The 68,300-nt window shown below is 53.4% G+C and overlaps 3 protein-coding genes and 1 long non-coding RNA gene across 12 annotated transcripts; 1 reads left to right on the forward strand and 3 right to left on the reverse strand.

Annotated features, from left to right (window-relative positions):
• Window positions 1–7,131: 7,131 nt before the first annotated feature.
• POLM (DNA polymerase mu) lies at window positions 7,132–17,940 on the reverse strand. 5 transcript variants are annotated; one of them, XM_047849465.1, is made up of 11 exons: window positions 17,485–17,940; window positions 15,908–16,094; window positions 15,200–15,298; window positions 14,880–15,050; window positions 13,767–13,838; window positions 11,996–12,116; window positions 8,942–9,057; window positions 8,692–8,745; window positions 8,368–8,595; window positions 8,213–8,296; window positions 7,132–8,125 (listed from the first exon to the last, which is right to left on the reverse strand). In XM_047849465.1, exons 1-11 carry the CDS (start codon window positions 17,859–17,861, stop codon window positions 8,039–8,041), a joined length of 1,596 nt encoding a protein of 531 aa, XP_047705421.1. In that variant the 5' UTR covers window positions 17,862–17,940; the 3' UTR covers window positions 7,132–8,038. The 5 variants fall into 5 exon arrangements, with proteins under 5 accessions (XP_047705421.1, XP_047705424.1, XP_047705420.1 ...); XM_047849468.1 differs by having other exon boundaries at window positions 8,368–8,468; window positions 8,692–8,794; XM_047849464.1 differs by having other exon boundaries at window positions 8,692–8,794; window positions 8,942–9,074.
• Window positions 17,941–25,280: 7,340 nt separating this feature from the next.
• LOC125160234 (uncharacterized) lies at window positions 25,281–32,870 on the reverse strand. Of its 2 annotated transcripts, none has more exons than XR_007150179.1 (3): window positions 32,761–32,870; window positions 31,715–31,808; window positions 25,281–26,118 (listed from the first exon to the last, which is right to left on the reverse strand). It is a non-coding gene; the product is annotated as an uncharacterized LOC125160234 (long non-coding RNA). The 2 variants fall into 2 exon arrangements; XR_007150180.1 differs by having other exon boundaries at window positions 31,715–31,805; window positions 32,761–32,854.
• A 2,292-nt stretch (window positions 32,871–35,162) lies between these two features.
• AEBP1 (AE binding protein 1) lies at window positions 35,163–45,146 on the forward strand. Its single transcript, XM_047848992.1, has 21 exons — window positions 35,163–35,611; window positions 37,212–37,556; window positions 38,076–38,135; window positions 38,262–38,333; window positions 38,500–38,634; window positions 38,723–38,800; window positions 39,424–39,501; window positions 39,976–40,059; window positions 40,169–40,222; window positions 40,868–40,977; window positions 41,057–41,196; window positions 41,428–41,512; window positions 41,610–41,754; window positions 41,858–41,943; window positions 42,226–42,349; window positions 42,592–42,788; window positions 42,911–43,090; window positions 43,260–43,611; window positions 43,695–43,834; window positions 43,969–44,068; window positions 44,285–45,146. The coding sequence occupies exons 1-21, from the start codon at window positions 35,359–35,361 to the stop codon at window positions 44,917–44,919; spliced, it is 3,453 nt and encodes a 1,150-aa protein (XP_047704948.1). The 5' UTR covers window positions 35,163–35,358; the 3' UTR covers window positions 44,920–45,146.
• A 53-nt stretch (window positions 45,147–45,199) lies between these two features.
• On the reverse strand, window positions 45,200–52,997 carry POLD2 (DNA polymerase delta 2, accessory subunit). 4 transcript variants are annotated; one of them, XM_047848997.1, is made up of 11 exons: window positions 52,854–52,997; window positions 51,063–51,335; window positions 48,363–48,484; window positions 48,063–48,186; window positions 47,668–47,782; window positions 47,312–47,510; window positions 47,018–47,098; window positions 46,698–46,855; window positions 46,351–46,478; window positions 45,823–45,924; window positions 45,200–45,461 (listed from the first exon to the last, which is right to left on the reverse strand). In XM_047848997.1, the coding sequence occupies exons 2-11, from the start codon at window positions 51,280–51,282 to the stop codon at window positions 45,301–45,303; spliced, it is 1,410 nt and encodes a 469-aa protein (XP_047704953.1). In that variant the 5' UTR covers window positions 51,283–51,335; window positions 52,854–52,997; the 3' UTR covers window positions 45,200–45,300. The 4 variants fall into 4 exon arrangements, with proteins under 4 accessions (XP_047704953.1, XP_047704950.1, XP_047704951.1 ...); XM_047848994.1 differs by lacking the exon at window positions 52,854–52,997 and adding an exon at window positions 52,438–52,520; XM_047848995.1 differs by lacking the exon at window positions 52,854–52,997 and adding an exon at window positions 52,201–52,430.
• Window positions 52,998–68,300: the final 15,303 nt, after the last annotated feature.

Below are 68,300 nucleotides of genomic sequence, written 5' to 3' on the forward strand. Positions count from 1 at the left end.
GCTCAGTTAGTTACGCATCCAGCTTTGGCTCAGGTCATGAACTCGCAGTTTATGGGTTTGAGCCCTGTGTTGGATTCTGTGCTGACAGCTCAGAGCCTGGAGCCTCCTCCAGATTCTGTGTCTCCCTCTCTCTCTGCCCCTCCTCTGCTTATGCTCTCTCTTTCTCTCTCTCTCTCTCTCTGTCTCTCTCTCTGTCTCTCACAAATAAGAGCACCTTCGAGCAAATGGGGGAGAGGCAGGGAGAGAGAATCCCAAGCAGGCTCAACACAGGGCTTGATCTCATGACCGAGAGATCATGACTTGACTGTTATCAAGAGTCAGATGCTTAACCAACTGAACCACCCAGGAGCTCCTGTAGATTGCTTTAGATGATGTGGATATTTTAACAATATTAATTCTTCCAGCCCATGAGCATGGAATATCCTTCCATTTGTGTGTCTTCAATTTCTTTCATCAGTATCTTTTAGTGTACAGATCTCTCACTTCATTGGTTAGATTTACTCCTATGTCGTTTATTATTTTTTGATGCAATTACACATGGGATTGTTAATTTCTCTGATAGTTGATTGTTAGTGCATAGAAATACAACTGATCTCTATGTATTGATTTTGCTTCCTGCGACTTTACTGAATCCATTTATTAGTTCTAACAGTTTGGAGGGTTTTTTTGTCATCCCTTTAATGTTTTCCATATATAAGATCATATCATCTCCAAATAGAGGAAGTTTTACTTCTTCTTTTACCAATTGGATGCCTTTCATTTCTTTTTCTTGCCTGATTGCTGTGGCTATGACCTCTAGTACTACTTTGAACAAAAGTGGTGAGAGTGGGTATTCTTGTCTTATTCCTGATCTTAACAGGAAAAGCTTTTCTCTGTTAGGAGTAATTAGCTGTGAGCTTATCATATATAGCCTTCACTGTATTGAGATATGTTCCCTCTATATGCATTTTGTTGAGGGTTTTTTAAATCCTAAATCAATGTTAAGTTTTGTCAAATCCTTTTCCTTCATTTATTGAGATGATCATAATTTTTGTCCTTCATTGTATTCATGTGGTGGATCACACTGGCTGATTTGTGGGTGCTGAGTTATCCTTGCATCCCTGGGTTAACTCCCACTTGACTCTGGTGTATGACCCTTTTAATGCATTGTTAAATTCAGTTTGCTAATATTTTGTTGAGGATTTTCGCATCCATGTCATCAAGGATAGTTAAGTGTAATTTTTCTTTCCTTAGAGTGTCTTTGTCTGGTTTTAGCATCAGGGTAAAGCTGACCTTATAAAATAAGTTTGAAATTGTTCCTTCCTGTTGTAGTTTTTGGGATAGTTGGAGAAGAATTGGTGTTAATTTTTCTTTAACTGTTTGGTAGAAGCACCAGGACGGTCTGGTCCTGAAATCCTTGTTAGGAGGTTTTTGATTACCAATCTGTTTATTAGTAATTGGTCTGTCCAGGTTTTCTGTTTCTTCATGACTCAGTCTTGGTAGGTTGTATGTTTCTAAGAATTTACTCATTTCTTCTAGCTGACCCAGTTTGCTGGTGTTAGTCATCCTTTGTGATCCTTTGTATTTGCATGGTATTAGTTGTAACATCATTTCTTTCATTTATAATTTTGAGTCCTTTTTTTTTATTAGTATAAGTAGCTGATTTGTCTATTTTATCTTTTTTTTAAAAAATCTCTTAGTTTTGTTGATCTTTTCTATTATCTCTTTAGACTCTATTTCTACTCTGATCTTTTTATTCCTGTCCTTCTACTAATTTGGGGCTTTTTTTCTAGTTCCTTGAGGTGTAAAGATAGGTCGTTTATTTGAGCTTTTTCTTAATGTAGGCGTTTACTGCTATAAGCTTCCCTCTTAAAACTGCTTTTACAGGGGCGCCTGGGTGGCTCAGTTGGTTAAGCATCCGACTTCGGCTCAGGTCATGACCTCATGGTCCAGGAGTTCGAGCTCCATGTCGGGCTCTGTGCTGACAGCTCAGAGCCTGGAGCCTGTTTCAAATTCTGTGTCTCCCTCTCTCTCTGACCCTTCTCCATTCATGCTCTGTCTCTCCCTGTCTCAAAAATAAATAAATGTTTAAAAAAAATTTTTTTAACTGCTTTTACTGCATCTGATAGGTTTTGGTATGTTGTATTTCCATTTTATTTGTTTCAAGATATATTTTGTCTTTTTCTTTTTTGACCACTGGTTGTTTAGAAGTGTGTTGTTTAATCTCTACATGTTGTGAACTTTCCAAGTTTCTTCCTGTAATTGATTTCTAGTTTCATATCATTATGATCAGAAAAGATGTTTGATAGGACTTCAATCTTCTTGAATTTATTAAGGCCTGTTTTGTGGATATTCTCTATCCTGGAGAATGCCCCATGTGTATTCTGCTGCTGGATGAACTATTGTGTAGATGTCTGTCAGGTCCATCTGGTCTAATGCATAGTTAAGTCTTCTTATTTTCTGTCCATTACTAAAAACGGGGTCTTGAAGTTTGCTGTTACTGTATTCCTGTCTATTTCTCTCATCAGGTCTGTTACTGTTTGCTTTATATATTTAGGTGCTCCTATGTTGCGTACAACAGTAATTTTAAATTTTTATTTTATCCTCTTGTTGGATTGACCCCTTTATCATTATATTATGACCTTCTTTGTCTCTTCTTACTGTCTTTGGTCTAAAGTCTATTTTGTCTAATATACCCCTGTTTTCGTTTGGTTTTCGTTTGCATGAAATATTTTTCCATCTCTTCACTTTCAGTCTGCTTCCTTAAAACTTAAAGGCAGCTTATAGTTGGTCTTTTTTATAATCCATTCAGCTGCTCTATATCTTTTCATTGGAGAATTTAGTCCATTTACATTTAATTACTTATATTGGGGTGCCTGGGTGGCTCAGTCAGTTGGGCGTCCAGCTTCGGCACAGGTCATGATCTCACAGTCTGTGAGTTCAAACTCTGCATCGGGCTCTGTGCTGACAGCTGGGAGCCTGGAGCCTGCTTCAGATTCTGTCTCCCTCTCTCTCTGCCCCTCCTCCGTTCACACTCTGTCTCTCTCAAAAATAAACGTTAAAAATTTTTGTTAAATAATTACTTATAGATACAGTCTTACTATTGCTATTTTGTTCATTGTTTCTTGTTGGTTTGTAATTCCTTCATTCCTTTCTTCCTCTTTCACTCTGTGATTTGATAATTTGCTGCAGTGATATGCTTAATCTTTTGTGTATCTACTACAGAGTTTGACTTTGTGGTTACCATGAGGGTTACATAGTTTTAACAGTGTATTTTAGGTTGATAATACCTTAGCTTTGAACACATACTAAAGTTCTATATTTTTACTCCCCCCCCCCATTTTGGTTTTGATATTACAATTTACATCTCCTTACATGTTATATCCATTAACAAATTACTATAAATACCTTTGTCTTTTAACCTTTATTATAAGTGAATTATAGATTGGTAAGTGATTTACTCATCACCATTACAATATCAGAGTATTCTGAACTTAACTAGGTGTTAACCTTTACCAGTGATAATTATACTTGCATATGTTTTCCTGTTACTAATTAACATGTTCTGTTTCAGCTTGAAGTCCCTTTAATATTTCTTGTAAGGTTGATCTAATGGTGATGAACTCCTTCAAGCTTTTCTGGAAAATTCTTGATCTCTCCTTCAATTCTGAAGGATGACTTTGCCAGGTATGGTATTCTTGACCAGAAGGGCTTTTTTTGGGTTTTTTGTTTTGTTTTGTTTCTTTCAGCACTTTGAAAATACCATGACATTCCCTTATGGCCTGAAAAGTTTCTGCTGAGAAATCTGATGGTCTTATGGGAGGTGGGGGTTCCCTTCTATGTAACCAGTTATTTTTCTCTTACTGCTTTTAATATTCTCTCATTGTCTTTAAATTGTGACAGCTTAATTAAAATGTGTCTTGGTGTGGGTTTCGTTGAATTCATCTTATTGGGAACTCTATGGGCTTCCTGGATCGGGATAGTTCTTTCCCAGGTTAGTGAAGTTTTCAGCCATTTCTCCAATAAGCCTTCTTTCTCTCTCCTCCTTCTGGGACCCCATAATGTACGTTTTGGCCTACTTGAGTAATGTCCCATAAGCCCCTTAAGCTATCTTCTTTTTCGTTTCTTTTAGCTCCTCTAATTGGATGAATCCCATTGTACTGTCTTCAAGTAAGTTTTTGGTTTTTTCTTGAGTGAGAGAGAGAGTGCACAAGCTGGGGAGGGGACAGAGGGAGAGAGAGAATCCTAAGCAGTCTCCACACTCAGTGCAGAACCCGACATGGGATTCAATCACACAACCCTGAGCTGAAATCAAGAGTCAGATGCTCAACTGACTGAACCACCTAGGCACGCCCAAGTCAGCTTTAATTTTTTTTTTAATTTAAATTCTAGATAGTTAACATAAAATGCAATATTGGTTTCCGGAGTAGAATCCAGTGATTCATCTGAGTCAGCTTTATATAGTCTGTTGCCGAACCCCTCTGTTGAATCTCAGTTCCGTTACTGTATTCTTCAGCTCTGTGGTTTGTTGGGTATTTTCTTATAATTTTCATGTCTTTGTTGAAATTCTCATTTGTTCATGCATTATTCTCCTGAGCTCAGTGGGCATCTTTATGACCATTATTTTGAACTTTTTATCAGCTAAGTCACTAATCTCCATATCATGAAGGTCTATTTCTGGAGTTTTATCTTGTTCTTTGGTTTGGAACATATTCCTCTGTTCCTTTTCTTTGACTCTGTGTTGATTTCTGTGTATTAGACAAAACAGCCACCTCTCCAAGGTTTGATGGGGGGTCTATGAAGGGGATGGACCTTATCCTTCAGCCCAGCCCAAGCTCTCGATTCTCTCAAACTTTCATGATTGCCCGAGCACCTTCTTTGTTCATAGTTGTTCCAGTGGTTGAAAGTGTGCCAAGGCCTGTCAGTGTCCCAGAGGGGAGGCTCAGCCATAGATGTGTGCTAAATTAGAAGCCTGACCCCCAGGCTGCAGCTTTCATAGACAAACAGGCCTCTTTTGTGGAAGGCCTGGGAGATAGGATTTCGGTCTGCGTACTCTGTGCTGAACCCTGGAAGGATAGCTGGTTAAGAATGGTTTCTTTGAACAGGTCTGTGGGGCCCTGCAAATGCAAACCCCACCGGCCACCAGAACCAGGTGATCAAGGGGTATGTCCTCTGGATGCACCAGATATGTGCATGAGCTCCTTCCAGGGAGACACTGGTGACCCATCTTGATGTGGATATTCTCAGTTTGTCCAGTAGGTAGGAATTGTTCAGCTAGTTTCTGGATTTCTTTTTAGAGGAAATTGCTTCTGTGTTGCAGATTTGGTGTATCCAGAGAAGAAAGTGAGTTCAGGAGCCTTCTATATCACTATTTTAGACCTGAACTTGGGGTCTGATCAGCGTGTGCCTGGGAAATGCCAAGGATATATCATAGTCAAGGGCCTAGAAGTTGTAAGGTGCTACCATCACGTGTATCTGGAAGCAAACCTCGGTTCTGACTTCAGGGAAGGATATCTTAGCAATGATTTTTTGGATGTCAAATCAAAATGTAACAAAAGCAAAAATAAGTAAGTGGGACATCACACTGAAATTCTTCTGCACAGCAAAGGAAGCAGCCAACAAAATGGAAAGGCAACCAACCTATGAAATGGGAGGAAATATTTGCAAATCCTGTATCTGACCAGGGGTTAATATAGAAGTTATATAAATAACTCATATATTCAATGGCAAAAGCCAAACAATTTGATTAAAAAATGGACAGAAGCACCTGGGTGGCTCAGTTGGTTAAGTGTCCGACTTCGGCTCAGGTCATGATCTCACGGTCCAGGAGTTCGAGCCCCGCGTTGGGCTCTGTGCTGACAGCTCAGAGCCTGAAGCCTGCTTCGGATTCTGTGTCTCCCTCTCTCTCTCTGCCCCTCCCCCCCCACACACTCTGTCTCTCTCAAAAAATGAATAAAGGTTAAAAAAAATTTTAATAAAAAATGGACAGAAGAACCAAATAGACATTTTCCCAGAGAAGACACACAAATGGCCAACAGACACATGGAAAGATGCTCTAATTCACCAATCATCAGGGAAATTCAAATCAAAACAACGAGGTATCATCTCACACTTGTTAAAATGGCTATTATCAAAAAGACAAAGGTAAGTGTTCCCTGCTGGCTCAGTCAGTAGAGCATGCAACTCTTTTTTTTTTTTTTAACGTTTTATTTATTATTTAAGAGACAGAGCATGAGCATGGGAGGGGCCGAGAGGGGAGACACAGAACCCAAAGCAGGCTCCAGGCTCTGAACTGTTAGCACAGAGCCCAACGCAGGGCTCAAAACCACAAACCACAAGATCATGACCTGAACCAAAGTTGTACACTTAACCGACTGAGCCACCCAGGCGCCCCAAGTGTGCAACTCTTGATCTCAGGGTTGTGAGTTCAAGCCCCACACTGGACACGGAGCTTACTTAAAATGAAAATTAGGGGCGCCTAGGTGGTTCAGTTAAGTGTCCGACCTTTTTTTTTTTTTTTTTGAGAGAGAGACAGAGTGGGAGAGGAGCAGAGAGAGGGAGAATTTTTGAGACAGACAGAGTGGGAGAGGAGCAGAGAGAGGGAGGGAGAGAATCCCAAGCAGGCTCAGCACCTTCAGCACAGAGCCCGATGCAGGGCTCGAACTCACAAACCACGAGATCATGACCTGAGCCAAAACTGAGTTGGATGCTTAACCAACTGAGCCACCCAGGCGCCCCTGTCTGACTCTTGATTTTGGCTCAGGTCATGATCCCTGGGTTGTGAGTTTGAGCCCTGGGTCAGGCTCTGTGCTGACAGCACAGAGGAAGAGAAGGCAGGGAAGCCTGTCCTGCTGCCCACAGGAGGAGGGTCCTTGTCCTGGCACCAGCCCAGCCCGTGAGAAACCACCACCCTGAACTCCGAATCTCCATCGGACTTTCATACATGACAGCCCTTCCCAAAGGGAAGGCTGTTCCTCCTGTTCCTCCTCCTGTTCCCATCTTTTGGTTTTATCAGGTTACTTGTCCTAGATTACTGTCCCTCAGTCATTCCCAAGTAAACAAACCTGTTTTGCTGGCACAATAACTGGCTGTTTTATTTCCAGGGCTCGCATGGTGGAGGGGAATGGGTGTACACAGGGACACCAAAAAGAATCAATTTGTCTGCATGTTATTTAAAAAAATATTTCTTAACGCAGCGAGTGGTCAGGAAAGTCCTCAACAGACAGAGACCTGAGTCAGGAGAGGCCTTCTAGTGGACGGTCCTGTGGCAAAGGTACTGAGGCCGGAGCAGGCTTGGGGATTTGAGGAGCAGAGAACACTGCATGGCCAAGGCCCCTCCAGGAAAGGCTGAGACCTGCCCTGGCCTCGTGGGTGTCTGGGGCAGTTCACATGGGCACCGGGGCAGGAAGGCACCTGGCTCAAAGCAGTGGGAGAACAGACGAGGCCAGTGGTCAGGGGTGGCCAGGGCTCTGGGGGCCACTGTGAGCCTTTGGAATCGCTGAGCACGAGTGTGTGCCTGGAGCAACGAGGGGTGCAACAGGACCTGCTGACAAAGGCCTTCTGAGAACAGACCTTAGAAGAGCAGAGGCAGAGACAGGAAGCCTGGCTGGAAGGTGGTGGACGGGCCCTGGAAATTCTCCCCCTGCCCCCAGCTCCTACCTCTGGGCCCTGTCCTCCCCAGTGGCTGGCTACACAGCAGGTGGACAACCCCCCCACCCCCACCGCACAAAGCACTTGCCATCCGCCACCTCGAGTTCCACAACCAGCCCACAGAGAAGGTGCCTTCAGGTCCTCACTGACCCAGGGTCACACAGCCCTGCCCCCGACCAACACCCAGCAGGATGGGCCTCTGCACAGAATCAGCACCACACCCCCTGGGCAGCCAGCAGCACAAAAAAACAGAGCTTGGTTTGTTACATGTGCTCATTTCATTATATCCGGGCCTGGGTGTGGGGTGAGGACCTGGGGCCACAGTGCATCTTTGCCCTGGAGACTTCCAGCGGCCGAGGGCATCCACAGGGCCTGCCTCTCCAGAGAGCAGACTGGGCCAGCGGCTGGGTCAGGCATTTCTCTGCTCTGGGGGAAGGTACTCCAGGCCCAGGTGTCTGAAGATGTCTTCCTCTGAAGCTGCATGGAAATGTTTCTTCTGCAACAGGAACCGGAGCCTTAGTGCCTGGGGGGGGGGGGGGGGGGGGCAGGGGCGGGGCCAGGCCGTTCCCTCCCAGCAACACACCTGCTGGGGGTCAAACAGCCCATGGCTGTTCAGCCACAGCCCTCTCTCCTTCCGGCTGAAGCGGCGCAGCTCCCGCTGGAAATGCTGCAGAAAGCGAGGCTGTATGGGGGCCCCTGACGGGAGACCCCGCCCAGCCCCAGTAGCAAGCCCCCTACCTTCGAGCCGGTCCAGCCCAGCAGGGCATAGGGGAACTGGCTGACAGGGACCACCACCAGGTCTACCCGCACGGCCCTCCGGGCGCCCCCCACAGCAGCCCCTGGGGGTGAAGGCAGGCAGAAGATACAGAAGGTTCTCTCAAAGCCGTCCATGGCATGGTTCTGCCGGGGCGGGCAGGCGGCATCTGCACAGTGGCCGTGGTGGTGCTGGTGGTACAGGACAAGGCCCTGGGGGAGGAGCAGGTGTGGCGGGGTCCGCGGTGCCGGGCGGGGGGGCCCGGGTCACGGCAGAGCCCCCAGGGTAGGCAGCAGGCAGCTCCTCACCTGACTCTGCAGGCTGTGCATCACTCTGGACAGCAGCCCTGCCTCCTGGCCCTCCTGGGGGTGGGTGAGGAGGAAATCCACGTCGTGGCCCTGCAACTTGCCCCTGAGGGGGCCCGCTCTGAGTTCGGGCCAACACAGGATACGTGGGCCTCCCGTTGTCCCTGGTCCCACTAGTGCAGGAAGGCCCACCTCTGTGGCCCCCCCTCAGGTGCCTTCACTGGGGTGGGAGGGGCAGGCCAGACCCCCTTACCTCCGAAAGCCCCCGGCCAGCGTGACGGTGGCCCCGGGAAGGATGTGCCCCACGGCTGCCTCCACCACCCGCTGCAGGGCCTCCACTTGGGGTCGCTGGAGCGGCACACTCAGGTCCTGGTAGTGCAGGAGTCCTGTGGGCAGTGCGGCTCTCCTGACCTTCTCAGCCCCACTGTCTTGCTCTCCACTGTCCCCTCCTCCCTTTTAAATAGTAAACTTTTATTCAGAGGAAACTGCAGATTCACATGTAGTTGGAAGAAATGGCAGAAGCCCCTGAGCCCCCTGCTCAGTTCTCCCCAATGGGAGCATCTTGCAGAACTTTCTCCATCCCATCAGGAGGTTGATGTAAGTGCACTCACGACGCAGTCTACCTCTTTGAATGCCTTGGTTTTCCCATCCATAAAATGGCCCGGAAAGCGATAAACACGTGAAGAAGGTGGCTCTGCCACTCAGGAACCCCTCACTGTAGCCCTATCTCCCCGCCCCCACCATGGGAGTGTCACTGGCCTTTCCACACAATGAGAAGTCTAAGTGGGGAGTAACAGCATGTGGCCGCACAGGCTAAGTGCTGCTGGCGGCTCCATCTCTCCGGCACCATGGGGAGAGGAGACTGGGTGCAGTCAATGATGATATCACTTAATGTTCCACTGGACACGTGACTCCATGGGTCTCACCTCCTGTGGACCGTCCAGGCAACCCTCCCATGACCCCCAGCCCGAGGGAAGATGTTCAAAGAAGTGGTGGGTGCTGGGCTGCGGAACAACTCGAATGGGGCCCCCACCCCGGGCCACATGGAGAGGACAGAGACACTGATTAACACCTACTCCCCAATGGCCTCACAAAGAGGAGCTCACAGAGCCCCATGATTTGTGGAGAATGTCACCAAGGCTCAGAGAAGTTAAGTCTCAGGGCCATGGTCACCTACCTAGTAAGCTCCAGAGACAGGACTCAAACCCAAGCCTGACAAACTCTCAAGTTCATGTTCATTCCACCACATGGTGCCACCTCCCATGCAAGCCCTGTACTGAGCCTCTCCTGCCACACAAGTCCCCATACCATCACCTAGTGGGCCAGGGCACCAGCCCCATGCTAGCAAGGTGTGCACAGGGCACAGACACAGCCTCCCTTTCCTGGAATCAGAAGTAAGGGGTCTGCAATCCCCATCAAAATAACACCAGCATTCTTCACACAGCTAGAACAAACATTCCTAAAATTTGTATGTAACCAGAAAGACCCTGAATAGCCAAAGTAATTTTGAAAAACAAAACCAAAGCTGGAGGCATCACAATCTCGGACTCGGAGCTGTATTACAAAGCTGTAGTCATTAAGACAGTATGGTACTGCCACAAAAACAGACACTCAGATCAATGGAACAGAATAGAGAACCCAGAAATGGACACACTCTATGGTCAACTCATCTTCAATGAAGCAGGAAAGAATACCGAATGGAAAAACAGTCTCTTCAGCAAAAGGTGTTGGGAAGACTGGACAGCAACATGCAGAAGAATGAAGCTGGACCACTTTCTTACACCATACACAAAAATAAACTCAAAATGGGTGAATAAATGTGAGAAAGGAAAGCATTAAATTCCTACAGGAGAAAACAGGCAGCAACCTCTTTAACCTTGGCTGCAGCAACTTCTTATTCAACACGTCTCCGGAGGCAAGGGAAACAAAAGCAAAAATGAACTATTGGGACCTCATCAAGATAAAAACCTTCTGCACAGCGAAGGAAACAGTCAGCAAAACTAAAAGGCAATCAATTGAATATGAGAAGATATTTGCAAATGACATACCAGATAAAGGGTTAGGATCCAAAAATCTATAAAGAACTTATCAAATTCAACACCCAAAAAACAAATAATCCAGTGAAGAAATGGGCAAAAGACATGAATAGACACTTTTCCAAAGAAGACATCCAGATGGCCAACAGACACATGAAAAGATGCTCAACATCACTCATCATCAAGGAAATACAAATCAAAACCACAATGAGATACCACCTCACACCTGTCAGAATGGCTAACATTAACAACTCAGGCAACAAAAGATGCAGAGAAAGAGGATTTCTTTTGCATTGTTGGTGGGAATGCAAACTGGTGCAGCCACTCTGGAAAACAGTTTGGAGTTTCCCCAAATAATTAAAAATAGAACTACTCTACAACCCAGCAAGTGCACTACTAGGAATTTATTCAAAAGATACAAAAATGCTGTTTCGAAGGGACACACGCACCCCAATGTTTATAGCAGCACTTTTAACAATAGCCAAAGTATGGAAAGAGCCCAAATGTCCAATGATGGATGAATGGATAAAGAAGATGTGATTTATATATATGATGGAGTATTACTCAGCTATCAAAAAGAATGAGATCTTACCATTTACAACAACATGGATGGAACTAGAGTGTATTTTGCTAAGTGAAATAAGTCAGAAAAAGACAAATATCACAATTTCACTCATAGGTTGAATTTGAGAAACACAACAGATGAACATAGGAGAAGGGAAGGGAAAGTAAGATAAAAACAGAGAAGGAGACAAATAGTAAGAGACTTTTAAACAGAGAACAAACTGAGAGTTGCTGGAGGGGAGGTGGTAGATGGGCTAGAAGGGGATCGTCATTAAGGAGAGGATGCCTATAGGAAAGAGCACTGGGTGTTATAAGTAAGTGATTAATCACTAAATTATATTCCTGAAATCATTATTACACTATATATTAACTAACTTGGATTTAAATTTAAAAAAAAAAAAAAAAAAAAAAAGGAGAAGCAGTAAGAAGTGGTAAGGGGCCTGGTCCAGATCTGAGTTCCACTAGGAGGCCTCAATGTCACAGCAGCTACTGTGACCATCACTGTTCACTGCAAAAGGGCTGCAGTGGATCCAGACTCCACTGGGTGGAGACCAGGGAGGCCACCAGAGAGGCCTGCCTGCCACCAGAGCCCTTTGCACTGATCCCATTAGCTGCCATCCAGGCAGCCATCCGCACATGCCCTGTGTCCATGCTGAGGGTGCCATGGTGTGGGAGCCCAGGGTCCTGTCCTTTCTCACAGGGCTCACCTGCTTTCTGCTGCTGGGTCAGCCTCTGGGGCTGCTCTTGGAGGCTGTCGAGGGTCCGCAGCCCTTCTCGGTACCACCGGTCAGCAGTCTTTACCCCAACCCCGAAGATCCCGGTGAAAAGCTGTTTGGGGCATGAGCGCAGCATGGTCAGGAGCAGAGCCCTTTCAGAAGATGCAGACAGCAGCAGCGGTCTGTGAAGGGGGTGCTGTCCCAGGCCAGCACCACCACAGCATCTCACTAGGGCCTCACTGAGCCCCACCCCGTGGCCTGGCAGGTGCCGTCCCTACTCACAGTTCTCAAGTGTGAGCAAGCTGCCCGAGGCCACACAGTGACAGTACAGACAGGATCCAATCCCCGAGCCCGGCTATGCAGCCCAGCCTCACGGTGCACAGCACAAAGAGACCCCGTGTGTACCTCCCCCAGAGGGCCTCGGTCTCCCTAGAACCCGCAGCTCCAGCCTGTGATTCCAGCATCCCACACAGCTCACAGCTCTCATCCACTGGCCGCTCCCACCTAAGAGAAATCGGAGCCTCGTGCCCCTCGTTCTGCTCCTCAGCAAACACCAAAACAACAGGCAGTTAACAACCAGAGGGTCGTTGTAGCAGGAGCTGGAGGAAATGCAAGCCTGGGGCTGGAAGATAGACACGGGAGCCCACCTCCTGCAGGGGACTGCCTGCCACACGGGGCTCCCACACAGGGCGGCCCGGACCCCAGCCCCAGCCCATCACCTCTTTCCTCCCCAACCACAGCTTGTCGGTCAGAGGTGGGCACCTGCCCTGTGCCAGCCAATCCCCTCCCTGGGGATTTCTGGAACTGAAACAGAAGGTCCGGCCTGGGCAGTGGTGGAGGCTGTAACCCATGGAAAGGGAACCTTCTGAGGCCAGGTCTCAACCAGCAGAGCAGCCAGCGTGCAGAATAGGGGAAGTACCCAGCAGCAAGTGGATCCTTGGGCCCTGCTTCCTGCAGGACGGCTGCAGCCCTGCCCTTCTTGGGCTATGCTGCCCACTCTTCCCTTGATCCCCTGAACCAAGAGCACCAGCTGGGTCCTGCCAGAAAAAATGCTCAGAACAACCTAACCTATTGCTTTATGACTACAAACTTCTAATCGTTAACCCACCTCTCTGCTGACCTGGGTGACCTCTGGGTGCCCAGGGAGAGGTGAGGGCCCTGCCTTCCATCAGTGCTCATCCACTAACTCCCATGTGGCCCATACACTCCCGTCCTCTGCCTACCTGGGGCCTTCCGTGTGTCACATGTGGCTCTGGTCCCTCTCTGAAGCCCCCACTGCCCCTCACAACATTCTGGGCCACCTCCCGGAGCATCGTGACCCACTCCCCCAACAGGTTGCTGATGCGACAGGTGTCAGCAGGTCAGATGGGAACAGTGGAAGATGCACTGTGGACACGAGGAGACCGTGCAAGGGTGAGTGGCCCTGCGACACCCAGGAGGTGGTTACATTTTGTCCAGTTTGCTCTGTTTAAGATGCCAGAGCATACAACATGCTTGAGAACACCCCACAGATGGTCCAATCAGAGCAGAGGGTGCTGAGTGATCTAGAAAATTCCCTGTGCTAAAAACAAGCTTCTCCAGGCCCCACTTTGTTTGGCTGCCTCGTGCATATCAGGTGTCAACTTAGCTGCCACTTCCTCAGTGAGACCTTCTCTGACCCCTGGGTGCCCCTGCTGACCTCCCGTCCATGGCTGGAGCTGTGCTGTCACCTGAGGGAGGGCCACGGGCTCCATGTGCCCACCAGGGTCTGCCCTACACGTACCTTCATGGTCTGGTACCTCTCTGAGCATCGGATTCTCTCCACCTCCTCACATACTCCCTGTGCCAGCACTTCCTGGGGAACAAAGCAGAACAGTCAGCCTGACTGGAGATAAGAGCTGGGGCCCAGGCAGCAGGCGGAACCCCAACACTCCACAGGGCAGTTTCATCCAGTCAGGATGCAGGGGGACTTGGAGGAGAGACTGTGCCCAGGGAACCACCAAATCTCCTGGCCTCAAAGCCCCTCGGCCCAGGGACAGGCCAGCTCTCAAATGAGTTACAAGTCCCAGGACAGGGAAACCATCGCTTTTCTCTCTTTTTTAAAGTTTATTTACTTATTTTGAGAGACAGTGTGAGCAGAGGAGGGTCAGAGAGAGAGGGTCCCAAACAGGCTCTGCACTGTCCATAGGGCTCAAACCCACAAACCATGAGGTCATGACCTGAGCTAAAACCAAGAGTCAGACGCTCAACCGACTTAGCCACCCAGGTGCCCCAAACACTGCTTTTCAAAACACAGGCGGTGCATTCAATGAGGCTTCCTTTAAAAGTTTAACTGAAATCAAAAGTCTTTTTGTCACAATATATTCTCTCAGTGATAAGTGTACAAAAAGACATTTTAACATTTTGGGTCCTTACTTTGTTGTTGTTTTAAATTTTTTTTAATGTTTATTTTTGAGAGAGAGAGGGAGAAAACGTGTTAGCAGGGGAGGGGCAGAGAGAGAGGGAGACACAGAATCTGAAGCAGGCTCCAGGCTCTGGGCTGTCAGCACAGAGTTCGTTGAGTCCACGAACCGTGAGATCATGACCTGAGCCAAAGTCGGACACTTAACCAACTGAGCCCCCCAGGCGCCCCAAATACTTTGTGTTTTAAGAAGTGGTGCTTATAGTCATGGGTTCTCTTCTACCGTCCTGGACAGCTGGGCCGATGCCAACAGTGCCAGCTACCAGTCCTGTCCGGTCCCTCTCAGCCACATTGTGTGGCCCCAATTTACAGATGAGGAATCTGAGCAGAGGGTGATCTGCCTCAGCCTGGAAATCTCCACAGCTGGACTCGACCACTAACCACCTCCACTCCCTCCTCTCCTCAACCACCCTGCTAAGGGTGGTGAACACCTACCTGGATGACCCTGCAGGAATGTTCTCCAAAGTGGGGCAGCCCCTGCAGCTGGCTCATGGCTGTGACCCGGCTCGGAAGGGCCTTGAGCACCGAGGCCGCTCTGTAGAAGGAGAGGAAGCGGCCTTCACTGCCCTCAAAGCCAGCCGCCTCCGCCAGCATCTCCAGAGGCTCCTGCGAGGAGGGGGCCTGGGTGAGGGGAAGGGTACCCCACCCCACCCTCCCTTCCACCACCCGTCCCCAGGCTGGGGCAGGGCAGAGTGGCAGTGCTCACAGGAACAGGCCTGGGCCCATCCCAGGGAGGCTGGGAGCCCGGGGCTCACCGTGAGGCTGCTGTTGTGGTGTGTGAGGGGAGTGGGGCGCTGGCAGGCATACTGTGGCATCCATACTGAGCCTGGCAGCCCTTTCCCGGGCATGGCCACCTACAGATGGGCAATACAGAGGCCACTTGGAGGCTGCGGGGCTTGCGGGGCCGGCTCCCAGGACAGAAGGCGTAGAGCAGCCCTGCCCTGCAGAGCAGGCTGAGAAGGGCTCCTCAGGCCAGAGTAGCAGCTCCGGCGGAGGACGGAGGACATTTTCTGTCGTTGCACATGCAGCCTGTGCTCCACTTCCCCAGCCCTCTCTGTCACGTGGCTCAGAGTGCTGGTCACTCCACCTCATAGACAGGGACGTGGGGCTCGAACATGGAGAGCCTGGCTCTGAGTCCATCCCCTCACCCCAGCTCTGCTTACCAGGAAGCACCAAGGCAGACAGAGGCCACAGAACCCACAGCACCTGAGGACAGCGTCCCACTGTCTCGCGAGGAGATACCATCTCACTACTTGAGCAAGAAAGGCCTGAATGTGCTAAAAACAGGTGGATCCCAAGAGCTTATGCCAGGTGACAGCAGAAGCCAGGATGGCCTGGCCTCCCAGGGTCCCCGGTGGCCTGCGCTGAGCCCTCCTGCCCATTTCGTCTAATGGCAGCCGGTGATGACACTTTACCTGACCCGCCGGGCGAGGCCTGCCCCTGCGGCCCTCCACCCAGCTCACCTCCAGGCAGTGCCGGGGCTCCACAGGCACGGGCTCCCCAGCTGCCATGCTTTCTGTGAACCAGCTTATGTCCAGCAGCACTGGGCTGGTGCGGCCCTGCGGAGAGCCTGCCACCGCCCTGTGCTCCTTCCAGGTGCTGGCCTCCTCCGCTGAGGTCTGTTCCATCACCACATGTGTCACCTCAGAGCTGGGCAGAGAGAGGGGAGGGGGTGATGCCCAGAGGTCCTTCCTGCTTCGCTCCACACCTCCTGGCCTTTGCCCCTCTCCCCTCTGCCTGGTGCGCACCCACTCATTCCTCAAATGTCACGTCCTCAGAGAACCTCTTCTGGCACTTGAACCCCTCTGGCGCTCCAGGACCCCACAGAGCCGTGCCTGTCTGCTCCACCTGTGACTGTAAGCCCAGTCCAGGGTCATGTCCACTTGTCTGTCTGTCTGTCTCCTCTGACCCCTGAGAAAGTTCTTCTCTAGTGGGCAGGACCAGTGGTCTCCATCTAAGTGCTTGGGACCCAGACTGCTGGGGTTTGAACCCCAGCTCTGCCACATACATGCTGCATGTCCCTGAGCACATCCCTTTTCCGTGCCCTGATTTCCTCCTCTTTAAAGAAGATAACAACATATCCACTGGGTAGGGTTGTTACAAAGATTAGACAAGCTAATAAGCAAAAGGTCTTAGCATCCAGTACATTAAACACAACTCCGGAGTGGGTCTAACCACTGAAAATGGTTAATTCACTTAAAAAAAAAAAAAAAAGCTGCAGGAGGACTGGATCTTTCCACTTCAAACCTATGGGAACCGCAGTTCTTTAACCTCAGCCTGTCATTATCGCTGCTCTTGGACCTCCCTCAAGTCACTTTCTCAGCCCCGAGGAGCGACGTCACTTTGGCTAAGGGGGCAAGATGAACTCACCTAGGGCAGAAGGCTGTTAGCCACTGATACCCTTAACCCCACGCACCCCTATGGCTCTTCACAAGGCCTCTCTCTGGCAGACGTTCTCTTCTTGTCCTACAGAACACTCCTGGCCCCAACTACAGCACCCTTTCATAGAAGAGGATATTGAGAGAAAAGCCACGTGAGCATGAAGTTCCAGGGTTAACTTGGAATCCAAAAACCTCAGGTGCCCCTCCGCCCTGGGGGGTCAGCTGCCAGGTGAGTCGTTTTAGATCTCAATATCCTCAGCTGTAAAGAAACACCTTTTGTGAAAGTGACTGGTCACGTGCAAAGTTCTGAGCACTAGCAATTTGTGCTTAGGCCCTCACACCACGCAGCAGTGTCCTCTGGGCACGACAGTATGGCAATACCCACATAGGCGACACTCTGTCCGCTGTAAGCGCCACACCCTCCCCGCGCTCCTCCTGCGACGCCCCCCACTAAGGCGCCCCGGGCAGGTGCCATCCCCCAGGCATCCCAAAGCAGGAGCCTCCAGAAGCTGGGCCCCCGAGGAATACCCGGGCCAGCGCCCCCGAAGGCGCCCCGGGCAGGAGCCCTCGGGCAGGTGCCCCCTGCCCCGCAAGGCGTCCCGGGCAGGAGCCCTCGGCAGGTGCTGCTCTGGGCCACAAGCTCGTCCACGACCGCGCACCTGTAGGCATCCAGGACCCGGAAGCCCTTGGAGAGGGCCAGGCGCGTGAGGAAGGCCCGGCGGCTGCGACCCATGCGCGGCTCGGCCAGGTAGATGGCAATACCGGGGAAGCGCGCCGCGGAGGGGGCAGGACCGCCAGGGGACCCGACCCACGCTCGCCGCCGCTTCGGAAGCATCCTGGCTCTGGCCGCGGGCGGGCGCCGGAAAGAAGGCACGCGAAAGTTGGAAGGAAAGCGGCGGAGGCTGGCTGGAAGGGGAAGCGGCACCTGGCGGTCTCGTGCGAGCCGGTCCAGCCGCAGGCAACTTAGGCCCCTAGAAGCGCTGTGTAGGCCCCCAGGCTCCCAACGAGCTCCGCGCGCGCGACGCCCCTCCTCCATGCCATTAGCACCAGAGGACACGCCTTTTACTTAAATGACTCGAGGAGCGCCTAGAGCCGCCCGGGGACGACCCGGAAGAGCGCCGGCGTTGGGGCGGGGCCGAGAAGCGCGGAGGGGGCGGGGCTAGGGGCGGGGCCGGGGAGAGGGAAGGCCAGGGCTGGGTGGGGCGGGGCTGGAGAGCTCGGAGGCGGGGAGTGGGGCGGGTCCAGTGATGTGGGGGCGGGGCTATAGAGGGCAGAAACTGGCTTGGGGCGGAGCCATGGAATGTGGAAGCGTAGCTTGGGGCGGGACCCGCGGGGTCGACGGGGGTGGGTGGAGCCGGCGACCGCAGTGGGCAGGGCCAGGCGGGGGTCCTCCTGCACCTGGCGACGCGGAGCCGGGTGGAAGGTGAGGGTGGAGGGCTTCAAACCCGAGAAAGTTTTCCAGTCCAGCGGCGTTGGTACCACTGACCGGCCATTCGGAAAAATAGAAGTTGGCTCCCTCCGTCCTTAACACCGAAATGCAATCCAGATGGATCAAACATCCAAACCTAAAAAAGAAACCAGAAAAACGTCTTGAAAAGTCCACGAATGTTTTCATAGTCTGTCACGATAAACCTGGAGACACGGAAGAAAAAGAGTGATAAGCTTGACCACATTCACATTTTAAATGTGTTAAAAATTATAATCAAAAGGCAACCCCCGGGGAAAATATTTGTGATGTATTTTGAAAGTGTCTAATTCCTGTAATTGTGAAATTATCCACAGATAAATAAGAAAAAGACAGTGATCTAATGGAAAAATCGGCAGGAACACCGGGAGGAATGCCACAGAAGAAACACTACTCAGTAAACTCCCACCAGATTGCCTGACCTGGGCACTTGTCAGATGTGAGGGGACTGGCACTTTGTAGAAAGGACTTCTTGGAAGCCAATTTGGCAACCATATCCAACAAAATGAAAACAAAAATCACACCCAGCAATGCCTTTTCCAACATAGGGATTCTTTTGATTGTCTAGATCAGGCTGGGACAGCTGACATCCTGACAGTAGGGAGCTGCTCCTCTCTTATTTTCAGGTGCCACATGTTGGAATCTTTTTGTTGAAGCAGGTTTAGCCTATGCTCAGACTAACAGGTGGGACAGACCAGGTGTAACCTGTTCCTGCCCCTCTCCTTGATCTCCTCTCCCTGGGGCCTCCTGTCAAGGGCACTAGGCACAGGGCTGAGAGAGGCCTTTTCTGCCTCCACCTGCCCTCCTGGGCCACGGGACGCTCACTCCTCAGCCAGGAGGCCTGGGCTTTGGCCCCTCTCTCATTTCCCTGTGCCCGTTTCTCTGGCCAGCAGGGAAGGAGGAGCTCCCAGGGCCTGTGTAAGGGGTCAGAGCCTCGTTCCCCACATGTGGGTCCTGCCTCTCCTCAGGGAGCAGCCATCTCTCCCCTAGAACGATTTCCTTTCCTCTTGTGTCCTGTGTCTCTAACTTCTAATGACCCATCACACCTGAATGCTTAAAACACGGGGCAACTTGCAAAACGGAGGAACATGGGCCTTCCCACACCCAGGGAGGATCAGGGAGGGGAACCCTCTGTGCCCACTGAGTGGAGGTTGGGCGAGGCCACAACACTGCTGTGGGGTACTCCTCTCCGCAACACTGTGGACCCTCAGGTCGCCATCTGGCCCGCTGGGAAATGGAAGCTTCAGCCCTCTACTTCCAATAAACGTGCCTTGGGGTTGCCAGACCCCTAAGTCCCTAGCCTCAGGGACTTTCCCCATGCCGAGACCACCCCTCAAAAAGTCAGGCTGCACAGATGACCTCTTGCCTGGGCCCTTGCAGCTGCCCTGGGGACCGATGCTCCCACCCGCTCTATACCGCGGCTGTCTCATGCTGTGATGTGGATTAGTTTTGCCCAGATATGTGAGCTTGCATTTTTCTAAGATGAATCTCATCTAGCTATTTCCGGTTTCCACCTCCAGCTCAGAGAGGTCCCTGGGAGGATCTTCCAAACCTCCCTGTGGACCTTTTCAAAAGTTCACTTTGGTGCTATTTGCACCGTCCTTGGCCTCTGGGGCCAGGACTCTGCCCTGGCTCAGGGGGGCCACCACTCCTTCGGGTTCCTGTGTTTTGGGGGCTGCCTGCCAGCAGCATTCCAGAGAGCATGTGGTCCGGCTGCTGACACTCCAGCCGCTAGTGCTAGCCAGGGGCCTTCCTTTGCTCCCTCCACATCACCTAGGGCTTGGGGTACCTGGTGTGGCAGTCAGCTCAGGCTGACACAACGGAACACCACACTGGAGGCTTGAATAACAGCAACTTACTCCTCACAGTCTGGAGACCTGAAGTCCAAGTCAAAGTGCAGGCAGGTAGACTCCGTCCTGAGGCATCCTCTCTTGGCTCATGTGGCCTCTTCGTGTGCTTTGGAGAGACGGTAAGAGAGAGATCTCTGCCTCGCCCCTTGCCACTAATCCCATCAAAACAGGACCCTACCCTCATGACCCCATTTGACATTATTACCTCCTAAAAGCCCTGTTATCTCCAAATATTGGAGATACTACATTGACGGTTTGGATTGCCACATAGAAATTTGAGGGAGGCGAGGGAGACAATTCAGTTCATAGCACCCTGTGTTTTTCCATCCTGGCACTGCTATAATAAACCACAACAAACTGAGTGGCTTCAAACACCAGAAATTTCTTCTCTCCCAGCTCTGGAGGCCAAAGTTCTAAGGTTGACAGCCATGCTTCCCCTGCAGGCTCTAGGGGAGGGTGCTTCCTGCCTCACAGAGAGGGTCCGGGCAGGTCTGGGCCCGTGGCTGGTCCCTCCAGTGGCTGCCTGCCCTCCCCCCCACTCCCCGCCACCCGAACAGTCCTCTCCTCTTTTCTTAAAAAGGCCCCAGTCATTGAACTTAAAGCCCACCCTAACTCAGGATGACCTTGTCTCGAAATGTCTTATCTTAATTACAACTGCAAAGACGCTTATTCCAAATAAGGTCACATTCTGAGGTTCCAGGTGGATGTGAATGGGGCGGGGGGCGGATGGCCACCATTTACCCTGCTGCCTGAGTCCACAGCTCTGACCTAGGTCAGCTCTGGACTCTGCTGCTGGGGCTCCGTGATCAACCTTGCTGAGCTGCAGAGATCTATCAGAGCTACGGGATTTGGTTTCTGATAGGAATAGATGTGCTAGTGTTAGGTGCTGTGGCTTGCCAAGGGCCTGGAAGTTTGTATAATAAAGATGCTTTATTTTTGAGGAACCATACTGCCTTTGCAGGAGGAGGTGGGTTGCTGATTGGATGGCATCTTAGCCCGTTTGGACAACTATAGTGAATCCACGCACTGGAGGCTTATAAACAACAGATACTTACTTCTCACGGTTCGGGAGGCTGCGGAGGGTTGCGGACTTCTTGCTGTGGTCTCACAGGGTGGAAGGGGTCACACACAGCAGCTCTTTCACAAGGGCCCTGATCCCATCCAGGAAGCTGTACCCTCATGATCTAATTACCTCTCAAGGCCCACCTCCTAAAACTAGGGTTCCAACATGTGAATTTGGGGGTGGGGGGGGACCTAGACAGGCTTGGTATAAGAAAGAGGTGGGGAGACTGGAAGGTCAGGATCTGGAGCAGAAAGACATGGCCAGAGGGAAGAGGACAGCCCCTGACTCCCCTCACCACGGGAACGTGGCCTGAGAATGACAGAGAAGAGGCATGTCCTTCAGTGAAGTTCTTTGGGTTTAGCTGGCCAACCAGTCCTGGCTCCACTTGGTTGCCAACAGTGGGGAGCTAGGGGGTCCCAAGGCTTATGAGAAGAGGGGTGTTTGCTGACCCAAACTCCATCATAAGTTAACAAAATCATCTCTTCCCACTACAGACAATTCCATTTATATTAGGACAATATGACGTTACTACATTCTTGAATGGATGTGACTGAAAGTCAGTAACGGGAAACCTCACTGGGGTGGGGGGGGGAGGTTCAGGCAGGGGGAGCTGGCGGCCCGAGGTCGACTGCAGACCGCCAGGAAGAGCTGACCTTGACCTTACCTGGATGTGACCTTGCACGTGATCGTGCTCCCACTACCCCTGCAGTGGGCACTGCCCCCACCTCCTGCCAGCAGCTCCGTCAGCAAGAAGCCACCACACTGGCCACTGGAAGTCTCCTCCACACACTGTTCCTTGGAACGGCCCCTCCCAACTTTCTCCTTTTCTCCCCTGTTCCCCCCACTTGCCTCGGTTTAGCCACAACCTGTTTGTCCCGGGTTGTAATCCTCCTTTACTCCTGAGTAAACCCCTCTGTTCCTGGTAAAAGAAATAACTATCAGTGGGGTTTTTGTTGTCGTTGTTTTTTTAACGCTTATTTATTTTTGAGAGACAGAGATAACAGACCGTGAGCTGGGGAGGGGCAGAGAGAAAGGCAGACACAGAATCCGGAGCAGGCTCCAGGCTCTGAGCTGTCAGCACAGAGCCCGACGTGGGGCTCAAACCCACCCACCACGAGATCATGACCTGAGCCGAAGTAGGATTCTCAACTGACTGTGCCACCCAGGCTCCCCAATAACTGTCAGTGTGTATCATTGAGGTTAACAGAACCAATGTCCTTTATTTAGATATTTTCCCATTTACTACTGTTATCATTGCAGTAAAACAAAGATATGAAGATGGGGGTTTCCAGAGTACTGGCTTCAAGGAGAGCCCCGGACCGGCCAGTCTGGCCGGATTGTCTAGCGGCTAGGGGGGGCAGCGGCGGGGAGGGGCCTTCACAGTGGAGGGGGGAGCCTGTCCCCAGGGCACGGGGAGAAGGCCAGGTGCTGAGCAAGTTCACCTGAGGCGAGAATCGGGGGTGTCACGGTTTGCTGCGGGCCTGACCCAGCAGCTCCCATGGGGAGTGGGGCTAGGCCTGCCCTCACCTCCCCCAGATGTCCTCTGTCTTCCACCCACTTCAAGCTCGTGCTTGGCTTTGTTGCCAGGTATTTGGGCGGCTTTACCAGCCTGTTTCCTGGTTTGTACACGTCAGCAATGAAGCGCCCTCCTGCATCAGGTGATGTGCAGACTCAGTGAGAGCTGACGTGTTCAATCAATCACAGCATGTGGGCTTTATCAGGATCCCAGTTCAAATAAACCAGCATAGACAGCAGAATTCGGGAAGCAGCTGGGGAAGTGCGCGCTGACTGATCCTAGCTCTGAGTGCTTAACGGAATTGTGGTCAACAGTGACCCCGGTGATGTTGAACAGAGAGAGGCAGAGGGAGCCCTTTCATTTAGAAATGCACAATAAAATGTTTCCTGCTGAAATCACATGATGTCTGGGATTTGCTTCAAATGATGCTGGGGTAGAGGAAAGCATGGGACACTGTGAAACAAGACGGCGCCATGAACTGATAACTTAGATGCCTGTGATGGAAGGAAGTTCAGCTCATCGACTCTCCACTGGTGCATATGTTTGAAATTTTAATAATAAAATGTTTTTTTAAGCATATGTGCATACAGTCTCTTCCAGGCACTGTCTTAAGCTTTTTTTTTTTTAAGTTTATTTTGAGAGAGAGCACATGAGCAGGGGAAGGGCAGAGAGACAGGGGGAGAGAGAGAGAGAGAGAGAGAGAGAGAGAGAGAATCCCAATCCACACTGTCTGCACAGAGCCCAACATGGGGCTCGATCTCACAAATCATGAGATCATGACGTGAGCTGAGATGAAGAATCAGACGTCCAAACGACTGAGACACGGAGGCGCCCACATCCTAAGCTCTTTACACATGTCAGCTCGTCGACGCCCAGGACATTCCTGTCAGTGGATGACCTTCATGTTCCCACTTGCTATGGAGGAAACAGAGACACAGAGAGGCCAAGTAACTTGCCTGCATTTGCACAGCTAGTGAATGGCAGTGTTGGGATGTTGTGTTGGAAAAACACTCCTGTGTCTCCTTTACTGTCTCACAACTTCTGAACCCACACTGAGCAGTTCTCTGACACCAGCTGCTGTCCTGAGGTCCAGTTCGGTTCTGACACCGACTGCAGTTGGCACAGATCCTGTGGGTCAAGGGCTCGGCCACTGCTCCACTTCTGCCAACCTGTAGTCCCGGTGCTTCTGTGCCTTTGACTGACTGGCTGCAAATCGGGGTTCCCTGGAAGCCCTCCTTGATTCAGTCATGTGTTAGAGCAGCTCACAGGACTCAGGAAAACAGTCTGCCTCCTAGAGTGCTTTTTACAGAGGATATTAAGGGATAGGAATGAGCGGCTAGATGAAGAGTCACACAGGACAAGATCCAGAAGGGTGCGGGGCACAGGTGATTCCTGCCCCAGGGAGATGGAGTGCGCCATGGCAAGGTCTCTGAACCCTGTACTTCAGATTTTATGGGGGCCTCCTCTTGGGGGCAGGGTCCATCATTGACCAAACCACCAGCCCCTCTCCCTTCCCTGGAGGATGGGAGTGAGGCGGAATGCTCCAGGCTCCTAATCATGGCTGAATCCTTCTGGTGACCACCCCGCTGAAGCCAACCACACTCTCCTCTTAGAACAAAAGACATTCCCTTCACCCAGGAAATTCCAAGAGATTTAGGAACTGTGTCTGGGATGGGATCAGAGACCGAATATTGGGACAAAACATGTGCCCAGTGCTCTCGTCACTTAGGAAATTACAACGGCTTTGGGAGCTCTGTATCAGGAAGTGGGGGCAGACACCCATATGCGTATTTTCCATTATTTCACAGATGTGACCCAAGAAGCCTGTCTCCATCACGGACACCCCCAGGCTGTGTGCTTCCTAGAATCCCGGATGGTTATGTAACAAACTGTTACTGGTTCTCTCTGGGAAGTGGGTTACATTCAGTAAGACCTACCGTACTCACTTTGCTCTATCTGCCTATTTGTATTTCCTGATTTTTCTACAATGAGCACCCACCACTTGCATGATAAGGAACTTGGAAATAAGAAGGGTTTTCAGTACATCCGCAGCCAGCGGCCGCGAGGAGTTGCAACTTTGCCAAGTGGGGATGCCGAGCCCGCTGGGGTGCAGGGGTGGGGCAGGGGTCGGGTGGGCAGGGGCACCAGACATTCTGAGACATCACCATCCCCACCCCCGTTTCTGATGACTCCAAGCTGGCAGAATTGCAGACCCAGCAGCAAGGTTGACGGGACCTCCTGATGTCCAGCTCAGCACTAGCACTGGGGGTCCTGCCCCCTCAAGAGCACTGTTCCAGGAAGTGACATCTCAAGGGGGAACAGGGTCAAGTGACCACCTCCGCATCATATCTGACCCCCACATCAACCTGGATGGGGTAGGGTTACTTCTCTCCACCCTCACTGGGTGCGTCTGACCTTCCCCTCCCCCATTAGTCACCCCCAAATCCACAGAGCCTCATTCATGCCCCTGTGCTCAGGCCTGTGTGACCAGCTGTCCACAGGGCGTGGCCCCAACCCTGGCCTACCCCTCCACTCCCCTCTACAGACTCATCCTGTGGGCCTCTCTCAGACCTCCACCCACCAGTTACAAACGTAGATACATAATGAAAATAATATGAAGAAATTAATCAATAAGCAAAAGGGCAGGAGGGAACGTTACAAGAAAATAACTATATTGTTCCTTAATGGGTGATTACACAAAGGAACGTTTTTAGAATTAGGTAATGCCGAGAAACATAGATGTAGATGACGCATGCTACAAGGAAACTGCTAACAAATATAATGCCACATTTGCCACAATAAAGCGGCCAGTCTAACACACTGTTGTTGTCTGTGTCCATTGTTATTTTCCCCTATGCTGTTCATCCTTCTGGAACCCCTGAACCTGCTGGAGCTGAACTCCAGCACAGGACTGGGGGTAGGTGATTTGAGAGGAGGAAGTCCTGGGCCTACGTGGTGTGGACTGGGTGGGGGACATTTTTGTAAAGGCCCCAGCGCAGAAGTGGGGGAGGGGCAGAAGGAGCCAGCCCAGAAGTCTGGGCGACCCTAACAGACTGGACAGGGCAATCCTGTCCAGGAGAAGGAGTTCCCAAAAGGAGTGTGATGGCCCTGGGCAGTCCCTGGGGTTTGGTAAGAGTGCCAGGCCTAGGTGCAGCAGCCTGGGACCGAGGAAGGAGGAAAAAGAGGCTGAGAAGCTTGGCTGTCAGGAGGGGCTAGAGACAGAGCAGGTGCTGGTGTTAGCCCTCAGGACTCAGGGTGCCACAGAGGCCCTGGGAGCATTCCGGAACCCCTCGGACAGCTGGAGCTGTGGAACTGGGGTGAACGCCTGCTGAGGGCCCCCCTCCTCCGTCGGAGCTGGTTTGCACTTCTGGTTTTCATTGGCTGGGCTTTGGCACAGATCTGTAGACACACAGGCAAGAATATGAATACCTTAGCCACAAGCTGATTACAAAATTGCTAATGTCATAGTGTGTTTCTTATATTGTCCTGGGATTTCAACTTTTTTTTTTTTAAGCATTTACTTATTTTTGAGAGAGAGAGAGAGAGAGCACAAGCAGGTGGGGGGCAGAGAGAGATGGAGACACAGAATCCAAAGCAGGCTCCAGGCTCTGAGCTGTCAGCACAGAGCCCAACGCGGGGTTGAACCCATGAACTGTGCATGACCTGAGCCGAAGTTGGACACTCAACCGACTGAGCCACCCAGGTGCCCCACAGATTTCAGCTTTGACATCTTCCTCCACCAGACTGAGTGTTTTCATACCTTCCTAAGAGTTTGGTAATCTCTCCAGACTCAGAATATCATCTGCAGCAAAGACTGTTACTTATTCCTCAACATCTATTATCTCCTTCTTGTTCAGTAATAGGACTCCTGAAATTTCACTAGTACGAGGCCATCGGAAAAAGACTACACTTCTCAGCTTCCCTTGTAGCTACGGCCTGTGACTGAGTTCAGGCCAAGGTCAATGGAATCAACTTGGAGATTTGTGTGAGCTTGTAGAAAATGTTCTTAAAGGAAAAAGTTGCGCTCTACTATTTCTTTCTTCCTTTCTACTGCCTGGGATGATGTAATGATGGTTGGATCTCAAGCAGCTATTTTGCACCAAGATATGGAAGCCATAAGTTGAGAATCGGGGAATAATGAGAGGAGAGGAGCTGGAATCTCTGATTGTTGTCAGGCTGCTATGCCAGCTCTGGACTGCTTACCTCTGATTTGTGTATGTGGGAAAATAACTTTCTATCTTATGTTAGCCATCATTGGGTTTTCCATCACTCGTATATGACCCTGTCTTGATGGAAAAGCTCGTTTTGTATAAGTGGAAGTTGCAGGTTACAAAGGGTCGATCAATCGTCCCTGTGTCACTCCACTGGGACACAAGGGCCCTCTGTGCTTCCTGAGAATATTCAAACCTAAGTATTAGACTGAGTGGTTTTGTTTTGTTTTTTTTTATTAAAGTTTTACTTGGTATGTTATGGAGCTCTTAAATCCTATTGTTCAAGCAGATTTTACATTTTGGAGACTTTGTATCTTTTCCAGAAATGATGCAGTCAGTGCCTGATGCAGTGTCTTCTCCGGGACGTTGGCCTAAGCCATCAGAGTGCTCCAGCACATGGGTGTCACTTTAATTAGAGTGCTCAGTTATGGTTAGTCGGGGTTTGTTACCCTTCCAGAAGACGAAGGGGACTCTTGGCTATTCTTCATTGTGACGCTCACAGACGGGACCTACAGTGGTTCTCTGGACCCCGGTGCTCGTGGGGGGCACCAGCCACAGCCACACGGCCGTTCTCACGGGCACTCTGCCGCCTGGCCCACAGGATCCTGTGAAGGTGTTTGTGGTGTATTCAGACCTTTAGCAGATATTCACTCACGGCCTCATGTGCCAGGCGTTCCTCTAAACAGGAAGATGCAGAAATAAATGTCACAGCCTCCAAACCCTGGCCTTGTGAAGCCAGCATTGCTGGTCAGGGATAGATAGTCAGGGACAGAAAATAAACACACGAGGTAAGTGTCAGCTCTCGCCCAGCGACCAACCACCCAGCTCAGCAGATAGAAACAATCACATGTATTAGCTCACACTCCTGTCTGAGCCCGGTTTGGTGGTCCCCTGGTTGCCCTCATGGTACCCCTGGCAGGGTGCCGGCCTCATAGGGGCTCAGCTTGGCCCAGTGGCCTGTCCTCTAGCCAGCTGGCCCAGGTGGGCCCCCACAGTTCTGGGAGGTTGCGGGGAGGGGGCGGGGGACATTGCAAGTGCTTCTTCAAGCCTCTCCTTGAACCGGGTCTGTCCCTGTGCCACTGGGCAGAACAGCCATGTGGCCAAGCCTGTGAGTGTCCTACAAAGTTACAGGGCAAAGGGTATCAGCACAGGAAGGCCACTCAGTCAGAGCCATCAATGCTGTCGGGATAGCCCAATGGGTCCATACGTCAGACATGAAGTGGGGGGGGGAGTCATCAGGTGGGTTGTTTCGGCAGATGTAGGGGGCTGAAGCTCTACTCAGGGCAGTGGGGGAAGCCGCAGTGAGTAGGGGTCTTTGTGAAAGTAGTGATGTTTGAGGAAAAGGTGTGCAAATAGAAGGAACAGCAAATACATCCCCAGGACAGAACATGCCCCATGCTGGTAGCATTTTCTCCTACTAAAATCAGGGACATGTTGAATTAGACTGTGGGGTCAGGGGAGGGTGTCTCAGGGGCTAATACAATACCTTGCTCCCTGAAGTCCCTGTGGACAGGCTGGGCCTGTCAGGCCTGTCAACTTCAGGGCCACAGGACACCTCCTTCGCAGCCACAGCGCATGTCAGGGCAGGAAACATTCTGGGCGGGATACAGGGGCACACACTCATTTGTGAGGCCAGCATCCAATTTCCTGAGAAGACAATCCGGGGGCCTGCCCAACCCTGCCCTTGCACAGGTGGACAGGTGCAGTCATGTGTGGTGTGCACATGGCTGACCTTCTGGTTGTGTATCATTGGAACAAGGGGTAGGTTAGAGTCCGGTCACGGGGTCCCGGCCCTTTCTGGGACACCTAGTGAGCTCAAGTTCTGGGGTGTGGAGGGGCCTGGGGGGACAGTGAAAGCTGATGACACAGGTGTCTCTGGGGTGGCCTGTCAGGGCTCAGCTGCTGTAGAGGGTGCATCAGCCAGGGTTCTCCAGGGAAACAGAACCCATAGGATACATTTGTGTGTATGTATAAATATATGGGTAGATAGATAGGTAAAATATACCTGTGTAGACATATAATATACATAGAGAGACGGATCTATCATGCAGATTTGCCACATGGAGTTATGGAGGCTGAGAATATTGCCGTCTGACAGCTGGAGGCCCAGGAAGTGGGGACTGCAGTTCGGTCCACACCCGAAGGTCTGAGAAGCTGGGGAAATGATGTACCAGGACAGGCAGGAGAAGATTCCATCTCGGCTCAAGCAGAGACAGGGGTCCACCTGCTTGGGGGAGCACCGTCTGCTTTTCTCGGCACACTGATCCAGATGCAGGCACGTCTGACCAGAGGACATCTGACCAGCTCCCTGGGCACCCCCGGCCCCACCAGTGACACATGGTTAGCAGTCATCATGGCTTTCTGCTCTTTGCAGAAAGCAAAGGATTTCTGAGTGACACAGGATTCTGAGTGACAGCGCCCCGAGTCTTCCTAGGAGGTGTTAAGTCAATGAGAATTTTATAATGGGAAAGACAGCAGTGAGCACATTTTAGTCGGCATTTTCATGATTTTTCATGAGGTCAACATTTTTGTGGCTATTCACTGGCCACTTATGTTTCTACTTTAGTGAAGTGCCTGATTGTGTCTCATCGCTGACTTTAAAAAGTGGAGACAAAGTCAAACTGGTTTAAAATGTAAATAATTTTCTTTAACAGCTTTGTTTTATCAAAGACACTGTTTTTTGGGCAGAGCTTTCTAGAGTCACCTGCGGGAGTCCGTGTGCCCTTGTCATGAGGCAGCCATGCCGTCATCACCCCATTGTCCAGAACAGAGAAACTGAGGCTCAGAGAGCACCTATGGGGTCACAATGGGCCCCTAAAATGCTGTCTGGGGATGTAGGTCCTTCCCCAGCATTTTGTCTTTTGATTTAATTTTCAGTATGTTTTGAACAGGAAGCTAAAACTTCTATCCAGCCGACATTCTTGAGATTTCCATCTACTGTTTCTCCTGAGAGGTTTCTTCCAAGAGGGATATAAACACAGATTCATGTGTTTTCCTTGAATACTGTGACATCTATATCTTCAGGCCATTAGGAGTTCTTTTGGAAGCTCCTGGGTGGCTCAGTTGGTTAAGCGTCAGACTTCAGCTCAGGTCATAATCTTGTGGTTCATGAGTTCGAGTCCTGTATCGGGCTGTCCGCTCTCAGCACAAAGCCTGGAGCCTGCTTCAGATCCTCTGTCCCCCACCCTCTCTATACCCCTCCCCCGCTCACACTCTCTGTCTCAAACATAAATAAATATTTTAAAAAAGGAGTTTGGAACTGAACAACCCCTGTTCCCCTGGGAACGACACTGGCCAGTTGTGACCCTGTTTGGCTACACACTGTCCTCCCAGTGTGGAAGAGACTCAGAGCACTGGAAGTCTGCCCCCAGCCGGCCAGCAGCGCCCCGCGGCTGCGGTGACCCCCGTTTCCCCAGGGGCTGGGCCCTGCGGTGAGTGGAAGGAATCCGGGTGAACTCTGCTCACTCAGCAGTGCTGGCCCAGCAAACTGGGCAGGGACACCGGACGGTGGAAAATCACATGTGGTTTTCAAGTTGTCAGAAACCCAGGAGATTGTTCTTCCAGTTGTGTGGATGGCTAGGCTTCGTCTGCGAGACCCCAGGCCCCGTGGCTCTGGAAACCACCCTTCTTGTGGGCCCAACCAGCCTAGCCCTCCTGGTGACATCCAGACTGCAGACAAGGGGGCACTTCTGGGGGCCTCTCCAGAGACAGAGGAGTGGAAGGACCTGGTGGACCTGGGTCCTCCTCCCTCAGTCCCTGGAGACAGACCCAGGGCTCTAGGAGACAGAGAGGGTCTGGAGACTGATGCCTCGGCCTGCCGTCCAGAGCCCAGCCTTCCTGCCATCTGAGGTAGGCTGGCCAACGGGGCCATGGAGGAAGGCCCCTCAGAAGGCCCCACTTGGCCATATCTGAACTCTGGCTCTGTTCCCCCCGAGGCCCAGCCTTCCATATCTGAGCTGCTTCCTCAGAGGACCCAGGAGCCTCCCAGGCTCAGCCCTCCTGCTTGCCCTGGCCCCTGTGTTCTGTGCTGCCCCATCTACACCCTGGGCACGCTGGTGCTGCTGGTGGTGAGTTTCCCACCTCTGCCCAGGCTGGGTCACTAGGTGTCTGTTGGTGACACTTGGGCCTCAGCAGAGGAGCCAGGGCCGCCATGGCCCCATAGCCTCGTGCCAGGGGCTCCAGAGCCCACATAGAGAGAGCATAAACCGCTGCCCCATCTGCTGTCCACACGCCAGCTGGGGTGGCTGCCTGGCCTGAGGTTGTCTTTTGGCCCAGAGGTTGGCTCTTCCCCAGAAGGGCCAGTAGAGGGCCTCCTTCCTGTCCCCCCAGGTCCCCTGACCCCTACACCATGCCCCCCCATTACCTAGATGTGCAAAATTAGTGCTTATGTGGATGACCCACATTTGGAAAGAAGGAACCCTGAGGTGTGGGGGGGGGCACCGAGCCAAGGTCACCCGGGGTGCCCCAGGATGGGACTGACCCTCATGCTTCTCAAGGCCCAGGCCAGCCCTGCCTCAAGGCCCTAGCTGTCCGAGCTGCAAACACAGATGCTAACCCTGCTCCTTGGGGACCGTCCCCAATGGGACTCCCTTCCTGTTGGGGGAGGGGGCCCTGGTGGTCCTGGAGCCACCCTCCTCTTGCAGACTAGTCAACCCAAGTGTTCAAGGTCACAGGCCTAAGACTGACTCCTGGGAAATCTCCTCTCCCTCCTGTCCCAGGCCAATCCCTTCAGACCCAGATCAAAGCTTCCATTTCCCTCCCCACCCCTGTGGGGCTGACCTCACCAGATGGGAAAGAGGGTTCCATTCTTTCTTTCCTGTTCTTCTCCACCTCCTCGCCTCCTCCAATGTGGGAGTTTGTGGCTCACACCGCACCCTGCTGGGGGGACAGGGCACTACTGAATGGGGCAAAGTGGCCGTGGCATCCCCCACAGGGGACAGCTCTGCCCACACGTCTCCCCCCCCCCACCCCCCCCACCCCCGTCCACTGCAGTCTGCAGGGTGTCTGCCCCACCCACCCACTCCTCTCAGGTGGGCCTCACTGCTGCCCTGAGGGCCCCTGTTCCTGACCCTGGCTGGGGCACCCCTCGGGCTGTCTCTCCAGAGAACCTACCCTGGCTGGCAGCCCTTGAGGCGTGGTTCTCAGTAGCCCTCAGCAGTGCACTTCGGCTCCCAGGGCCACACAGGACCGACCCCAGCCTGGCATGCCCAGCCTCACCCTCACGTGGCTGCAGGGGAGCTCCATGGACCCCCCCACCCCAGCCCACAGGATCCCTAAGAGCTCTCCTTTCTCTCTCCGGAGGCAGCGAGGGTAGCCCCCCCCCCCCCCACCCAGGGAGATGTCACCCTCTTCCCTGTCGAGCCCAGTCCTGCTGTGGCCCCTTGGGCAGACCCTCCCTGGGAGTGAGGGGGAAGGCCGGGGCCTCTCGTAGGAAGCTGGACATGGAGGTTCAGAAGCCAGGGGCCCGGCAGACCCCCAGACTAGCTCACGAGAGCCCCTGGACACGGATATGAATGCCCTGCCCAGGAGCAGGGGCGCTGGACCCTGGAAGGGTGAGTGGCAGCCACTGCAGGCCTTGTGCTGCCTCCCTGCCCCCCAGGTGGAACCTGGGCCCGGGTTTAGGGACTTCCTGGGTGTGAGTCTTAAAGTTAAGTGGGGTCCCAGCCCTGCCCACTGAGCAGGGTTGGAGGGTACTGGCCTGGCATGGAAGGCACTCACCCCCTCCTCTCCACCTGGCCAGACGCTTGGGGGCCGAGGGCCCCCAACTCCCTGCCCCACCCTGCCCAGCTCCCCACGAGGCTTTTTGCTCATGTTCCTGTTGGTGACTCACTGTGGCTGAGGAAAAGCTTCTCTCTATTCCTTTCTCATTTTTTTCATGGTTTCTATTTTCCCTGGCAGAGGATGTTGGGCCCAAATCTGATCCATGTGTGAGCAGGAACATTCCCAGGGAAGTGACGTTCCTCAGACCACCCGCCCCCCCCCCCCCAATCCCGGCCTGAGCCTCTCTGCTGGACACACTCAACTGGGGGCCAAAAGAGCAAATTCCAAGACAAAGTTTCAAGAATGATGATTCAGAGGCTCACAGAGGACATTTGCGGGTAAGAGCTTGCTTGCTTCATCCCTTCTGCCACCAGGACCAGCCTGGGGACACGTGACAGGGCAAGTCTGTGCAGGGACAGGAGGCACAGGGGGCCGGGCTGGGGGCTCAGGTGGGGGGGCTTGCTCTCTGAAGGGACATGGCAGGAGCTGGGAGCTGGCGTGTCGTCGGTGCTGATGTGGTGCCAGGTGCGGCACGGGCACAGTCCTGCTCTGCACCTTGGGGCTGCGGAGTCGTGGGGTCACTTGGTGCCATCAGATGGCCGGGAGGGCAGAGCTGGGACCCCACCTGAGTGACCAGTTCTTGACATGGTCCCACTGCCCTTTTAAGCATGAACGAGGATGAGCCGGTGAGAAGTGAAGGAAGGGCCTTGAGCAGGAGACACGCAGACCCTCCCTGAGTCCTGCCTGGTCCCCGGGCTGAGCCAGCTGCCCCTGCAGTGTCCCTCAGGCTGGCCACAGCTGCCTGCCGACCCAAGGCTTCCTGACCGGCTCGTCCTCTTTCCCTTTGGTCCAAGCTCTGCACTGCCCGTCGACCACCCAGTGGGGGGGGGGGGGGCGCTGGGTTTTCCCAACGACCTCACCAGGTCAAACCCTCACAGACCACCGTGGCTCAGGGCTCTGCTGCTAGACTTGACCATGGAGTCCAGGCGTGCATCTTCTGGCTTCCGCATGTCTTCTGCCCTGGGAGCTCTGGCCGCAGGTGGATGCCCGTTTGGCGCCAGCCAACATCTGCCCTTCTAGAAGGCTATGGAAACACCAGGCCCGCCATGTGATGATTTCCTGTGCCTGCACCCATGACAGACACGATCTACTGTGGGATTTCTGAACTTTGCTGGCAGCCATGCAGATGACCTGGGCTGGTCCTGACATTCTCTGCCCAGTATATGTGCCCCCAGGTCCATGCGGTGGCTGGAGCCACTGGATAGAGTTTAAAAAGCAGTTCTGGTAGGAGGAGCGAGGGGAACGGCTGTTTGTCCTCACTGGGATCTGAGCTGCTGGGGAAGCAATGTGTGTCCAGAGGTGAGGCAGTGCTCACTGCAAGAAACAGTAAAAGTGGTTGGGGGGGGACCCAACCAGGGCCATTAGTGCTCCCCCATCAGTGCCGAGGGACTGTTCCCACGGCATATCCCAGCACACAGCTTGGGTTGGATTGGGTTGAAGGCACATGTCTTCTCTCCCAGCTGGCTCCTCAGGGGTGGAATCTGGTTCACTTTGCCTTCGTGGCCCCCACATCTTCCACATGGAGCTGGGTTCACAGGCACTGCCCCTAAAATCATCCCTCAATCTGATCTGGCTTAACCTGCAGCTGCACCATTTTCAGGAGAGGCCAGATAAGTGGACTGCTGGGACCTAAGTGATCCCCAGGCCATCAGGAAGTAGGCGTGGGCAAGAAACCCTTGACCTTGTATGGAAATCACTGTGGGACTGCTGAGCCCCATTCCTGGGAATTATACACACACTTTAATAAAATGGAAAGGACTCTGCCCCCTCTCAAATTTGCCCTCCTGGGCCAGGAGCTGGGGGAGGGGCGTTGCCTGGAGAGCCCCTACCCCAGCAAAGCAGTTGGAGGGCACCCAGGGCACGTCTGCACCTGCCTCCCACCAGAGTGAGGCCCCGAAGCGCCATCCTTCCCCGAGAACCAGCACAGGGCCCATGCACCCGGGAAGTTAGCCGTCTGAAAGAAAGCTGTGACAGTTGGCAGAGCTGCAGGCCAAGCCTCCAGAGAGAGGGAAGGGTGGGCTCGCCCTGAGATTGGGGCGGGGGGGCGGGGGTTGTGTGTGTGTGGAGGATCTCGGAGGCCAGACGCCGCGGCTGGGCTCTGCCGTCAGGGCTCCGGACCCCTCCGGGCGGGCCGGGTGCCGGTTCCTCGCCTCCAGGTCCCAGACGGTTCTGGCGAGGGCGGGGGTGAGGGGCGGGCATCGGACCCCTCGGACCTGCGCCCTCGGGACCTCCCTCCACCGCCCCCCACCCCCACCCCAGGCCCTCCTTCCTAGGCGCAGGCCTCAGGCCCCTGACGGAGGCGGTCCCAGTTACCGCTTCGGAAAGTGCCAGGCGCGCGGCGCCGGGACAGCTCGCCGCCACACCCCCCCCCCCCCCCCGCCCTCCTCCGCAGCCCCTCAGTACACGCCCGGCTCCTCCTCCTCCTCCTCCTTCCCCAGGGGTGGGGGGAGCCGGCTCCGGAAGCCCCGGCCGCCACTGGAGCTTTGGAGAGGCGGTCCGCGCGGGAGCGCGCCACGCGGGGCCGGAGCTCCCAGCCGCCGGCAGTTCCTTGGAGGCCCCCGACCACCCCGGAGTCCCCCGCGCCCCCGGCCCCACGCGAGCCCCGGCCATGGCGGCTGTGCGCGGGGCGCCCCTCCTCGGCTGCCTCCTGGCGCTGCTGGCGCTGTGCCCCGGGGGGCGCCCGCAGACGGTGCTGACCGACGACGAGATCGAGGAGTTCCTCGAGGGCTTCCTGTCGGAGCTGGAGGCCGAGACCCGGGAGGACGACATGGAGGCCCCACCGCCCCCGGAGCCCACCCCGCGCGTCCGCAAAGCCCAGTCGGGGGGCAAGCCGGGGGAGCCTCCGGGGGCGGCCAAAGAGGGTAAGACCCCTAGGGGCACGCCTGGGGGAGGCCCACAGAGTGATGGGGGGCCTTGGGGCGCCCTGCACCTCAGGTGAGAATGGCAGGGCTTTGGCAGCTGTCCAGCCTGCCCGGCGTGAGCAAGGGCTCTGGAAGGCAGGAGAGAGCCCAGATGTCTGGCGGGACCCGGTGCCAGGCAGAGGTCAGTGCTGGCTTGTGGCCCTTTGCGCATGGAGGCACCTCCCGCAGCTCTGCTGCCCAGTGGTTTGGGTCGTCGGGGTCTCACACCGCCAGCCCCCAGAGGGGCGAGGATTGAGCCCCCTGGGGACACTGCTGCCCCCTCCCCAGACCTGTCCTGTGAACTGCCCTAATGCCCTAGGCGGGCCTGTTTGTGGCACACCCTGGCCATGCCCGCGCCTCCACCAGTCCCAGCCTCAGACTTTCCTTGGGAGGCCTCCCCTTCCAGGAACACAGAGGCAGGTGAGGGGCTATGAAGACCCCTCCCCACAAGGCAGCCGGGAGCAGCGGGCAGAGTGGTTTCCGTGGCCATGTGACTTAGACGAGGTAGTGTATTACCGGGGCGGCCAGCCCAGGGCCCTCTTACATAATCCACTGTCAATAAATCTCAGCTGTTTATGGTGGCTTTCTGGGGGGGGCAAGGGTCCTGTTGATCTCCCTCTCCCAGAAGACTCGAGGGTACCGTCCATCATTCCCGAGGTCAGCTGCCCCTCCCCTGGGTCTCCTTCTAGATCTTTCCTGGCTCCTTCCCCTCCCCTTGGGGGGCGGGTCCTAGGACATGGCCTCCCCCCACCTCTACTTCACATTCCAGACTCACTGTCCTGGCCTCTTGGATGCCACTGTGGCGGCCCCGTTTCTCCTGACTGCGTTTTGTAAATGTTTCTGTGGTTTAGGCCTTGTGGCCACTGTCCCCCATTAAGTCCTGCACAGCATTTACTGGGGGGCTGGGGGATTCCCACAGACAGCCCCCTGCCCTGCTCCCACTTCCTCCACAGACTCTGAGATGGGTGAGCAGCTACAGTGCCTGCCAGTCCCTCCGTCCTCTGTGTGGCCCCAGGACCCCCTACCTACCCCAGACCTCTTACTTCTTGAAGGGACATGAGTGGCCCTTTTCTCTGAAGCTTTTCTTGACCCTGCAGGGAGCTTCAGGGAGGCTCCAGACCCATGTCTTCCAGTGCGTGTGACAGCTGGTGGGGATGAGACCTCCTCCCCCTTTAGGCCGGGCCACCCCCGAGGCCTGGGTGGCTGAGTCACGTCTCTGCCCCTTCCGTGCCCGGCACAGTGTAACGCTCCCTGACCAGCTGACTGGACATGTGGGGGAGAAGAGGATGATGAGGGTCCTCTGTTGAGTTTGGCAGGTGGGAGGGTGAGGGCCTGTGTCCTGGGCCAAGATACGGTGTTGGCAGCAGAGACTTGCGGACGTTAGGCATGGGTTCCAATCCCAGCTCCTCCATGAGGCCAAGTGACTTAACCTCTCAGTTTCCCAGTCCAAGAACCAGGACCAAAGGAGGCCATGTGCGCAGGTTGTGGGCACCTTGGGGCAGCCATGTGGGGCATAGAGTGAGGACTCCATTGATTTGACCTCAATCTGCATTTACGACAGCACCTCTGGAAAAGGCCAAAGACAAAGGGAAGAAAGGGAAAAAAGCCAAAGGCCCCAAGTCGACCAAGCAGCCCCTGGAGGGGCCCCTCAGGCCACCCAAGAAGCCCAAGGAGAAGCCACCCAAGGCCACCAAGAAACCCAAGGAGAAGCCACCCAAGGCCACCAAGAAGCCCAAGGAGAAGCCACCCAAGGCCACCAAGAAGCCCAAGGAGAAGCCACCCAAGGCCACCAAGAAGCCCTTGGCCGGGAAGAGGCCCCCCACCCTGACCCCCTCAGAAGAAACCCCATGGTGGCCATTGCCCCTGCCTCCCAGCTCCAGCCCTGAGATGCTGCCCCAGGAGGGAGGTGTGTGCAGGCCCCTCCTGGGGTTGTGGGGCTTTGACCTCCCAGGCTACTGGGAGGTGGGGCGGGGGGGGGGGGTCCCTGGGCTCGGCTTCCTGCAGATCCCAAGGGCCGCTTGGACAGGGTGGGCTCTGGAGCCTCGTCATTGTCATGAACGTAGCAATTGGGTGGGAGCCCCCTCGGTGCAGCGGTCACCCCTCACCCCGGCCCAGTAGGGGGTGCTTGGCAGCCTCATGGCCGGGCTTTGCCATCTACTGTCCTGGGATCTGTCCCCTGAGCCCCACCGGAGCCATCCTCCTGCATGGCTGTTGGACCAGACAGCAGGGCCTGGGCTTCCTGGAAAGCCCTCCAGCTCTCTGGCTGTGGGGGCGCCATCAGGGTGGCCAAATCCAGAGCGGCCCAGGCCTCCTGGGAGCCATGTCAGGCATCGGGCACTGTCGGCAGGACCCAGGTCTGGCTCCATGCACAGTGAGGGCTCAGGGCAGGCTTCCCATCCACCTGCCTCTGGGGTTTCTGTTGCAGAAGGGGCCCTCCCAAGTCCTTGGCCGGGTCCGGGAGAAACGGATTTGGATCGCCAGTCTGGTGAGTGGGAGATACTCAATTGGCTCTGAGGGACCGATTGCCTTGGCCAGCTGGGTTTCCAGGATGGGCCCAGGCAGGGGCATCTGTGAGTGTCTTCAACAAGGCACCCACGAGCATTTCCCACAGAGCCGGAGGAGGAGACCGAGCCGCCCACATTGGACTACAACGACCAGATAGAGAGGGAGGACTATGAGGATTGTGAGTAGGCCCCCTTCTGCCCCCATCTGGACTGTGACCCCTGGCCTGGGGACCCACTGGTGGTCGGTTCACCTGGGGCCCTGCCCTCCCGGCCCCACTGCTGTCTGGGGCGGTGGGGGGGGGGGGGGGGGAGTTGGACTGGCTCAGAGCCCACCCTCCCCCTCAGTTGAGTACATCCGGCGCCAGAAGCAGCCCCGGCCACCCCCAAGCAGGAGGAGGCCCGAGCGGCTCTGGCCTGAGCGCCCTGAGGAGAAGGCTGAGCCAGCTGGGCCGGGGCTCGAGGCCCCCACGGAGAGGATCGGTAGGATGGGGGCAGCCGGGGGGGAGGGAAGGGTGCCAGGCACAGAGGGAGAGGGCTCCGGACCCACCCCTGCCTCCCACCTCCACAGAGCCTCCTCTGAAGCCTCTGCCGCCCCTGCTGCCTCCTGACTATGGGGACGGTTACGTGATCCCCCACTATGATGACAGTGAGTGCCCTGCCTGCCACACCCCTGGTTCCAGTAGCTCAGTGGGAGATGCATCCCCAATGCCCTGCCACCCCTCCCCTCCATGCCCACTTGGGCTCGCAGCCCAGTCTGCTCTCCTCCCTTGGGCTGGTGCCTCCTGGCCCCCTGGGGTTTCCCTCTCTGTCCTCTGCTCCCATCCTGTGGGCTGAGGCCAGCGCTTTTCTCTCCCTCCTGCATCCCCTTCTATGGGGGCCTGAGTCGGTCCCCGCCCTTGACCTGCCCCCAGGTCCCCAGCAATCTCTTGGCCCCAGCTCAGCTCTCACTCAAGTCTGCCCCTTCCTGGCCACAGGTGTCAGGTGTTACTTGAGGCCCATCCTGCGTGTGTCCCACCCCCTGCCCAGCCTGGCCTGCCTTTCCCCAGGCCAGGCCCTCCCAGGCCAGGCTGGTGACGTCCCAGGGTCTTGCCCATTCTGTCTGTGACTAGCTGGCCTCCCCTCAGGAGCCCCTCCCTCCTCATCTCTGTCTAAAGGCCCACCCCGATCCCACTTCCTCACCTCGCCCTCAGTCCTGTCCAGTCTCTGGCTCACAGTGGGGACCCTGGGGCAGCATCTGGGCCACCTCAGCAAGGCTCTCCCTCCCCACAGTGGACTATTACTTCGGGCCTCCCAGACCCAGGAAACCCGACAATGAGCTGGACACAGATGAAGAGAAAGAGAAGCTGAGTGAGTGGAAACAAGCTGTTCCCACCGCCAGCCCAACGCCCAGTGCAGGCCTGCCCCCCACGCCAGCCCCCTGCCCCCGGTGTAGGAGTGCCCCCCACGCCTGCCCCCTGCCCCCAGTGCAGGCCTGCCCCCCACGCCTGCCCCCTGCCCCCGGTGCAGGCCTGCCCCCCACCCCAGCCCCCTGCCCCCGGTGCAGGCCTGGCCCCCACCCCAGCTCCCTGCCCCCGGTGTAGGAGTGCCCCCCACGCCTGCCCCCTGCCCCCAGTGCAGGCCTGCCCCCCACGCCTGCCCCCTGCCCCCGGTGCAGGCCTGCCCCCCACCCCAGCCCCCTGCCCCCGGTGCAGGCCTGGCCCCCACTCCAGCTCCCTGCCCCCAGTGCAGGTCTGACTCCAGCCCCCTGCCCTCAGCCCCACATCCATGCCCCCTGAAGCCCGGGGCTAAGATGACAGGCTTCTTCCACCTTCCACCATTCAGAGAAACCCAAAAAGGAGGGAGGTGGCCCCAAGGAGGAGGAGACAGATGACAAATGGGCCATGGAGAAGGGCAAAGACCACAAAGGTGTGTGCCCGGGGGCTGGACCCATACAGCTGGGATCCCTATGGGAGAGCAAGTGGATTCCTGAGGCTCCAGGACCCTCTGCCCCACTTCCTCCCTTTGTTGCCTCCAGGACCCCGGAAGGGTGAGGAGCTGGAGGAAGAGTGGGCTCCAACAGAAAGAGTCAGTGAGTGAGGGGCCCAGAGGCTGCAGATGGGTGTGGGGGGGCTGGGGAATGAGTGGGGGTTGGGGGCTGGGGTGTGGAGGGGGCTGCAGATGGGTGTGTGGACTGGAGGGTATGTGGGGCAGCTGGGGCTGTGTGAGGGTGCTGAGAGGTGGGTATGGGGGCTGGGGTCCCCACAGCGGCAGCAGGGTAAAGGAGGTGGGGGCAAAAGACCCAAAGTCACATGTAGGTCGCAAACCTGGATTTCCTGGTAGTGCTTCAGGTCTCCAGAACTCTTCCTTGCTCTTAAATTCTTGGGGCCCAGAAGGGAGGGAGAGGTGCTGGAGTGTCTCTGCCCTGGGATGAAGCCTAGGGGACAACTCACAGCACAAGGTCCTGATATGGATGATGCCTGTGAGTGGCTGAGCTCTGGGGTGGCTGTTGCCTGTGGTTTCATGTGAGCCCCTGGCCCTTTGGAGCTGGCATCATCTGCCCACGCTCCAGATGAGGAAGCCGAGTCCCAGCAGGGGAAGCACATGTTGAGGTGGAGCCGCCCTGACTGGCGTCTCCTGATGTAAGGGGGGGTGGGCTCTGGGCTCCTTGTTCTGGGTTTGGTGGAGGGAGTGACCAAGCCAGTGGGCCACCATTCTTCGGGTGCTATGTCCCCAGAGTGTCCCCCCATCGGGATGGAGTCCCATCGCATTGAGGACAACCAGATCCGGGCCTCCTCCATGCTGCGCCACGGCCTGGGGGCCCAGCGCGGCCGGCTCAACATTCAGGTGGGTGTTGGGATGGGCCCATCTTGCGGCTGAGCACGGGGCTCTTGCAACCGCTTATTCTCCCCACTGCCCCCAACAGGCCGGTGCCACCGAGGACGATTACTATGACGGGGCGTGGTGTGCTGAGGATGACGCTCAGACCCAGTGGATCGAGGTGGACACCAGAAGGACCACCAAGTTCACAGGTGTCATCACCCAGGGCCGTGACTCCAGCATCCAGTACGTGAGGGGTGGATGGGACATTCCAGGGGGCCATTTAGGGGCCCTGTCCCCAATCACCCCTCCGTGGCACATAGTGGGCAGGGGAGCCACTCCCAGGGCCAGCTCAAGCACCATACAGCCCTGCTAGCTCTTAAGTTCTCAGGTCCGGAAGAAGGGGCTTCGGCTCCTGAGTGCCCGGGACCTGGGGCAGGGAAGGCAGCCTTGCTCTGACCGCCATCTGCTCCCCAGTGACGACTTTGTGACGTCCTTCTTCGTGGGCTTCAGCAACGACAGCCAGACGTGGACGATGTACACCAACGGCTATGAAGAAATGGTGCGCACTCAAGCTGTCAGCTCTGCGCCCACCATCTGGGCTGAGGGTGGGCTCTTGGCAGGGGTGGGGGGCTACTCTGAGGTCAGCCTCTCCCCAGACCTTCCATGGGAACGTGGACAAGGACACACCTGTGCTGAGCGAGCTCCCAGAGCCGGTGGTGGCCCGCTTCATCCGCGTCTACCCACTCACCTGGAACGGCAGCCTGTGCATGCGCCTGGAGGTGCTGGGGTGTCCTATGTCCCGTGAGTGCAGGGGGCCGGCAGGGCTCAGAGGGGTGGCTGGGGCCACCTGGGGGCTGGCTGGCACAGCTCAGGGCCCTGCCTGTCCCCCTCATCTCCCCCGCAGCTGTCCACAGCTACTATACACAGAATGAGGTCGTGACCACTGACAACCTGGACTTCCGGCACCACAGCTACAAGGACATGCGGCAGGTGGGGTGCTTGTTCCCTGGCTCAGAGCTTGTGTCCAGTGCTCCCATCCCAGACATGCCCCCCTGAGAGGGCCGCCAGCCAGTGCTCAGCTGGGGGCCCCTCCCTCTGGCACTAGGACTGGAGAGGGGCTGGGGTTGCCTTCAGGGCCCACTCCTACCACAGAGGCTTTCCCCACTGTGCAGACCAGGACGGTGGAGAGGCCTGGCCCTCCCCGCAGCCTGGACCGCTTCCATGGGAGGTGGGTGGGGGGCTTCGTAACTCCGTGTTCTCTCCCGAGCCCAGCTGATGAAGGTGGTGAACGAGGAGTGCCCCACTATCACCCGCACATACAGCTTGGGGAAGAGCTCACGCGGGCTCAAGATCTATGCCATGGAGATCTCGGACAACCCTGGGGATCACGAGCTGGGTGAGGGCCCCGTGGACCCCTGGAGGCCTGGCCCTCCCTGGCAGGGATTCGAGGCGAGGCTCTGGCACTGCAGCTGGGCCTCTGCCTGTCTTTGGAGCCTCTCTGGGGTCCCAGTGTGCCTTGCCAGGGCCAACAAGCGTCATCTGCCCCCATCCTACTGGGAGTGAGCCAGTCTGGGTCCTTCCTCAGATTCCCCGGGGCGTCAGGAGGCCTGGTGGTTGCTGAGGCTCCTGCTCTTGCAGGGGAGCCCGAGTTCAGATACACGGCCGGGATCCATGGCAACGAGGTGCTGGGCCGCGAGCTGCTGCTGCTCCTCATGCAGTACCTCTGCCGAGAGTACCGAGACGGGAATCCCCGTGTGCGCAGTCTGGTGCAGGACACACGCATCCACCTGGTACCCTCACTGAACCCGGATGGCTACGAGGTGGCAGCACAGATGGTAGGTGGGTGGGGCGGGGTGGTGGGGGCCAGAAGCTGTGTGGGCGGGTGGGGCAGCGAGGCGGGGCGGGGTGGGAGAGTTGGGGCGGAGCCGGATGACACCACACCCACCGGTTCCTCCAGGGCTCTGAGTTTGGGAACTGGGCGATGGGGCTGTGGACTGAGGAGGGCTTTGACATCTACGAAGACTTCCCAGATCTCAACTCTGTGCTCTGGGGAGCAGAGGAGAGGAAATGGGTCCCCTACCGGGTCCCCAACAATAACCTGCCCATTCCTGAACGCTACCTCTCCCCAGACGCCACGGTAAGGCCTGGGGGAGCAGCCCGGACCCTGGGGTCCTGAGCTGTGGACTTGAGGGGTGGGCTGGTGGGTGACCGAGCCAGCACAAGCCTGGGGGGACAGAGGGGGCATGAGTACTGGCAGGGAGGGTAATAGAGGCTACAGCTCAGACGCATGCCCTGGCCACCCCCAGGTATCCACAGAGGTCCGGGCTATCATTGCGTGGATGGAAAAGAACCCCTTCGTGCTGGGGGCAAACCTGAACGGCGGGGAGCGGCTTGTGTCCTACCCCTATGACATGGCCCGAACACCCACTCAAGAGCAACTGCTGGCCGCGGCCATGGCAGCCGCCCGGGGAGAAGATGAGGATGAGGTGTCTGAGGCCCAGGAGACCCCAGACCACGCCATCTTCCGCTGGCTGGCCATCTCCTATGCCTCTGCCCACCTCACCATGACCGAGCCCTACCGGGGAGGCTGTCAGGCACAGGACTACACCAGTGGCATGGGCATCGTCAACGGGGCCAAGTGGAACCCCCGGTCTGGGAGTAAGTCAGCCTGGGAGGGGCCGAGGCGGGGGACGTGGCGAGGCACAGGGCTGACTGCGGTTCCGTGTCTGCCCCCCGCACAGCTATCAATGACTTCAGCTACCTGCACACCAACTGCCTGGAGCTCTCCATCTACCTGGGCTGTGACAAGTTCCCTCATGAGAGTGAGCTGCCCCGGGAGTGGGAGAACAACAAAGAGGCCCTGCTCACCTTCATGGAGCAGGTGGGGGCGCGGCAGCATGTGGGCTGGGTGGGGATCGCGGGGGAGCCCTGTCCAGAGGGGCAGGGACCGGACAGGGGAGCCGCTGGAATGCGTGGGGCCTTGGCATGCACGTCCACGCTTGCCTCCTCCTGCAGGTTCACCGTGGCATCAAGGGCGTTGTGACGGACGAGCAGGGCATCCCCATCGCCAATGCCACCATCTCCGTGAGTGGCATCAACCACGGTGTGAAGACAGGTACCTTGTCTGCATGTGGGTACGGGCAAGCAGATCTGTGTGGCAGTGGCAAGGCAACGCCCGGCAGAGCCCTGATCCCCCGCGTCCCCACCGGAAGGTCTACCCTGGGCACAGGGAGGGCCAGGAGTTTGGGGGGCGGGGGCATCTCAGAGAGGAGGGCTGGAGGCTGGGGGTACGGGAGAGTCCAGGGCAGCAGAACCTGTCCTCTCTGTGCAGCGGGCGGTGGCGATTACTGGCGCATCCTGAATCCGGGTGAGTACCGCGTGACGGCTCACGCGGAGGGCTACACCCCGAGCGCCAAGACCTGCAACGTGGACTATGATATTGGGGCCACCCAGTGCAACTTCATCCTGGCCCGCTCCAACTGGAAGCGCATCCGGGAGATCATGGCCATGAACGGGAACCGGCCCATCCCACACATTGATCCATCGCGCCCCATGACACCCCAGCAGCGGCGTCTGCAGCGCCGCCGCTTGCAGTACCGGCTGCGCATGCGCGAACAGATGCGGCTACGGCGCCTCAACGCCACGGCGGGCCCCACCACACTCGCGGCGCCGACACCAGTCACCACGCTGCCCCCCACCCCCTCCCCCACCTTCAGCCCTTCGCCTGCCCCCAGCTCCAGCCCGGGGCCCTGGCACTTTCCACCCGAGACCACCACAGTGGGCTGGGAGGAGGCGGAAACGGAGACGGAGACCTACACGGAGGTGGTGACGGAGTTTGGGACAGAGCTGGGGCCCCAGGAGGAGATGGAAGTGGACGAGTTGGAGGAGGAGGAGGAGACAGTCATGGGTCCAGATTTCCCATTCACCACAGCCGAGACCTACACAGTGAACTTTGGGGACTTCTGAGCACAGGTCGGCCCACATCCAAGCCCTCGCCGCCACAGGAGCCCCAGCCATCGGCGTGGGCCTGGCCAGGAGGGGGCCCAGTCGGGCACGAGATCTCCGAGCCCAGGTCTTCGAGGTGCTCCTGCCCGGCCTGCCAGCCTCAGACACAACAGGCACGGTGGGGCGGGGGGGTGGGGCACACTTGTCAGCCACCTGCCCGACCACACCAATAAAGCAAGCTCACGGCACACGTGTTGGTGGGGAGGGGAGGAGGGGGTTATTGTTGGCCAGACATCAGGTCTGCAGGAGCTCAACGCCAGCACAAGGTCAGGCTTTTATTACAAAGCACCCCCTGCTGTGGTGCCAACACTGTGGGGAAAGGGTGGCCGGGGTCTCTGTGAGTCAGGGGTCCAGACCCAGGCCCCCCAGGTCCTCCTCCTCAGCTCCGAAGCCTGAGAAGCTGATGGGCTGGCAGGCCAGGCTGCGCAGATTCACAAGACAGGCGGTCTGCGTGCTGCTGAAGTCAGGGACAGCCACCAGCAGCACCCTCTGGTCCTCTGGGCCTAGCAGAGAAGCCACAGAGGCGCCCCCTCAGGTTCTGGGTGGGCCTGGCCTCCGAGGGAAGTCACCAGAAGCAAACAGGAGTTCCCCATCAGCACCATGGGAGTGCTGGCCTCGGAAGCTCCTTCTGGCCAGATGCAAGGGCCCAAGACAGCAGGACGGTCAGAGGCTAAAGCCATGCTGACCGGGGTGAGCGTGAACACCACTGCACACGTGTGGGCCGTTTCAGCCCCCACTCAGCCAGCGGGCCACCAGGCAGGCTGCCTAACCCCACGGGGCCTGGGGACTCCAGTGCGGCCTTTTCTGTGAGCCCTGCCCTCTCATGACAGCCCAGGCCTGAGGCCCCCAGAAGAAAGGACTTACCTCGGAAGATTTTAGAGCCAAAGCTGGGGGTGTTCCCACAAAAGTAGACATGAGGACACTCGGGAAAGATGAACGGGTCTGTCTTGTAGAAGGGGTAGCAACCTGGGGAAGGCCCACAGTGGTTGCGGCTTCTGGGCTCGGCACCGCACACGGCCGGGGTGGGGTCCTCCTCACCGAGCACCACAGCCCACCCGCTCACACACACTCAGGCTATGCTGGTAGCAGCCCTGCCTGCTAGGGTCCAGACATTGGCACATGAGCCTGGGGACAGGTGAACGTGCCCGCCACCTTCACCCTCCTGGGCGGCCCTGTGGCAGCGTGCGAGGCTCTGACCAGCCCAAACTCCTGATATGCTCCCTGTGGCCTTCAGCCCTGAGGGAAAGCTCCAGAGTACCTTCCGGAATGAGGGCCAAGCATCTGGACTTTTCCTTAGATAGGTCAAGGCAGGATTGCTGGGTACAAATGACGCCCACCCTCCAAGCACACAGGCCCCCTCATTGGGACCCTCTTGGCCCTTGACCCCATTACCTAGCGTGTCGGGGGCTGTGGGGCTGATGTGACGGATGCGCAGCGTCCACTCCAGTATCTCCAGGTGGTCCTCCATGCTGCTGTACCGGAAAATGTCGCTCACATTCTGTCCTGATGTCCCTAGGAATCTGCAAGGCAAGGCTCAGCTGATCCCCACCCTGGGGGCCAGCAGCTGTACCCCCAAAGGGCCCAGAGCTCCCCCTGCATTCTCACGGCTGCTGTCCCAGGCCAACTTTGACAAAGACACTAGGTCCCGGCCAACTGCAGCCCTGGACCCAACCCTCCCCTCCCAGTGCCACCGAGGCAAGAGGCCAGTGCTCAGCTGGGGTGTGGCCACAAGTGGCTACCTGACTCCATCAATGGTGGCCTGGTAGGGGTTGGTGACCAGCTGGAGGGTTGAGTAGGCAGTGGCCAGCGGGAACATGCAGGGGTGCAGGGGCTGCTGGGGGAGTGTGTAGTTGGTTGGGTCAAATTCTCCTGGCATCACATCCACGGGTACCGAGGCCTGAAGGCATAGGGAGAGTCAGGGGAGCTTTGTAAGGCCCAGCGCCCTCCATATGTGGCCCCTCCAGATCTCAACCACCCCTCCCCCGGCCCGCCTTCCGATGCCCAGCTGCAGCCTCAGAGACCCCAATGTCATCACCCACCTGGCCCCCAGCTCACTCACACTCAGCTGCAGGAGGATCTCATCCAGCATCTTGACGGCCTCCACGCTGGCTGCCTGGGTTTTCTTGGTTAAGTACTTGGCCTGGGGATACGAGTCAACAGGCTGTGAGGCCCCCGCTGCTGGGTGTGGTTAGGGTCTGCACCACGGGCTCCCCTGCCCTCAGAGTGGGCCCCGAGCAGAGGTCCTGGCATCACCGCAGGGCACGTCCCACCAGACATGTGAGGCCCTGGACCCCGACTCTCCCGGGGGAAGGAGGAAAGGAGGAGCTTGAATGCAGGCAGGCAGGCACTGTACCTTGTTGATGGAGTCTCTGCTCTGGGTGTTGTGGCTCAGGAGGTTCCCAGCCAAGATGACCCGGGACACGTGCGCGGCACTGCACTGCTCCCCCTCGTCCCCCAGCTGCCCGGTCACCACATCCACCAGCAGCTGGGTGCCCAGCAGGCTCTCGCCCCCACCTCCACCCAGGCCCAGGCCAGACACCAGCAGCACAAACCTGCGGGAGAAGTCGGGGTCCTCGTGGGTGCCCAGACGGCAGGTGTCCCTGCTCTGCACCCACCCTGGCCGCCATCATGGGTGAGCAGGGGACATGCAGCCCGGCACCTGTGATTTCCCGGGACCACCGGCCGGGCCCCTGCGCACCTGCTCCTCACCTGTCTGTGTCAAGGCAGGGTGCGGGCTCCTGAGGAGCAAGCTCTGCAAAGCAGTGGTCCTCCACCAGAAACTTCCCAGTGTCTCTCACGGAGCCGAGCACGGCCAGGACCGTCCCTGCAGAGCAGTGCTATTAGCCTCCAGGAGGGAAGCCCAAGAACCGCTTCCTTCCAGTCACTCACAACGCAAAACCGTCCAGTTCTCCTGTGCCGCGCTGGCAAATGATCATCTAGGACTTGGGACGGAGTGTGCTTCCCGGGGTCACGGCCTCTGGGTGGAGGCAGGAACACTGGCGCCCCCCTCAGGCCTCACCCACTGTCTGACCCTGAACCCAGCACTCCAGGGAGGCAGGGATGTGCCAGCACCTGTGTGCACAGGCCACCCCTCCTGCCCCTACCTGTGACCAGCTTGCACACATCAATTGTGCCTTCCAGTTTGATGCGCTGCAGTTCATCTTCCAAGACCAGCTCGTCGTCCGGATGGATGTATTTGCTCCGTGGGGGCTGGGGGAGTAGGTTGTGCTGGAATTCGGAGACGGGAGGTAGTTTTGGGGCTGGAGGCCACCAAGGCTCCTGCGCCCCACAAGTGAGATGGCACGGTGACCCCGACCCCCGATTCCCTGGGACCATGGCAGGAGGTCCCACGGGCGCCCACAGGACATGTCCCAGGGGAGGCATGCGTCAGCCAGCTGGCTCACCTCTTCGCTGATCTCCCGCAGGATGGATGGCTGGAGCGGCATGGCCTTGAACAGGGTCCCCACCACACAGCACTTCTCCCCGGGCTGTAGCTCACACAGCTTCTTTATTTGGACTCCAGCACCTGAGTGTGACGGGCATGAGCTCAGACCAGGCAGCCCTCCCAGACCACCCTGGGGCACTGCAACAGGCCTCACGGAGCCGTGCAGCCCATGGGCCTGGGCTCTGGAGGAGAAAGAGACCTTCGGGGGCAAGGACCCCCAAAACTAGTAGACTCGGCCCCGGGACAGAAGGATCCGGGATATGGTTAGGTCCCTGGATCCCGTGTCCTTATAAGAAAGGCAGACGTGCAGAGGAGGCACCATGAAGACGGAGGCAGAGACTGGGAGGCCCAGGCAGCCACCAGGGACTGGAAGAGGCAAGGAAGGGTCCTCCCTAAGAGCCTCCGGAGGGCACAACCCTGCCAACACCTGATGTCACACTCCTGGCCTCCAGAACTGAGATCACATTTCTGTTGTCCTAAGCTGCTCAGTTTGTGGCTTTGTCATCTGCTGCAGCAAAAAGCAATAGGGAACCAACAGTCTTACATCATTTATACCTAACTGTGACACTGGCTCTGAGGAGGAAGCATGCCAACTCTCTGTGCAGCCCTGCCCTAAAAACATCAGAGAGGCGCAGTCGGCCAGACTCGCGGGCAGGAGAGAGGGAATGCAAGTCCCAGGAGGCCTGTGGGTTTGTCAAGAGAGACCCTGAGCCTGGGGAAGTGCTGTCAGGACCAGATGGGGTCCTGTGTATGCTGGACCAACCTCTTCCTGAGCCCCTTCTGCCCTGGAGTAACCAAGAACATTCCACAGATCTACATCCCAGGGAGTGGAGGTGGGTAGTTCAAAACAAGAGGAGAGCGCCAGCACCAGACAGAAATGGCATGGAAACACACCCCCAAAGCCTGTCTGCAGGGCCCTCGCTCAGCCCTGGGGGGGCCGTGCCGAGCAGTGAGTGGAACTTCTCCACACTGACAACACGCCGGAGTAGATGTTACTGCCCCGACATACAGCTGAGGAAACGGAGGCACAGGGAGATTGAGTGACACGTCCAAGGGTACACAGCTGGGGCCCAACGTGCGCAGCTGAGCACCTGGTAGAGCCACACAGCCCTGTGTCGAGGGCAGGACAGCTGTCCAGCTGGACAGCGTGTGGGCATCGGGCCAGACACCAGCACCAAGAGTGAACACCAAGGCCTGTCCTCACCCTCCGCAAGCTTCCAAACCAGCGGGAGCCAAGGCAAAGGGAACAAGAAAGCCCTGAGGGCTGCTGTGGCCTCTCAAAGCACAGGACAGTAAGCTGAGGTCACGAGGGAAGACGGGGAAAGAGCGTGCCAGGCAGAAGCGATGCCAACACTGAGAAGGGGTTCAGTGTGGTCGGGAAGCTCAAGAGAGACAGACAAGTCCCGGGACAGGCTGAAGTCTGGTCGGAAAGCCTGGCAACGTGCGGAATCCACGCGCAGGGATGCATTCTGGGAGAAGCCAGCTTCAACCCCAGCCAAGGCCCCATTCACCACGGCCGCTGTCTGAACTACTGACCCATCTGTGGGCAGAGTAAGACAGCTGTTTTCTGTCACTGGGCAGCTTTGTTAGCAGGAATGGTGACTGCAAGACAGGTGTGGTACCAGAATGATAGCAGTGACACAGAAACCGAGGAGAATGGAGGAAGCTGCAAGGGAAGCGAGGAAAAGGCCACTGGGAGCCAGAGGAAGGAGCCCCTCATCATGTGAAGAGAGGAAAGGTGACAGCACTCGTGCCTGCAACAGAGACAACAGAAAACATCCCTGGCAGGTGTGATGGTCTAGTTCTCGTGCCTATAGTGAAACCAAAGGCGATGCCGTCGGCTCAGTGGGGTGGGACGGGACAGGCGCCTCTGTCCCACAGCCTTCCTGCTGCTTCCAGTGTGCAGCCAGAGCTGGGACCACCGAGTCCAGTGCTGGGGGCAAGGAAAATGAGTAAGACACGGTCCCACCTATGAACATTCCAGTTTAACAACGTAACAGAGGAGTTGAAAACTACATGGAAAGCCACTCTTATAAACAGAAGAATTGAGTGAGGCAGCAAAAGTCAAAGGTGGGAGTCCTGCACAGAAGAAGTGGGGAAAAAAGAAAAGATGTGCCTTGCCCAGGCCCCTTGATTAGGAAAGACAGGAGAGCCCCAGGGACAGGAGACTCATGCCCAACCAACACGGAAGGTGCAGAGGAGAAGCAGACAGACAGACAGACATCAGCGAGCACACAGGAAGCCCCCTAGAGAGGCGGTGGGTGTCTTCACGGACACCCTGGCTCCCAGTGCCTGGTGGCTGGCCTGCCACACTGAGCCCCTTGCTAGCCACAGCATGGACACACAATCTGAACTCAAGAAAAGGAAAAACGTACGCTTACACCAGTGAAATCATCACGGCTACGCCAGAGCTCAGCCCCATCTCACCCAGCCTCGGAATTAAACCTCACTCTAAACCTAGCAATTCCTAAGCTAATCCTCATGACTACCTGAAGAAGAAACTGAGGCACAAAGAGGTTTACATTCCCAAGATAACTGAGAAGTGGGATAAATTGAAGAAGGTTCCAGCTCTACCAGGTCCCTCATATGACATTTCTGAAAACTCCAGGGACCCTCTGGGCTGGTGGGGAGGAAGCACTTCCCCGAATTCATCACTTACCCCAGTGCTGTTTGGCCCGGCTCACCAGGAAGGGCCTCATTTGGATGAGGCGGGTGGCATAAATGTGGGCATACTGCCGGCTGAAGCTGCGCTCCCCCAGCCGGAAGGGCTGCGAGGAGTTGGTGTACATGGACACAGGCACGCGGGCAAAGGTGGCATTGCTGGCTGACGGCGGGGAGAGCAGAGTATGGGCCCTCTGGGCAGCCTGCTCAGAGAACATGGCTGCGCTGGATGCGTCCAGACCTGGTGCTCACGCCGAGGAGGAGGCAGTCACTGTGAACACACAGACGTGTCCCTGCAACCCCTGCCCATCCATGGCTTTCCTGGTGTGTCTCCACTGCACCCATGGGCACTGGGAGAGGAGGGGAGAGCTGCGGCTCTCCCCACACATGGTTCAGCATGGCACCTGGAAGTCAGCTGTGCTGGATACCAAAGTGTGCCTTGGAATCCTCATCCAGAAAGGAGAGCTAGGAAATGCTTCGCCCACCCAGAGCTCTCCAGACCTGCCCCAGGTATCCACGGCTGGCCTCGCACCTCCACCTAGACAACTAGCGGGTGTCCCAATTCTACCTGCCATCCACCCCCATCTTGCTCCCCCGCACCTGCCCCATCTCAGGGCATGAGGGCAGTCTCATTATCATATAAGTCTACCATAAGATAATAAGCCTATTTTAAACAAAACAAAATATTAATCAGTCACTCCTTTGCTCAAAAGGCCCTCCGTTTCAGTGACTAAAACCCCAAGTCTCTACTGACATCTGCCCCAGCTCTTCTCCCTCCACTGCCTACAGGTGCAGACTCGCTGGCTCCCCCATACCCTGCTCTCCCTGTCTTTGCTAACGCTTCACCCTCTCCAACTGCAACCGTCCCTTGGCACTTCTATTTCTCCCATTTTCCTGTTTACTGAGCCCCGACCCCGCCTCCCGGCGGCCGCCCAAACCGAACGCAGCCCCGACCCCGCCTCCCGTGGACGCCCAAACCGCACGGAGCCCCAACCCCGCCTCCCGGCAGCAGCCCGGGCCGCACCGAGCCGCGCTCTGAACCACGAGCCGGTGCAAACCGTCGGACAGAGCACATGGGACGGCCTTCGGTCCCTCCTTTTTCGTGCATGGTTTCGGGTACCGCGAGGTGCCCGTACCCTGCTTGTACCGCACGGCTCTGGGCCGGGGCGGAATCGGACTGACTTCCGGCCCAAACGGCTGAGCGGGGCCGCAGCCCTGGAAGAAGTCCTGGCCCGCGCTCTAACTTCAGCTTGTCGAATGCAGCAGGGACCCTGAGAGAGGCCGCCCAGCCTCCGCCACGCGCGGACTCGGAACCCCGGCCCCGCCGCCGCCGCCGCCGCCACGCGGGCCGGGGGACGCGGGCCCTAACTCACCAAGCCGCGCGCTGCCGGCCACCTCCCGCCAATCCGCGCGCACCACCCCGCCCCTCTCCGCGTGCTGCCTCCAGCCAATCACCAAGCTGCCCGCTCCGTCTATCACCTCGGGGCCCGCCCACCTCCCTGGGCTCGCGCGCCCCGCCCCTGACGCCTCTACCAATCACCAACCCCCCCGTTCCGTCCATCACCGTGGGGCCTGCCAATCCGCGAGCGCCCCGCCTCTGGTCGCGCCCCGCGTTTCCCGGACTACGCGGGCCGATGGGTGCTGCGAGACCCGAGCGTTCGCGTGTCCCGAGGTGTGCCTGAGGTCCGCGGGCGGAGAGCAGAGCTGGGGACTGCGGTCCGGGACAGAGAAGGAGCGCTTCGGGCTAGGGTTAGTGTTAGGGAAGCGGACAGGCCGTGGCCCAGCGTACACTGAACTCTCCTTCATCCTGCACCCGCCCTCGGCTGTCCCGGCGCCGCGCCCGCTGCGGGGTGCTCTCCCCCGCACGGCACGGATGCCCGGAGCCAGGGCGCCCTGGCCGCGGAGCTCGCTCCCTCCTTCGCACGCGCAGCCGCGGGGCGGGTCGCACACACTGAGCGTCATTCCCTGCGCGCCGCTTCCGGTGCCGGTCCGGTCTCCAGGACAACGGGGGTCGTGAGGGCGGGTGACACCCCAGAGCTCCGGCTGCAGGAGGTCCCTCACACTTGCTGCTGCATCGCATGCTGTCACAGCCCGGGGAAGGCGGCGGGGGCCCAGGGCCGGTGCCGTCGGTCGTGGGGGTTGGGGCGGGCTCCCGACGGTGGGGACGCGTTTGTGCAGCACCCGTGAAACGTTTGGAGAATTGTGCTCCTTGCTGCCCCGAGCTCGGGCGCAGACCTGCGGCCCACCGATGCCACGTGGCAGCTGGACCACGGCTGGCAATTGCTAAGTTCTTACTTTGCGACAGAAAACGAGCCCCGATTTGTTCTCTCCACATAGGGCTCTTTGGACGTGAGACCAAAGATGTTCTTAAATGTGTAGATACATAAAAGGCCTCAGGGAGCTGAAGGCTCGACAGAAGCTGCGCCTTTGGGAGTGGGCCCCTCAGAGCCTGATAGAGTGTCCCCGGAAAGCCGGGGCTGGGTGGTTGCGCCTGCGGTGCAGGGTAGGGGTCTTCTATGATGTTCACTCGCGTGTTTTTATGTGCAGTTTTTTATTCTGGAAAAATACCGTTTCACCCGCTGTGAAGTGTCTAGTTCAGGGGCATTAAATATATTCACAGTGTTGTGCAGCCATCACCACCACCCATCTCTGGATCCGTTTCATTATCCCAAACTGAATCTCTGTCCCCGTAACACAGTAATCCCCCACTCCCTCCCCCCATCTCCATTAATTCCAATTTGCTGTCTGTCTCTATGAATGAGCCTCTTCTAGGGTACCTCATACAAGTGGAATCATAAATATTTGTCTATTTGTATCTGGCTTATCATGTATTTAAGGGGTACATCTTCAAGATACCTCCATTTTGTAACGTGTCAGAATTTCCCTCTTTTTTATGGGCCAATAATACTTTGTGGGTACAAACCACCTTTTGTGCATCCATTCAGTTCGCCAATTGACATTTGGCTCGTTTTCATCTTGTGACTACCATGAATAATGCTGCTTACCTACAAGTGCAATTGCTGGAGCAAATGGTAATTCTATGTTTAATTTTTTTTTTTTTTTTTTTTTTTTTTTTTTTTTAAAGAGAGAAACAAAGCATCAGTGAGGGAGGGGCAGAGAGAGAGGGAGACAAAGAATCTTAAAGCAGGCTTCAGGCTCCAAGCTGTCAGCACAGAGCCCGACTCGGGGCCCAAACTCACAAGCTGTGAGATCATGACCTGAGCTGAAGTCGGTCGCTTAACCAACTGAACCACCCAGGCGCCCCTTCCATGTTTAGTTTTTTGAGGACCTCCCCCTACACACACACACAGTTTTCCACAGCTGTTGCACCACTGTGCATTCCCACCTACAGTACACAAGGTTTTTCAGTTTCTCCACATCCTGGCCAACACTTGTTCTTTTCTTGTTTTTTAACACGAACTCCTTTTTTTTTAAAATTTTTTAAATGTTTATCTTTTTTTAGAGACAGAGAGAGACAGAGCATGAGCCTTTTTTAGAGGCAGAGAGAGAGGGACACACAGAATCAGAAGCAGGCTCCAGGCTCTGAGCTGTCAGCACAGAGCCCGATGTGGGGCTTGAAGCCATGAACTGCGAATTCATGACCTGAGCTGAAGTTGGACGCCTAACCGGCTGAGCCACACAGGTGCCCCTCTGGTTTTTTGATGGTAGCCATCCTAATGGGTGTGAGGTTGAATCTCAGTGTGGTTTTTATTTGCATTTCCCTAATGATTAGTGACACTGAGTGTATGCACTCTGTTATTTTTTTTATAACCTGTGCCTTTGGTGTCATAGCCAAGAAGTCATTGCCAAATCCAGTGTCATGAAGCTTTCCCCCTATGGTTTCTTCTAAGAGTTTTATAGTTGTAGCTCTTAGGCTTACGTCTTTGATCTGTGTAGGATTAATTTTTATATATGATTTTAGGTAAGGGTTCAACTTCACTTTTTGCATGTACATATCCAGTTTTCCCAATGCCATGTGTTGAAAACACTGTCCTCTTCTCATTGAATGGTCTTGGCATCCTTGTCAAAAATCATTTGGCCACGCATCCAAAGGTTTATTTCTGGGCTATTTCACTGGTCTGTCTGTCTTTATGCCAGTACCACAGTTTTGATTATTGTAGCTTTGTTGTAGGCTTTGAAATCAGAGAGTGTGAGTCCTCCCACTGTGTTCTTTTTCAGGATTGTTTGGCTATTTGGGGTCCCTTGAGATTCCATATGGATCTCAGAAAGGGTTTTTCCATTTCTGCAAAAAATATCATTGGGGTTTTGATAAAGATTGCATTTAATCTGTAGATCACTTTGAGTAATACACTTTAACAATATGAAATCTTCTAATACATGAACATGGAATGTCTTTCCAGTTATGTCTTTAGTTTGTCTTGTTTTTTTTCAGCTAAGACAGCAGAAGAGATGATTTGTTGTACACATGTTATATTCAGCCACAAGTGGAAACAGAGTTAGTCCTGAAAGTCACAGGTCCAGGGCAAAGGACTAAAAGGGACTGCTTTGGTATGAGCAAGGCTTGTGCTGTGTCATTGCAATCAGATGATGATGGATGTTCTAGAGCCATTGAATCAAGTTCTAGAAAGTAGGCATGCAGTCCAACAATTCGTACCAGCATCCCTGGCCTCTGGCTTTCCTTGTTTCTGCTCTTGGGGCTTCTGTGGGTGCACAAGCTAGTGGTTTACTTGGACCTCTGCCTCTTCTTTCTTTCTTTCTTTCTTTCTTTCTTTCTTTCTTTCTTTCTTAATGTTTATTTTTGAGATAGAGAGCAAGTGGGGGAGGGGCAGAGAGAGGGAGACACAGAATCCCAAGCAGGCTCCATGCTGTCAGTGCAGAGCCCGATGTGGGGCTCTAACCCACAAACCGTGAGGTCATGACCTGAGCTGAAGAAATCAAGAGTCAGATACCCAACTGATGGGGCTACCCAGGTACCCCTGCCTCATCTTTTACACTTAAGCCTGCACATTCGCTTCTTCCTCCACGTGGCTTTCATGATGCAGAGGTTTCCAAGAAGATGGTGCTAAGGCTAAGAGAGTATGTCCTTGGCTGTTTTCAGCAATGTATTTTAGTGTCCAGTGTACAAGTGTGTCACATTCTTGGTTATGCTAATTCCTAAGTGTTTTGTCCTTTTGATACTATGTAAATGGTTTTTATTTTTATCTTTTTTATTATTTTTTAAGTTTATTTGAGAGAGAAAGTTTGAGTGGGGGGGGCAGAGAGAGAGGGGGAGAGAGAATCCCAAGCAGGCTCTGCACCGGCAGCATGGAGCCCCATGTGGGGCTCAAACCCACGAACTGCGAGATCATGACCTGATCCAAAGTCGGACACTTAACCGACTGAGCCACTCAGGCACCACTTCTTCTTCTTGATTTTAGAGGACAAGCTTTAAGTCGTTTATAATTGAGTTTGATTTTAGCTGTGGGTTTTTCGTATCTGTATTTTATTACCTAAGGTACTTTCCTTCTATTCTTAGTTTGTTGAGTGGGTTTTTTTTCTTATCATGAAAGGATGTTAAATTTTGTCAAGTACTTTTTCTGCATCAGTTAAGAAAATCTCTGTTAATGCGGTCTGTTACAGTGATCCGTTGTGGTATGTCTAACCATTCTTACATTTCAGAAATAAATCCCACTTGGTGGATTTATGAACCAGTTGATGGAGTTACAAAGCAATATTACCATAACACTAGCTGAGTTGGAAAGACACGCTCCTCTGTGGTTTCTCTTTCAGCACACACTCACAGTACTTCTGACATAAGATGTGTGGGTTTTCCACACGTTAAGCAATTCTCTGTGATGCCAGCTGAGTCTCCTCTAGTTCACTTGACATCATCTTCCTGGAGTTACTGTCAGATCCCACGAGTAAGGGCTCACACCCACAAGACTGTCCCCACTTCAGATGCCAATCTCAAGTTCAAGGTGTAACTTACACTTCTGACCAGTGGGTTATAAATCAGGCTTCTCACAACCCTGAACTTTGGGTTGAATAATTTGCTATAATGGCTCATAGACCTCAGGGAAACACTTATATTTACCATTTTATTATATAAAAGGATATGGCAAGGGAGACTGATGAAGAGCCAAATGAAGGGATATACAGAGTGATGTCAGAAGGGATCATGAGCATAAGAGCCCCTGCCTCTGTGAAGCCGGACTGTGTCACCTTCCTGGAATATGGATGTTCCCTGGAGCTCTGGGAACCCTGTACTGTAGGGACTTTATCATGTCGTCAAGATCAGTCATTGGCTCACTGTCCAGCCCCTCTCTGCTTCCCAGAGGATTTGTGGGGCAAGGCTGAGCACTCCAAGCTCTTAGTCGTGGCTTCATGTTTCTGGTGAGCAGCCCTCCTAAAGCCATCCAGGAGCCCACTCAGAATCACCCATTAGAGCAAAAGACATTCCTTTCACCCAGGAAATCCCATGAGATTTAAGAGCTCTGCGTCAGGAACTGGCACCAGAGACTGAATATTAAAAAAAAAGATGTGCCCAGGGCTCTCATTACTTAGGATATTACAAGAGTTTTAGGAGCTCTATCAGCAGACAGAGGCAGAACCCGACATGTACATCTTGTTATTTCACACTAGCTTTTATAATTGTCCATGTATTTATTTATACCGGAAATTTACTTCTTCATTTGGCTTTGAGTTACTGCCTAGAGTCTTTTCATCTCTGCCTGCAGGACTTCCTTGAGTGTCTCCTGTAGGACAGGTCTCGTGTGATGAACTCTCTCAGCTTTTGCTTATCTGGGAATTTCTTCATTTCCCCCTCATTTGTGAAGGACAGTTTTCCAGATATAGGATTCTCAACTGACAGGTTTTTTTTTTTTTTTCGTTTAGTGCATGAATCTATCAACCTACTGCCTTCTGGCCTCCAAGGTTTCTGATGAGAAATCTGCTGACATTCTTTTTGAGGACACCCTTGCATGTGATGAATCACTTCTGTCTCTCTTGCTGCTGTTAAGATTTTCTCTTTGTCTTTCACTTTCAGCAGCTTGACTGTAATGTGTCTCTGTGTGGCTCTCTGAATGTTTCCTACTTGGAGTTTGTTGAGCTTCTTGGATGTTTGTATTCATGTCTTTAGTCAAATGTGGGGAGTTTGGGGGCATTATTTCTTCAAATAGTCTCTCTGCCCCTCTCTGTCTCTCTTCTGGATCTCTCACAATGTGTGCGTTGGTCAACTTGACCATGTCCCACAGGCCATCAGGCTTTGTTCACACTTCTTCATTGTTCATTCTTTGTTTCTCAGTCTTGATGATTTCAACCGTCCTGTCTTCAGGTTTGCTCAAGCCTACTTTTGAACACTTCTAGTGAATTTTTCACTTCAGTTATTGTACATTTTAAACACAGACTTTATTTTTAGGGCAGCTTTAGATTCCCAGCAAAGTTAAGTGAAAGGTACAGGAATTTCCCAAGTGCCCCCTGCCCCCCTCTCCTATTGTCAACATCCCCACCAGATGGAACATTGGCTACAACTGATGAACCTGCACTGACACATCATCGTCACCCAGAGTCCAGAGTGGACATCCAGGCTCACTCTCAATGTCGTATATTCCATGGGTTTGGACAAATGTATCATGACATGTACCTACCACTATAGATTTGTACAGACACTTCCCTAAAAATCCTCTGTGTCCTGCCAGTCATCCATTCCCTTCACCCTAACCAATCGCTGGTTTGTTTTTTGTTTTTTGTTTTTACTGTCTCCATAGTTGTATGCTTTCCAGAACATCACAGAGTTGGAATCAAAGTATGCAGCATCTTCAGACTGGCTTTTTTCACTTAGTGATGCATATTTCAATTTCCTCCAGGTCTTCATGGTTTGACAGTTCATTTCTTTTTAGCACTGAATTATATTCCACTGTCTGGATGGACCACAGTTCATTTATTCATCTACCTACTGGAGTACATCTTGGTGGCCTCTCCATTTGGGGAATTATGAGTAAAGCAGCTATAAACATCTGTGTACAGGTCTGTGTATATGTGAGTTTTCAACTTCTTTGGTGAATACCCAGGAGCATAATTGCTGGAATGTATGATAAGAGTATTTAACATGGTAGTAAATTGCCAAACTACATTCCACAATGGCAGCTTCATTTTGCATTCCCACCAGCAATGTTGCTCCACATCCTCACCAGCACTGGGTGTTGTCAGCGTTCCAGATTTTAGCCATTTTAATAGGGGTGTAGTGGTATCATTGTTATAATTTGCATTTCCCTGATGAAACGTTGTGGAACATCTCACATGCTTATTTGCCATCAGTATATCTTTTCTGGTGAGGTGTCAAAATCTCTGGCCCATTTTTTTTTTTTAAGTGCCCATGCTAGGGGTTTAATGCTTTGTGGCCCCCTTTTGTAACTCTTAATAGTTTTATTTTTCAATATTTTTATTTATTTATTTTTTTCAATATATGAAGTTTATTGTCAAATTGGTTTCCATACAACACCCAGTGCTCATCCCAAAAGGTGCTCTCCTCATTACCCATCACCCACCCTCCCCACCCTCCCACCCCCCATCAACCCTCAGTTTGTTCTCAGCTTTTAAGAGTCTCTTATGCTTTGGCTCTCTTCCACTCTAACCTCTTGTTGTTGTTGTTGTTTTTCCTTCCCCTCCCCCATGGGTTTCTGTTAAGTTTCTCAGGATCCACATAAGAGTGAAACCATATGGTATCTGTCTTTCTCTGTATGGCTTATTTCACTTAGCATAACACTCTCCAGTTCCATCCATGTTGCTACAAAGGGCCATATTTCGTTCTTTCTCATTGCCACGTAGTACTCCATTGTGTATACAAACCACAGTTTCTTTATCCATTCATCAGCTGATGGACATTTAGGCTCTTTCCATAATTTGGCTATTGTTGAGAGTGCTGCTATAAACATTGGGGTACAGGTGCCCCTATGCATCAGTACTCCTGTATCCCTTGGGTAAATTCCTAGCAGTGCTATTGCTGGGTCATAGGGTAGGTCTATTTTTAATTTTTTGAGGAATCTCCACACTGTTTTCCAGAGTGGCTGCACCAATTTGCATTCCCACCAACAGTGCAAGAGGGTTCCCGTTTCTCCACATCCTCTCCAGCATCTATAGTCTCCTGATTTGTTCATTTTGGCCACTCTGGCGTGAGGTGATATCTGAGTGTGGTTTTGATTTTTATTTCCCTGATGAGCGACGTTGAGCATCTTTTCATGTGCCTGTTGGCCATTCGGATGTCTTCTTTAGAGAAGTGTCTATTCATGTTTTCTGCCCATTTCTTCACTGGGTTATTTGTTTTTCAGGTATGGAGTTTGGTGAGCTCTTTATAGATTTTGGATACTAGCCCTTTGTCCGATATGTCATTTGCAAATATCTTTTCCCATTCCATTGGTTGCCTTTTAGTTTTGTTGGTTGTTTCCTTTGCTGTGCAGAAGGTTTTTATCTTCATAAGGTCCCAGTAATTCATTTTTGCTTTTAATTTCCTTGCCTTTGGGGATGTGTCAAGTAAGAAATTGCTACGCCTCTGGCCCATTTTTAAATTGGATTGTTTTCTTATTTTTAGTTTTAAAAATTCTTTGTATATTTTGGATAACAGCCTTTTATCAGATACCTTTTGCAAGTATTTTCTCCCATTATTGTGGCTTGTCTTTTCATTCTCTTGACAGTATCTGTCACAGAGCAGACTTTTTTTATTTTAATGGTCCCACTCAGACATGATGTATAATTCTTTTTATATGTTGCTGGATTCTGTTTGCTAGTGTTTCCTTGAAGAGTTTTGCATTCCTCTTTATAAGAGATATTTGTTGTTTTATTTTCTTGTGATGTCTTCGTATAGTTTTGGTATCAGGGTAATACTGGCCTCAAATGAGATGTGAAGTGTTCTCTTCCCTTTTATTTTTGGAAAAGTCTTTGAAGGATCGGTATTAAATTTCTTTGAATGTTTGGTAAAATTCAGTGGTGAAGCATTTGGCTTTTTGTGGATTGTTTTTTGATTACTGATTCAGTCTCTACACTAGCTAATATGTCAGTTCAGACAATCCATTTCTTAAGTCAGTTTTGGTAATTCATGTCTTTCTAGGGATTTGTCCATTTCACCTAAATGACTAAAATTTTGGTGTACACTTTTTCATACTATTACTTTAAAATCCTTTTTATTTTTGTACAGTTGGTAGTAGCGTCCTTACTTTCATTTCTGATTCTAGTAATTTAAGCCTCTTCCCTTTTGTTTTAGTTAATTTAGCTAAAAGTTTATCACTTTTGTTGATCTTTTGAAACAAACAGCATTGGTTTCATTGATTTTTCTCTATTTTTTTCTATTATCTATTTCATTAATTTCTGTTCTGATCTTCATTATTGTCATTCTTCTCCTTGCTTCAGGTTTATTTTGCTCTTCTTTTTCCATGATCTTAAATTGGAAGGTTAGCTTGTTGATTTGAGATTTTCTTTTTAATGTTGACATTTACAGCAGTAAATTTCTCTCTAAGGACTGCTTTGGCTGCATTGTGTATGTTTTGATATATTGTGAATTCCTTTTCCTTTAGGTTAAAATATTTTCTGATTTACTTCTTGCTTTCTTCTTTGACCCACTGGCTACACAGAAGAGTGTTGTTTAATTTCTATGTATTTATGAGCTTCTAAAATCTCCCCATTATTCACTTCTAATTTCATTTCATTGTGATTAAAGTACATACTTTGTATTATTTTATCCCTTTAAATCAATTGATATTTCTTTTGTGGTGTAGTATGTAGTATGCCCTATCCTGAAAAACATTCCCTGTGTATCCTGCAAGAATGCATGTTTTGTTGTTTGTTGGCGTGTTCTGTAGGTGTCTATTTGGTCTGGTTGGTTTATAATGTTGGTTGATTCTATTCCCTTATTGATCTTCTGCTTAGTTTTTCTATCCATTCTTGAAAGTGGGTACTGAAGTCTCCAACTGTTATCATTGATTTGTCTATTTCTCTCTTTCTGTCAGTTTTTGCTTCATGCATTTTGGTGCTCTTTTATTAGATGCATGTATGTTTGCATTTGTTGTATCTTCCTGATTACCCTTTACCTCTAGTAACATTTTCTCTTTAAGGTCTGTTTTGTCTACCCTGCATATAGCCACTGCAGGGTATTTTTTTCATCCTAATACTTTCAGTCTATTTGTGTCTTTGAACCTAAAGTATCTCCTATACAGAACATACAGTTGAATCATTTTTTTTTCAAATCCAGTCCGATAATCTGTTTTAAAAAGCAGATTGGGTGACTTATTCCATTCATATTCAATGTTATTGATATAGTTGTATTTACTTCTGCCATTTTACTTTTTACTATTGTCTGCATTGTGTCTTTTTCCTCTCTTCCTCCTTTACTGCTTTCTTTTGCACAGAGTGATGATTTTCTGAGATAGCACTGTAATTTCATTCATTTTTTCTAAACTATGTTTTTGATTGTGTTTTTTAGTGGTTGCTCTAGGGTTTACCCTATCCATCTTAACTATCAGAATCACATTCAGAGTTATACTAGCTTAATTCCAGTAATATGTAGAAACATTACTGGGGCACCTGGCTGAGTGACTTTTGATCTTGGGGTTTTGAGTTAGAGTCTCACACTGGGTGTGAAGATTACTTAAAAAATAAAATCTTGGGACACCTGGGTGGCTCAGTTGGTTAAGCCTCCGACTGGATTTCAGCTTAGGTCATGATCTCATGATTCAAGATCTCATGGTTCATGAGATCAAGCCCCACACTGGGTTCTGCACTGACAGTGCAGAGCCTGCTTGGGATTCTCTCTTTCCTCTATGCTCCAGACCCTGCTTGTGTTCTGTCACGATCTCAAAATAACTAAACTTTAAAAAAAGGGCGGGGGGCGGGGGGCAACTGGGTGACTGGGTCTGTTGAGCAACCAGCTTCGGCTCAGGTCATGATCTTGCAGTTCGTTAGTTCGAACCCGGCGACAGCACTCTGCTGTCAGCGTGGCTCTCACTTCGGATCTTCTGTCCCCCTCTCTGTCTCTCTAAAATAAACCTTAACATTTTTTTAAATGGAAATTAAAAAATGAAACTGTCAGTTATTTTACCAGAAAACGGGAGGGGGGTGGTTGGAGGGGGAGGAATAACATTATTGGAATCCAGGACAAGCAAGCTACAGCAAAACCATAGGCAACTCCAGAGAACAAAGCAGAGGTTCTTCCACAGAGAAAAGGGGGGCTGTTGTAAACTGAAAGTCCATTGGAGTAAACTGGGAGCTGGAAGTGTAGTGGCTTCCCATTGGCTGAGCGGTGGCTGTCTCTTATTGGCTGAGCTGTTGCTGGGGTAGGAGGAGCCCTTTTTTCCTCCTGCAAGGGTAGTAAAGTAGGAGCCACCGCACCAGGGAGCGTGTCCCTGTTGAATCAGCACCAACAACGACAGCGAGTGGTGGTGTGAGAGCTTTCCTTCCTCGTATTCATCTCCACATTTTCCACTTTGGTCAAGATCTTTCTTTGAAAATATCCCTAATGGAGGGTCAGGGTTTCCTCAGTTCCGGGAAGAAGCTTCCCTAGTTGTCCTGGGCTGTATGGGAGGGACAGGGCGGAGACGGCTGACCACTTAGGCCCCACGTGAGCAACAAGAAAGGTCAGGAGGGAGACCTCGCAGGTGCTTCCCATCCCAAGTCTACATTTTCTCTAGGTCTTGAGTGTCGGAGATCATCCTGAGGCACAAAGCCAACATCACTATTGGACACAGCATTTTTTTAAAAACAAAATATGAAACTTAATTATACAAAACAGAAGACGTAAGGCTACAACTCCAAAGTGTTTGATGGTTGTAAACCAGGACTATATCTGAAAGTAGCCAACTGAAATATTTACTGGCATTTATTCTGACTCAGGGGTGGAGGGTTGTCTCCACAAAGGGAAACCGGGGGGTCACGCATGCCTCCTGTTAAGTGACCAGGAAAGCAGAATAATGGATACCATAAGAACACAATGAGAGAAAACCCAGGTGCCTTTGGGAAGATACGGGGCGGGAATAAACGTGAAGCAACAGCTGATAAACTTTTTGGAAAACAGCAAAACTTCAAAGATGTTTTAAAACAGTATTGGTGTCGCAAAAGAACTGTTTAGAAACATACATTTTATCAATAATAGTCCATAAAGTTGTAAGTTCAGAGACATGAATTTGGATAAGAATCCAGAGTCAGTTAACAGTTCAGATGAAAGAAAGACTTTTGTGAACTCTGAACCTTCTAATCCTTCAGAAAAAGCAAGAGAGAGATTAATTTTTCCAGGGTGATGATGAGGCTGTTTCCAAAAGATCATAATCATGGAAGAGGTATCCTCCTTTTGTAATAGTTTGGGAGTGCAGACAAGGGCATTTTCTTTCCATCAGAGAGAGAGAAGACGCAGAAGTGAGGAAAGGTACACAGGCCAGTCCAGGCATCTTGGGACAGAGTCTCGTCAGATGTCGTCCACAGACAATCTGCACTTTCAGGCCACCACACGTAGTGCAGGGCCAGTCCCGAGATTCCAAGAGTCTATTCCCGGGAGTGTGTCTACACAAAGTTGCTCAACAGATCCTGATAAGCGTCTTTCCAGGAGGGTTGAAGAGTCTGTCTGGAGGTGTCTCTTCCAACAGATGAAATCTCCAGGCTGCAAGGTGTGAGGCTTCGGCATCGTCTCCCAGGAGTGCACCATGAGGGGTCTCCATAAAAAGCAAGACTATTTTAATTGAAGCAGCTAGGCCTTTGCGATATGAAAGTATATCACCTTTTACGTCAACCGTGTGTCAGAGGAGGCAGAGGCCAAGTGTACCGGATGTCCTGTGACAACCTCAGAGTGTGAGAATCTGTGAGCTCCGAGGGGGTGGATCCCAGATGTAGAGGACCAACAGCAATGCTTTAGGCCACGGTATTTGGAAGGTCTTTACAAATTTTGCCAATTGAGTCTTAACAGTGCTGTTAGTGCATTTTATTAGCCCTGAGGATTGAGGACGTATGCACAACACAAGTATTGTAAAACCAGTCAGACTGCAATGAACTCATCAAGGCGTCTGACTGGTAAAATGGGTTTCCTACTAACCGTAAAGGGGGTTCCCTAGGTAGGGGGTTATCTTTGCTAATAAAACTTTGGCCACAGAACAGATGTTGGCCTGTCTACAAGAGAAAACTTTGGTCCAGTGAGAAGGCAAAGCAAAAATGACTAAAACATGTTTATATCCATGAGAAGGGAAAGCTGTATGAAATCCATTTGTAAGAACTGGTTTCTCTGGATTTATACTTTGGGGAGGTGGGACAAATGAGGTTGACACTTGTCATGGCCTTATTCAGACTTGCCCATCAGCATTGGTTCATGAGTGCTGTCATTTTGTCACTAGAACAATAGTTCAATGCATGTACAGTGGTAAGTAGGATTTTTAGCATTTCTGGGAGGGCTGGATTGTTATTTGGTCTAAACCAGAGTTTCCTCTCTCTCTCTTTTTAATTTTAGAAAGAGAGTGTGTGTGCACTATTGGGGGAGGGAAGGAGAGAGAGAGAGAGAGAGAGAGAGAGAGAGAGAGAGAGAGAGAGTCTTAAACAGGCTCCACGCCCAGCATGGAGCCCTGGAGCCCAACACGGGGCTCAATCCCACAACCCTGACACCATGACCTGAGCCGAAATCAAGAGTCAGACTCTCAACTGACTGAGCCACCCAGGCGCTCCCAGAGTTCTCTTTTTATGGATCCAAAAATTATTAGATTCCCAGTATTGTTTTTCCTTTTCTGGGGCCTGTTTTTGGGCATCTCTTGTCACTTTTTCCAAGTTACCATGTAAGAGAACATCTCTCTGCACTGTGACAGAGGCTTGGCCTGAGAGCAGTGTTTTTGGCAGAAATATCAGTGGGGTGGTTCACTTTAGCCTCCGGGGAGTTGAGCCAGAATGCCCAGGAACTTTAATGACAGAGCCAGCACAGCATGGAGTCTACTAAGCTTTGCATATTGGAGCCATTCATAATTTGATCCCGTTGGAGGCAAGGACACCTTGCTATTTTCATAATATTTCATATTTAATATTTAAATCATTAAAAATCTTCATTGTTTTCTATACATTGTCATGGGGATTCAGAAGGCAACCTGTCAGCACCAAGCAGTTGTGAAGGGCTTCATCTGGATCCAGATGTAGCCCTCATTTCAAGATCAGATGCTGCAAGTATCAAAACTGAGTTTGAGGGGCGCCTGGGTGGCGCAGTCGGTTGAGCGTCCGACTTCAGCCAGGTCACGATCTCGCGGTCCGTGAGTTCGAGCCCCGCGTCGGGCTCTGGGCTGATGGCTCAGAGCCTGGAGCCTGTTTCCGATTCTGTGTCTCCCTCTCTCTCTGCCCCTCCCCCATTCATGCTCTGTCTCTCTCTGTCCCAAAAATAAATAAACGTTGAAAAAAAAAATTAAAAAAAAAAAAAAACTGAGTTTGAGCAAACTTACAGTTTCCTTGGGGATTTTATGTCCCTTTAAGGCCAAAAATTTTTCTTTTTTAACTTTTTTAACTTTTTTAACTTTTTTATTTATTTTTGAGAGAGAGAGAGCAGGATCAGGGGAGAGGCAGAGAGAGAGAGGGACACACAGAATCCCAAGCAGGCTCCAGGCTCTGAGTTGTCAGCACAGAGCCCCACACGGGGCTCAAACTCATGAACCATGAGGTCATGACCTGAGCCGAAATCAAAAGTCGGACGCGACTGAGTCCCCCAGGTCCCCACAAGACTTAACTTTAGAGGGGCAGGGAGGGACTAGGGAGAGATTCAGAGGAAAAGGGAGTCTTGGCAGAAAGAACAGAGCACAGTGGCCCCGGAGGCGGGGCTCTGGCACAAGGTGGCCACCACTAGCCTGTAGACAGAGAAGACAGGAGGGCAAAAAAGGTCTCAGAAGCCTTTCTGACTTCTTTCCATTCATTGCTTGCCTCAGTTACTTTATAAATAGTATTTTGCAAAGAGGCAAACATAGAATCCTGAAAATATTTAGAAGCCTCAAGGTGTCATCAATTAAAATAGGCATCCCACCAGGCTCCTGGACAGCTCCATCAGTCAAGCTCAGATCATGATCTCACAGTTTGTGGGTTCGAGCCCCACATCGGGCTCTGTGCTGACAGCTTGGAGCCTGCTTCTGATTCTGTGTCTCCCTCTCTATCTGCCCCCCGCCCCCCCACAAAATAAACATTAAGAAAAATAGGCATCTCATTCAGCCTTTTTTTTTTTTTTCGTTTAGAAGCTGTGGCTTTCTAATTTAACTTGGAGGAAAACAAGTTGAGAGAGATTGCAGGTTCCCCATAACTGAAATTCTAAATACTGAGCCCTGTCCATGGCAAGGCCTCTCCTTGCTGAGGCCCATGTAGGGAGGGTCCCAGGGGCCGGGCAAGGCCAGTAGCAGGAGCCCAGGGTGTGGAGGCCTCTGTGCAGGAGGCGCAGAGGAGAGGAAGGTGAGGCTTGAAGGCCCAGACCCAGGGCACACAGCAGGTATGCCCTGGGCCAGGCAGCCAAGAACATCCATTCCCCAGAGCAGGGCCTGAGGCAGGGAACTGGGTCCCAATCACAAGTCACAGGAACCAGCTGGAGGCACCCAAGCACAGTGTGGGTGTCATCGCATAGGCACAGGTCTGCGGATGAAGGGCAGGCAGGACACCCCCTTCCATCTGTCACCTGGCCTGCACTCCCCCCCAACCCCTACCTCTCTGTCCCCCACAGACCTGCTGCCTCTGTTCTGTGTCCCTCTGGAGCAGTGGCCACCCCATTTCAGTCGCCAGTGGCCCAAGGCAGGGTCTCATCTCCCTAGAGGACCATAGCAAGGAGGGCCAGGATGGAACCTGGCGGGAACTGGAGGTGGTCCAGCCCAGTCGGCCATGGGAGGGGGCCACAGGGGCCTGCCTGAAGCCGGGGAGAGGGGTGCAGAGTGGGGGAGGAGGAAGAGGAAGCGGGGAGTCAGAAGGGGCCCTGCGAGAGGGGCAGTGGAGGTGATGCTGACGCAAAGCAGGGCAGGCCGGGGCGACAGAGTTCTATTTCGGTGCTGTATGTGTCTGCGTGTCAGCAGCACATCCCTGTGGGGATGGTCCCCAGATGGTGAGAGGGCCGGCTGCAGGCAGGAGATCAGGGGGGTTCTGGACCCCTGGGGTGGGGGAGACGGTTACCGAAGGGCCGCTGTTTGTCCTCATCAGGACGGAGCATAAGACCTTGTGTCACTCTGCTGCCATATCACAAGCCGTCCGAGTCTTGCTGACTTAAAGCCACAATTTCTCATTTCTCATGGTGCCAGGCAGCTCGCCATCTCTTCTCGCCTGAGCTTGGACGTGG

This window comes from Prionailurus viverrinus, chromosome A2 (genome assembly GCF_022837055.1).
Source record: "Prionailurus viverrinus isolate Anna chromosome A2, UM_Priviv_1.0, whole genome shotgun sequence".
Classification (NCBI taxonomy): domain Eukaryota; kingdom Metazoa; phylum Chordata; class Mammalia; order Carnivora; family Felidae; genus Prionailurus; species Prionailurus viverrinus.

Bases quoted from the DNA above. Each gene is read 5' to 3' on its own strand.
- POLM (XM_047849464.1), bottom strand. From the start codon at position 17,861: ATGGAGGAGGGGCGTCGCGCGCGCGGAGCTCGTTGGGAGCCTGGGGGC. The intron at 16,095-17,484 runs GTGCGCGGTCGT...CTCTCTGCCCAG, and splicing joins CGGGTCCTGGATGCCTACAG to CTCTGAGGTGACACATGTGG. The intron at 8,795-8,941 runs GTAAGGGGGTCT...GGGCCCCCTCAG, and splicing joins CTGGCCGGGGGCTTTCGGAG to GGGCAAGTTGCAGGGCCACG.
- AEBP1 (XM_047848992.1), top strand. From the start codon at position 35,359: ATGGCGGCTGTGCGCGGGGCGCCCCTCCTCGGCTGCCTCCTGGCGCTG. The intron at 40,060-40,168 runs GTGTGTGCCCGG...TGTTGCCTCCAG, and splicing joins GAAGGGCAAAGACCACAAAG to GACCCCGGAAGGGTGAGGAG. The intron at 42,789-42,910 runs GTAGGTGGGTGG...CGGTTCCTCCAG, and splicing joins ACGAGGTGGCAGCACAGATG to GGCTCTGAGTTTGGGAACTG.
- POLD2 (XM_047848997.1), bottom strand. From the start codon at position 51,282: ATGTTCTCTGAGCAGGCTGCCCAGAGGGCCCATACTCTGCTCTCCCCG. The intron at 48,187-48,362 runs GTGAGCCAGCTG...TCCGAATTCCAG, and splicing joins TGCGGGAGATCAGCGAAGAG to CACAACCTACTCCCCCAGCC. The intron at 46,479-46,697 runs GTAGCCACTTGT...CTTGCCTTGCAG, and splicing joins GCCACCATTGATGGAGTCAG to ATTCCTAGGGACATCAGGAC.